Genomic DNA, 72089 nt, shown 5'->3' with positions numbered 1-72089 from the left:
CATTCATAGCTTGTGTGGATTAGGACATAGACATCTTGGATGAAGTGAAGGTCATTATTCAGCCTACCATAAGGTCTAAATATTGGAATTAAAGTGTTAATACTCAGTAAAATTATACTTATTTGGATTGTATAATGGAACATTATGATTGAAATTCTTTCTACTCAATAATATTTGAATTTCACTGATCTTGACTTTTACTTATTAGTTGTTTATTTTAATAATACCATTAATTATTATGAATAATATTAGTATTTCATTATATTGCATAAATTCAAGCCTTATTTTAAAAAAGTGTTTGAGACATTAAGTACTTATATTTAGATGACAGAGCAAAATTTTCTTTCTCAACCTGAAATCATGATATTAGAGGAAACAAATAACTATGTTAACCGTCATTGAACTAAACAAATCAATGTACAAATTCTAAATGCATCAGTTATGAAAAAATGTATAAAATACAAGTGAACATGCCCCCAGATTTAGAAGAGTGTGTCACAAGTGATTTAGTAATTCTTTCATTTGAAGTCAGTCAAAGCCTGGTTATCAGAGAAACTAATATTTCAGAAAATCTGAGAAAAAAATTGATAAATATCAGTAAGCCTTGAAAAAATAAAACCAACTAGTAATACATAACGTTGGTATTGGATACAGAAGAATTGCATTTAAATCTTGGTTTTGTTGGTTAGTTTTGTTGAAGACTGACCTTATTAATGGGCAGCTTTCCTAATAAGCAATTATTAACTTCTCTCAGATGTTAACATATGTTTCAGGAGTATGGCAGTATGTTTACATGTCAGAAGTTTTATTTAATTCTATGATATTTCTAAATTGGTTTGTTTAAATAAATTCAGCAAATGGAAGAAAAAAGATGTCCAAAAGTCAATTATTATTAAACATTCAAACAGTAAAATATGTGGAAAGAAGCCCGTAAATGTTAACTCTTCTAAGTTACATCTGGTGGGACAACTCGGGATAAAGGCTAGTGGGCTGGTCATCTAGGTTTATGAAGGAAACTGCTCTCCTCTGAAACAGGCAATATTTGCTTTATCCCACACGTTTGGAAGGTTGATTTTATTGTTTCTCTTGTTTACTAGTCATACAGCACTGTCTACTTCGAAGCTTGATATTCATAGATTGAACGTTGGATCCTATATATGAAGAAAAAGTGTAAGGACTTACAATTTTATGTTCCATCAGAAAGAACCAACTAATTCCTCTGCTAAGCTGACAGAGTAAAGGAATGATGATCTTAACTGGATCATGGACAGAATTTTATCAAAAATCATTGCAGTTTTACTAAAACGGAATCTATCTTTGGTTCATTCCCACTTCTAGGGCAGATGCCAGTCTGGTGGATCTTCTCCTCAGACCAGAGAGTCTGAGAATTTTCACTATATTTTTCTTTCTTGTTTATTATTATTATTATAGAAGTATAGTTGACATACAGTATACAGTTTTGCCTAACTCTCTGTGTCTGTGTTCGTTTAAATGTATTAAGTATATAAGCTATAAGCTATGTCTCCCACTATTGAAAGACAAGCCTTGTGTAAGAAGTGTATTGTGGGGCCCAGTGGCACAATGTCCCCTATACACCAGAGCTATATGCCCCAGAGGTATCCCTTGTGTGGGCTGAGTGTGCCCCCCTGTTGTTGTTGGGCCATGATTGCTTGTTGGCATGCTGGTGGGCAGAGCTGGCCCCCAGACCAGTTGCCTATCAGGCCCAGCTGCTACTGCTATGGATGCACTCATGCATAAGACTGATCCCCGGCCCATCCATCTTCAAGGCCTGGTTGCAACTGCTGTGGGTGTGCTGGTGGACAAGCCTGGCCCCCAATCTGACTGTCTTCTAGGCCTGCTTGAGACTGCTGCAAGTGTGCTGAGAGATGGGGCTGACCCCCAGCCTGCTTGACTGAGAGGTCTGGCCCTGACTGCTGGCGGCTTGCTCACATGCAGGGCTGTCCTTCAGTGCAGCTGGCCATGAAACCCAGCTACGACTCTTGTGGGCACACTGATATGCAGTGCTGGCCTCCCAGAGAGGGAGGTCATATGAAGGGGTATTGGGGCTGGCCAGGGTTGTCCACTGGTTGGGTTGGGGCGGGAGCCGCTTTGGAGGATTGATGGTGCTGGGCTGGGCTCTCTGCCAGATAGGGAGGGATATGAACTGCTTTTGAAGGGTGCCAGTGCGGACTAGGACTGCCCACCAAGGGGGGCAGTGCAGGAGTTGCTTTTGATCCCTGGACTGGCAGGAAGGGGAGGATGGGTCTTCAAGGGAGCACCAGAACTAGGTACATGGTGTTAGCTAGGTTGATGGAGAGTGACAGAAATGGTGCCCACTACTGTTGAGACAGCTAGATGAGAGAGTTAAAAAGCAAAAAAATGGCACCCACCAGCATTTCTGTCTCTGTCAAAAGTTCCACCAGATCCTTGTTCCTCCAGCATATGCCCTAAATTAGTCAATGAATCTCCCTCTTGTGCAACTCAAGTGCTTTTCGAGCTGCTGCTTGTGGGCTGGGACTCAGAGCAAGTGAGTTTGTAGGTGAGCCCTTCAAGATAGAAGTCTAGTTTTCCCACAGTCCTCTGGTTTTCCCAGTCATATACCCCACTGGTTCTCAAAGCCAGACATTAAGGGGACTTGTCTTCTCAACTCAGGTCCCCTGAGCTGGGGAGTCCAACATGGGGCTCAGACCTCTTTCTCCTCGGGGTAGACCTCTGTGGTTGAGATACCCCTTCTGCTTGTGGGTCACTGCTCTGGGGGTTTGACTTCTGAGTAGGCTGTATATCTGTTTCTTCTACCCATCTCAATGTGGCCTTTCTTTATATCCTTAGTTGTAGAAAGTCTGTTCTGCCAGACTTCAGGTCATTCTCAGAGATATTTGTTCTACATGCAGTATAATTGATGTGTCTGTGGGAGGGGGTGAACTCAGGATCTCCCTACTCCACAGTCTTGATCTGGAACTCTTTCTTTATGTTTCTCAAAGGTTTTTGGCATAGTTTTTTAGCTCACACCTTCATACAATTCCATATTTTGGCAAACATTTTGTAGTGAACACTTAGCTATGTGTCTGAAAACCTCATATCTCCAATTTTTTTTCACTCAAGCTGAAGCATCCATGAAAAGTTCTGATGATTTATTTTCCCCAAGTAGAGGTATTCTGATAGAGGCCAAGCATAGATGTTCAGGCTCTAGCTCTCCCCAGGTCACATGTTTCCTCAGAGTCATTGTATCAGTTACCACACTTTTTTCTGCAAGTGGAGAAGATCAAACAACAGTAAACTAAACAATAGAGTATATATATTTATTTTAACACAAAAAATGAAGTCTAGAGGTAAAGTGGCTCCTGAATCAGTTAATTTATTGATCCAACAATGTAACGTCATCAAGGACCCACATTTCTTTATTATTCTACTCTTCTCTGCTCAAAATATCAGCTGTTTTCTCACACCATTATAGTTACTTCAAGTATTATTCCCTTATATAGTTGTGTCCAAAGGCAAAAAGGAATGAGAAAAATTTTTCAGCCTGCCAGCCGACCTCCCCTTATTTCATCTTAGTATGAAGATTATATAATGTATCAGTTAGCCTTTGCTGTGATTTTTTAAAATTTCCCAAAATTTATTTGCTCACAAATAAGTGGAATGGCAACTTGGGCTGGACTAAACCTGCTTGATTCGTGTCTGACTCACTTTGTTGTAAGCAGAGCTTGCATCTCTAGTCAGCTGGTAGTTTATAGTCATATGCATATATGTGGTGATTGCCTGGTTCTCAGAAGGGTTGATGAAAGTCACTGGGCCACTTATCTCCAGCAGGTTATTATGGGATTTCACATAAAGGTGATCACAGAGTTGTTTCAAAACTAGCAAAAAAAGAAAAAAATGGCAAGGCTCAGCACACAGGTATGTTTCGTGTGTCTGCTTGCATCATGAATACTAATATACCATATTTTCCTCAGCAAATTCCATAGCCAAGCCCAGATTCAAGAGATTCAGAGGTAGACACTTGAGGGAAGGTGCTGCAAAGTCAAATTACAAGAAAAGGTGTTCATACTGGGATGTAGCCATTTTTACAGTCTACCATATTTAGCAAGTCTATGCCTAAACCAATTATGTCAAAGGTAATTAAATTACCATTATTGGCTTAGAAAAATATAAGGGTCTTTCTAATACTTGAACAGAGTTGGCATTATTTTACCAAAGGAAAAAGACTGGGAACTAGCAAAAGATTTGAATTGGCAAAAGTGTCTAATCTATTCATCCTTCCCTGAACATGCAAGGGGTATGTGACCCAAGAAATCATTTAGAAACTCTTATTCAGAAATTTTAGTCTTAGGCATGAAAACAAGCACTATAGTTGGATGTGAAAATTTTCTACGCTAACTTCTAAAAATATTGTCAATTCTTTCCTGCTACCTCGAGTCCACCTCTTCCTATTATACCAACGTCAGTTGCTTTCCCTAAGGAATCTTTCTGAGACATTTCTTAATCGAAATACTTTATCTTTATTTTTATCAGTAGCTATTAAATCTTAGAGCTCACACTCTTTTAATTGAACGTTTATCAAAAATCTGGAATATTTACAAATTCTCTTCTTCGAGGAGCACATAGACATGTATTTTACAGATAATATTCTAATTATTGGAAGTTTATGAAAGTTCCCTTGGTGTTAACAAAAAATAAATATATAAAAGGGCATGTATAGACTGCTGATGTTAATCTGTTAAATAACAAGAATCAAGATCAATTTACTTTTGTGTGCCAAGGTCGATAAGACAAAGCAAAATGTACTTTTTCTTTTTACCTATTTTACATAATATTCAAAACAGTGGCTGGGGTTTCAGCTAAAATCATTACTATTGAAGCTGTATGCTCCTTAAAGCTGCACTGGTTTATTTATGAAAGACATCATGGTTTCAAAAATACTACTTCAGAAGACTATTTCAACCCTATTTACAGGACTACTACTCTGACTAGATAATTAAAATTTATACAATAATTAAAATGATCAGATTGGTTTTATTCTCTGATAGATTGTAATGAAGCTTTATGGTAGCTATAATTAACCTCTACTGATATTAATTATGCACAATCAGGGATCTTGAAATTGCTGAACATGCAGTTCTCTTAAACATGCATCAGGCGGCATGGCTTCAAGACCATACACAGCAGGATGTGCAGCCATAGTATATGAGGTGAGAAAAGAAGTAGATAATGGCTAGAAGTGACATTAAGAAGTCATTCATTTCATGTTTATTGTAATTTGTCTCATTTGTTCCCCTGTTAGCTATATGAAAGTCATATGTGTTGTCACACAGTTTTCTCCAAACCAGTACTGGCTCTCAGTCGCTCAAGCTACCCTGACAACCTGTAAAAGGTGGCTGACATTAGTCAGTTTTCTCTCTATCAGGCACACTTCTGTCCTCTCCAAGGTTAGTCAAAGCGATCCAGCAAGATTCTGCTCTGAATGAGAACATAATGGGGGCTAGACATTTATGCAGTCATAATGTTTAAAATATCATAGCATATGTACATCTGTCTCATACCTCTTTCATTAGTCTCTTTGTTACATCTATTCCTAGAGTGCTTTCTTTTTGTGGTTCCAGTAATATTCCTAAGTTTGTGTTCAGTCACATCAAGGACAGAACCACAATAGGAGGTATGGATGCATAATTCAACCTAGAACTTGCTTAAAATATAACAGCACTATTATTTTAGGATTCACATAAGAGCCACAGTTACCCACTTACTTTTGAATATGAACACTAAAGTGTTTTGTTTGTATTCCTTCCCTATCCTCCTTCCTCACTACCTCTTATACTTATTTCACTCAACTCATTTAGCCACCACAGATGGGCTACAATCCACCACCTTCAGGAGTGGCACTAAGACCAGGAAACGTCTATAGGAAGTATGAGCATACAAACTTCACTGTGAAAAATTCAATTCAACTCAAAGTACCTTCAACCTTAACCCTAATCCATCTAAAGGAAATTTAAAACTTCATCTTTTTTCAAAACTAGCAACTCTAGTAGCCACAGGGCCTTAATTAGTTAACCAAATATTGGAGAATTTCCTAGTTATGGGTCAAGAATTCACATTTACTTCCTTAACTGATTCTTCCAGTAGCCTCTGTTGTATTCTTTCTATATTTCAGGGCTTGCAATTTTTTTCTTTCCTCAGACAGTTCTTGATACCAACCGTTAAACCTGAAACTATGCAGAATCTTAGGAGCTACCCTATTAATATGACAGCCTGCTGCAGTATTATATGCACATATATGCATACACACATATATACATATACATGGATGCACCCATATATGAATATATACACATTCTTATATATGGATACATATATATATATATGTATGTATGAGATACGTGTATATATGTGTGTGTATATATATATACACAGAGTGTGTGAGTGTGTGTATCTCTATATATATTTATCTATATCCATATATATTAACAGGAACACCATACTCTGGATCAAAGAGCAGACTTTATATTTATTCACAGAGCAATCTTCGCCGCATTGGTTTCCCATGCCCAAATTCTCCACAGGGCAATGTACTGAGAGCAGAATGTCCCCTGTGCATGTAGGGTTGCATCAGAAGAGAGGGATCCTGGATTTGAAACCTGGAGCTTATATAGGCAGTTGGGACATCTGACAATTCTCCCTCTGGGAATAGAGGGAGGGAGACCTTTGCTCTGGAATATAAATAAATCCCCTGGGGCTGAGAGGTGGGAAGAAGTTCTCTAGCTCTTTTTCACTAGCCTGAAATGTAAACAATTGACTCAGGATTCATCATCCTTAAAAAGTAAGCAAATGGATCAGCGTAGAAGATACTTTGCATTCCTTTTAAACCCAGTACCAGTGTTCTTTGCTCTGAAAGCTCTGACCCTGCAGAAACAAGCAGATACTCATGGAGCATTTTTTCCCCAACATAAACATGGGGTGCTTCCACTGATATTTAGTAATATGGAATCTAAACTTCAAGGCACCACTCCCTTATTCCAAACTATTTCCCTTAAATTAACAACATTCTCTTCCCTCCTATTTTCCTGGGCACCTAGCATAATTTTTTCAATAATCTTAAATGATTCAGAAAAGATAACAGTCAACATCTCACAATAATTCAACAGTGGAGACTACAAATATGAGGACATAACTAAATTAACAGCTCAATAATTTGTGGTGCCATAGGTCCCTTAGTTTAACCTTGCCTGATCTCAGTTTCTGTTTTTACCCACTGGTTTTTATTACTTAGGAATATAATTTTTGCATCACACAATACACAAAAGTTCTTATATGGAGATCCTTAAGTGTTTGTCTAAGTGTTTAAACCATATTCTGGCATTAAGGGAGACCATCAAAAATTTTTGAGCAAGGGCTTCCCTGGTGGCGCAGTGGTTGAGAGTCTGCCTGCCGATTCAGGGGACACGGGTTCGTGCCCCGGTCCGGGAGGATCCCACATGCCGAGGAGCGGCTGGGCCCGTGAGCCATGGCCGCTGAGCCTGCGCATCTGGAGCCTGTGCTCTGCAGCGGGAGAGGCCACAACAGTGAGAGGCCCATGTACCGCAAAAAAAAAAAAAAAAAAAATTGAGCAAGAGTGTGTCCACAGTGATAATTTATGCTGATTATTTCAGTAGCAATTGGTTCGAAATATTAATGTAGAGAAACAGGAGACTGGGAAAATACAGTAGAGATTATTGCAATAATCCAGGTATGAGATGATACATTTATGAGCCAGAGTAGCAATGAAGGTAATAAAAAGGAGGTATTTAAAGCAGGAGAGAGTTGAAGGGAAGAGTTGGTGCCTGAGTTTGGAAGTGTGGGTATAACGAAAAATTGAAATCACCAATACTTAAGTGGTGGGAAAATTTTTTTTAAAACCTTTAAGTATAATTAAGGTCAAAGAAAATGTTAGATTAGGTGGGAATAGAAAACTCATTAGGAAATGTTTGATAGAAGAGTCAAGGAGAAAGGTACAATACACTATAGAGTGTCACTACCAGAACACTGGGCTGCATTGATCATGGGTATGGCAAATGCAATTAGGTTTATATTCTTTCCATTAGAACAGCTAGTTTATCCCTGGTCTTATTCACTTAGTGATGCTATTTTTCTGGTGGTAACTTAGTCTCATAGACAAGTATGACAAGCTTTTCTTATGAAGTCATGCATTTCTAGCTGTGTCATTATTTTTAGGAACGTTAACTGTTATAGGTGGCATCAAAACTTCACAGCCACTTGTCCTCTGAAATCTTTGTAATATGTTATGAGTGTGTGTTCCAGAGTATATCTTTTTGTCTTAAAAACTAAGTTCCACACAGCTCAACCTCATTCCATTAAGAATATTATATACGGGCACTTGCTACCTCTGTGAATTAGTTGTATCTTCAAGTTAAGTGAATCAATATAATTGCAATTTTAATCATGTCTCTTTTCCTGTGCAATTTTAATGCATTTAATGGATGAATAGAAAATGTGCTTCCAATATTAATTAATGACCAATTGTTCCTCTTAAGTGTTATTCCCCAAAATGCTTTCAGGAATCATTTGCTGTTCCTCTTTTCTGTAACACGTGGGTCATACTATGTAAACACAGACTCCTACAGTATTTACCTCCTTTAGGTGCCATTTCATGTGAATTATAGGCATTGAAACTTTAAAAAAAAATTTAAGTTATCTAAGATTATACAGCTAATATTTTGTTATAATTCAAAAGCAAAAATATCCAGAACCTTGAACTAATCTAATTTTATAATTTATTTTATAAAAAATAAAACAATTATACTCATGTTATTGCATAAGCCTGTCATTAGAACTCTCTTGGTACATTACAACTTAAGGTATGATACATACTGCATGTCATATCGGAAGCTGATAGCCGTGCTCAGGAAACCAAGCCCTTAATTTCTTGTCTAGTGTCTATACTTTGTTGAACAGACAAATGTAACAGAGATGAACACATACTAGTAAGTAGTAAGTTTAATTTTTCATATAAGGTAATATACAAATGGCTAAGCAGGTAAAATCAACAAGCTGTCATATCTTTCAAGCTATAGACCACGTAGACCAGGTAAAATGCCTATGACAAATGATTTAGCCTGGGAATGCACATATTCTGCCATAGAAGAAAGGAGTGAACACAAGAACTTCATGTGTCTGGATAAAATCATTAATATAGTTCTTTTAATGGTACGCTTTTTGTGATTTTTATTGTAGGTTTAAATATGCGCTAGGGAAAAAAAAGGCTCTTAGAATAATACGCATTTTACCATGGCTAGTGTTGAGATACAACAATAATCCTCCCTGGCTCAGATTTAGAGAGACACTGATTTAAAGGAAGAGCATTTTAATGAGCAGTAGTCTGGATGTTGCAAATTTGCAAACAATAGAAACTGGATCATAATGATGAATAAATTCATAGTAGAATTAGTGCAAAATCAAATCCTATCAATTTATATCTTTGAGACAGAAAAGTAGTTTAATCAAGTTAAAGTGTATTTTTTAAGAATTTTTTACCCTATGTTTCAATTGTGTGCCCTTTTCTTTACAAATAGCAAACTGAATGAGCTCAGAGATAATTAAATACCAATATATTTGTAGGAATCCCTACTACTTTTGAAATGCTTTATTTGTAGAAATGACTTTAGGGGACAAATATGAAAAATGCTGTGGAAGCAACCTTATGATACGTCATCTGTTTTTCTGTAATCTGCCTTATTGTTTACCTTGTTAAGAAACTTGTTGAGCAGTTCTGCTGGATCTTCTGGCACCTGACAGAAGCATCATCAGTCATTGCACAGGCTTTGGTCTGCAAATTCTTTTAGGAGATTCAGGAGGGATATGGATTTAAATTTTAAACTGGTTTCTGTCAGTGTGACAAATGAACACCAGATAATTGTAAGACAATGGTAGAATGTTGAAATGCATGCCAAAAGTAATGGGCCAATCTTCAAGTAGAATCAACAAAAACAGCCTTAAAATGTCTCCAGGTTATACCATTACTATCCTTCTATGCCTGAGGCATGAGGACAGCATATAATTATTGAAGTTTCCAACCCTGTATTATATTCAGAGGTAATATAATTGATTACTCAGAGTAAATAAACCCATGGAAGTTTTTTTTAATCTTATTAATAATGCACTGATTCTTAGCATTTTCTTTTGAAGAGTCAAAATAAGAAAGAATAACTGATCAAAGTCTTAAAATAATGACATATAAAATTTTCTCCCAACTTATTTTTCCCGAATTCATTTTGTTGGCAAATTGAATGTTGCTTTATTCTTTTAGGAGTTATATACAATGGTTATATTCCAAAGTGTGTTATCTTATGCAGATTTTTAAAACATATTTCTGCCATAAAGAAGTAGAAAAGACTACTATATTTTGATGAAATGCATTTTAATAGATCTAAGGACGTGTAATAAAAATAATTGAAGCAGTGACTGGTCTGTTATCAGATGGAGCACAGTGAGGCCTGCCTCAGGATTTAGATTCCACACTTTAGAAGTCTACACTAGAAAAATGCTGGGCTTCAATCACTTCCAGTTTCCTGTAGTTTTTATTTGTTCCCCTGTAAAGTTGCTTAGCTGTTATCTAGTAATGGAATCAACTGAAAAGTAATTCAATGTTGATATTTTAAGACAAGTAGTTTTAAGATGCTGCTGGAAGCATCCATTTAAAAATATTAAAATTAATATTTTAATTTTATAACATGAACATAATATCTATTTTATTTTATATATAATAAGTGATGAATTATATCAGATAGGGAAAAATACATGTTTGATTTTATTAACTCCTTTTAGTCATTAAGTTAATGAATACAGTAAATAAAAGTAAGTGTTCAAATTATGATAGCACAATTTAATATTTGGCTGAAAATACAGGATTGTTTATTTTTTATCTGTTACACCAAAATGTATTTCTTATCTGAATTCTTTCTAAGCTAGAAAATATACTTAATCAAAGAATATACTAAATTATTTGTCATCAAATATTTGAATGATATTAAATGCTATTTTATTGATATTGTACAGTATAATGAGCTTTAAGTTGCTCCAGAATTTATCATTATGTTTATGTTATTGGTATTCTTGAACATACCAAAATGAAAACTACTGTAATCAACAATAACGTAGGCCAGTGAACTAATTTTTACTGTCACATCTGTAGTCAGTTCAATTCTGTATGACCCACAGGTCAACCTGATCCTTTGGGTAGTCTGATGGAATATCAGACTACCCCGTCATAATCATTATAGTAGCTATAGAATATATTTGTGTATTGCTAAAATAGCATAAGGGCTACAAAATATATCACTGGTCAATTTCATAGAAGAATATGGATAATGGTGAATAGCCAGGATGAACTTTATTTGAAAGAATGCACATACTACAGAAATCTGTGTTAGCAGAGCTATGTGTTGATACACTGAAGTAATTACATTTGAAATATATTGCTTACTTTTTCTTTAGAGTATGTAAATGTATGTAAATGTGAAATATAAACACATGAAAAAATAAGGGGAAAAGGTTTGGGCAATGAACAAAGTCAAATATTAAGGACACTGGAATACAATAATGTAACACAGGCTTAAAAATTGTCACCAGAAATATAGGCTCAAGTAAGACAAATAAATAAAGGTAATCAAGTGAAATGAAATATGCTTTAGTTTTCCTTCAATAACTTGAGGTTCTGAGCAGATTTATAGCACTTACTCTACAAGCTTGTTTAGGAAGTATTCATTAAAATGAAATATAATGATTATAGTTGTTGTAATTTTATAGTTGCTCTTCTTTCTAAATACTGTGGACTTGACTTTTTTTGAAAAGTCAGGACTTAAAGGCAAAATTTCTCTAGACAATCAAATATTTAAGGCAAAATTATCCTGGGAAATCTTTAGTCTAAAAATCAATGTATAAATCACCTAATGCCAAATTATCCCTCAAACTTTCTTAGAAAGTCACCAGTTGAAGATCTACATACTTTTTCTCATACACTTGGCTGTAACTCACCAAAGTTTTCTTCTAACATTGGAAGAGATAGCTCTTTTCTTTTGTTTTGCAACAGATGAAGTAGTTGACTTACATTGGGGGGCTCTATATTGAATACAAATTTTCCTTCAATACTAGAATCACATTCAGCATTAGGACATACCTATCCAATTCTGGGCCAAAGAATTCTGAGCCAAAGGGAACAAGCATATCTAATTTCAAGCTCCCTTTTGGGTATAAACTCAGTGAGTGGATTGAGCATAAGAATTGTTCCAGGCCATTTAATTGGTTATTTTCTATCTTTCAAATTATTCCACTCTGTCTTTTTTCTAAGTCCCTGTATATACAGTCAAGAATACTATATACCATTCATTGAAAGTACATATTATGTGCTCTCACAACATAATTTTTACAGTATTTTGTCCTTCCATAGATTTCCTTGATTTCTCAAAAAAAAGGGTTAGGAAAATTATTTTACTCTTTTCACCCTTACAAAAATATAGATGTGTATTTCTTGCCTAGATTGACCCTAATGTTTACTTTGAATGAGAATCAAGAGAGAGTGCTTGTTTCTGTATCTTATATTCTAATTAATCATGACATAATAAATAAAGTGTTGAAAAAATAAGGAAGTTTTTCAAGGGGATTATAGTTTTAGTTAAGTGAATAGAGATGTGTAAAAATAATGTTATTTTTGTTTGGGACAATGCAGTTTATTTTCAAGATGTCAGATGGATTTGTATGGATTTATTTGAAATATTTCCTAGACTATATCACTGGTTATGATTCCTTCTGTTTTCTACTAGAGTCATTTACAATAGAATTTTCTATTTGCTTTGCACTTATGAGTATTAAAAAAATTCATCTTTTACAAACCTGGGATATTTTATATCTTCTTTCATGAAAAATAAGACATATGTAACAGATATACATGTAAAATTCCATCACGTTTCAATTAAAAACTACAGAAAAATTGATGAGTAGTAGGGAGACACATGGGAGCTTTGAAACATTTTAAATGCTGATATCAATTTTTCTCTGGCATTTCACAGAGTGTGATCCTGATAATATTCTTTCTTGACAAGGACGTTGGCTTGCGAACCGTGACTCTTCCACCTTGCTTCTCCTGGTAAGCCTCCAGCAATGCTGCTGTGGAGGGATTTTTGTGTGGTGTTGAAGAGGGAGGGCTTTGCAATGGGGATAAGGGTGAAAACTACTTTGGATAGAGGGGTCAACATAAACTGAGACCTGGTGGATGAGAAGAAGGCAAATATGAGAAGAACTGGGGAGAAAGCATTCTGGTCTGAGGAACCAGGGCAAGAGAAGGGTTAGGCTCTGTGAAGAACATAAAAACCAAAGTGACTAGAAAATAGCAACTAAGAGGGCAACAAAAAGAGACCAGTTGAAAATATATGCAGGGTTTTGAAAGTTCTAGTCTACTAGGAGTAGTAGTTTGGGTTTCATTTTAAAGGCTAATTCCCTGAAGACTGTCCTCATTTATAAATTGAGGATAAAGCTATTACATATTTCATAAGGTTGTTCTATTCGTAGCTAATAGTTACATAATACAATGTGCCAGACACTATTTAAAAGTGTTTTATATTCAAGACTCCTTTTGATATGGATATTATCATTATCCCCACTTTAAAGATGAAAGTATTGAGGCAGAGAAAATACACTTTGGACATGCATGCCCTTCTTAAATGTCAGAACCAGGATTTAAACTGAGGCCGTCCACCTTCAGCAGCTGAGCTCTTAAATGTAATAGACTGTTATCAGAACTAAATGAGATTATATATATGATGAAGGAACTTCACCACTCTGATACTTTTTGTCTAGGCTGCTCTAAAATCAAGAGTCCTCCTTCCAAGTTTTAAACATTTTGAATCCTGTACAATAATCTTTTACAAACTTGTTTCAAATAGTGTATGCCCTTGTTTCACTTTCTCAGCCTCTATAATTTCTAACACCTCAGAGTTGAACCCATGGTCACCTTCCCCCCAATCTCAACATCCAGCCCCTCTTCTCGCTCATTCCAATATAAAGTAAAACAAAACAAAATAACAGAAATGTATAAATAACCTCAATTTCCTATCTGTTGGTACTAAAATTCTGCCCTCCCTACCTACAATAGGGTGTTTCATTTCATATTCTAAGAGTGTTTAATTTCTATGACTGGATTTTCTGACCAGTCTGATTTATCACCCAACACAATTTGCTTACAGAAAGTGTTATCATTAGAGTTTATAGAAAGTTAAAGACATGTATCAAGTGACTTTGACAATGAAGTAGTAAGTTCATCACAAGTTAGGAAATGTAAAGATGCTTACATCTCCTTTAAATATTTGAAGGAATTATTTGTAGTGTTAAGAATTCATTTAAAAGAGACAAACAAACTTAAACCGTACTCTTCGAATCATTATAAAAATGCAATTGTTTAAAATGTTTTTCCTTTATTTCTTTTTCTGTGAAACAATCTCCTAGGCAAAGGAGAGGATGGGATTTTTTTTTTTCTTGTTTCAGTTTTGTCCCTCCTAAGCTGTTTATTCCATTGTTTTTTAAGTGCCATGGGGCACTTAGTAGAGTTGGGGCAGGAACTGCCAGGTTGAAGCTTGTCGCTGCACCGTGAGTTCGGTCAGTTATGCTGTGTCCAGCCCCATCCTCGTTCCCTGTGTTCATACTGTGACCCCATATGCCCAGGCTCCAGTTTGCTGCATCTTGGGTGTGTGCCCATTTGGGACATATTTATCCTAAAAAATTGTTTACCTAAAATTGAAAAAAGAAAACTTAACCTTGTTCAATAACTATTCAAAGCTACTTGTCTATAATGATGACAACAATAATAGTATCAATAATAACAGTAATAATAAGTACCAATAGTAGTATTAAAAGTAGACGGAACAGAAGCAAGAGGCACAGACATAACACTCATAGTAGAGAAAACCTTCTTAATTTGAACAACTTCACCATGAGTTATTGCAAGCTCTTGGCAATCAGTGCTATTCTATTGCAGTAGAACTATCTTAAACATTTATAAACAAGCCCTGTCTTAGCATTAAGGAATATTGAGCACGAAAATGGGTTGCAGAACATCTATTGAAAGACAAGCAACCAAGAAATAAGTAAATTATTTTATAAGAAAAGCACACACAAAAGAAAATGGACAGAAAGTCTTCTTATTGTCTCTACTAATCTTTCAACTCTTTTTACTTAACCCTTTGAACGTATTGTACTGCACTCCAAAAATACATATTACTTAATCATTATAGTAATTATAACGATCAAAATTTGCTCTTTAAGATTATGACCTTCTTCACTTCTCTTCTGTGTAACAAAATATTGTAATCACTGAATAATAATAATGCTTTAGAAATGGGAACTTCTTTTCAGTTTAAGGATATATTACTAGATTATTTCAATTTTATTTCTCTTGCATAGCCAATGTTTCTCCTTGCAATATTTGTAAGATATTTTTAAAATGTAAGTAATCACAACAAAGTAGAATGGCAGTGTTTTTTTTAATTTTAGATTTTGTAGAGAAATCAAATAATTCAGGGATACAAATAAAATAAGGGATCTGTGTGAAAAGTTATATATGTATATATATATATATATATATATAGCGCTATATATATGTATATATCATGCACAAAATTTGTTCAGTATCTACTAAACAGAATTCACAGTAGTTTATAGAATTTTAAAAATCCGTAGGACCTATTAATGGAGCATGAGATCCTGAATAATTCAGATTTGACTTAACAGAATTTCTGTTTAGGCATGCTTATACATCTTATATTGTAAAAAACTTTTAAGACTACAATCAATTATCTTATTCAGTATTTCCCACTTTCATAAAATATGTTTAGCATTTATATACCTTGTTAAATATAGATTTATAATAATAATTAATTTAAGGACTTATTGCACACATTTTTAAAACTTTAAAGTTCCTTGATGAAGCAAGTGCATTTTGATTCCTGTTATAGGCATTTTATACCATGATATTGATTTTGGTTGTGAGCCGTTCTCCTGGTAGAGTTGATTTATGATACACTCCATTGCTATCCAGACAGTTTCCTCTGAAGTGACAAAGAAGTTCTGCTTCCATACCCATCTAATCAATGGAAAGCAAAGCAAGACCAGACAAAACAAAACACTTTATACAAGGTGACTGGATACTAAATGTCATGTTGTGTATGTTATGTGAGAAAATAAATAGTAGACAATATATACTTTGTTAATTGACATTGTTATGTACCTCCCAAAAGATCAATTTATACCTGGTACACAGACTATAAAAACTGTTGTTGCATTAAATTGTTTGTTAAAAAAAAAGTAAACATCCATACATTTTATGTGAAAGTTAATACCTCAATTTATAATCTTTGTTCCTTTTTATTTGTGAGAATATAGATATTCAAACATTCAAGGAGCAAACAGTAATTGACTAAATGAGAGAAAACAAGTATTCAGGTAGGAAGATGACTTTCACAACATTATTTTGCCAAATTTAAGAAAACCATGAAATGCTCTTGAGGCTCCTTGTTTAATGGATAATTGCTGATCCTCATTTAATCCTTGCAGATTAAATAAACCTATTATTTTACTTTACCTTCAAATTACATTTATATACACATGACTGCATTTGTTCTGAAGTATAATAAAAATTATAATGCATAGAACAGAATGCCAGAAGTATATTATATATTATCTTTATAGTCTTAAACACGAAATATTGTAGTGCATTGAGGTTAGAACACAAAACCTATGGGGTGGGGACAAATAGACAACAAGGAGTGAAGGAAAGGTAGGGTGCAGGCAGATTTTAATGCGTTTTGTATGCCATGATGACCCCTAAGGAAGACTGAATTAATTAAAAAGAAAATAAGTGATATATTTGTATTTTTAGAAATATGTTTGAGGGCAGTGTGGAGAGGGAAGGGACTGGAAACATGGTAGACACAGAGGAGACTATTCTTGTGGTGCAAGGAGTATTAGGAAAGTTTCTGGGATGGGCTGTGATATAGAGAATGAAGACAAAAACGCATATTTGTGGGGAATTTTGAATAGAATTTTAAAAACTTGATTACTGAGAGAACATGGCTGGTAAAGTAGAAGAATGAGCTAAGAGTGTTTCTAAGACTTCTAGCTCAAGTATTTAAGTAGATTGAAATGCCATTGATTAGGATATGGACTGAAAGAGGAAGACCATCTGACAGATGGATAAAAGATTAAGATGTATTTAATCATAGATTTCTTGACTTCTGAATGAATGAAGGTTATCTCTGTAGAAATATCAAATAAACCTTCACCATGTCACCATTCCCACAGAGTATAAAATGGTATCATCATGGCAGATTAATTACATTAGAACACTTCTATTATGGCAACAATCATTTTCATAGAGACAGGCTTATGTTTTGGGTATAGAATTGCCGTTTTTGCATATAGCTCTCTTGCCAGAACTATTACTCATAGATTTATAGAATACTGTATTCATCACCATGGTATGCCACATAAAACTGATTACCAGAAGAGTTATGGCAGAGGAAGTGTAGCAGTATACACCCTGCATGGAATTCACTGGTTTTTTCCTGTGTTCCATCAGTCGGAAGCACTTGGGTTAGAGGAACAGCATAATGACCTTCAGAAGGCTCAGTTATGTAACAGGTGATTTATATGAACCTATTGCATTGGGATCTCAGCCTACTGAATGAGACATTTGCCTAAAATCAGCAGTCAATATATGATGCAGTCTCCCTCATAGTCCGAAATATAAATCCTGAAACCAACAGCAGAGATAGGAGTGGCTTCTCTCATTATTATTCCTAATAATGTATTTGAAGAATGTTTGTCTCTGGTTCTATGATCTTGAACTTGTGCTTGTAGGTCATTGTGCCCAAGGGAAGTCTGCTTCCATCAGGGAACTCAAAAATGGTTCCACGGACTTGAGGATATGGGGAGGGGGAAGGGTGAGTTTTGACAGGGCGAGAGAGAGTCATGGACATATACACACTAACAAACGTAGTAAGGTAGATAGCTAGGGGGAAGCAGCCGCAAGGCACAGGGATATTAGCTCGGGGCTTTGTGACAGCCTGGAGGGGTAGAGGGGGAGAGTGGGAGGGAGGGAGACGCAAGAGGGAAGACATATGGGAACATATGTATATGTATAGCTGATTCACTTTGTTATAAAGCAGAAACTAACACACCATTGTAAAGCAATTATACCCCAATAAAGATGTTTAAAAAAAAAAATGGTTCCAGTGAATTGGAAACTGAAAGATGCCCTCATAATTTGACATTCATCATTTAGGTTAAATAACAAATCATCAGGGAACCTACAATGTTGGTTGATCCTGATTACTAGGGAAAATTTTGTTGTTGATACCAAGCAGGGGACAAGAAGACTATTTGGAAATAAGAAGGATTCTTCCTAGATCTATCTTTCCTAATAATTGTGGTCAATGAGAAACTGTTGTTTCTACTAAAAAATGGTCATCAATAACTCAAGTTCTGCAGGGATAACACTTTGAGTTATTTCACCTGGCCAAGAACCCAGTATATCTGTGATGTATAAAAGGGTAAGAGATGTATGATATGATTAGTGTCTATCTTTATTTAGACACATAAAGGTGTCTATTTTTACTAACTTATACTTTATGACCAGGTAGGAAGCCCAGGACTACAGCAGCTATATATGTTATATTATGTATTTTTTCTCCCTGTTTCTCCCCAACAAATTGATAGCACCCATGATGATACCTTTACTAGCAGATGGTTGTACTTTGTGTGTACTCTAAAATGCAGACACAAACTTTTACCTGAAGGAAGGACAAAAATGAAAAGCTGAGAGAGCAAAGTGGTGCACTTTGCCTGATCTTCCATTTGTGACTCTGAGTCCATTCTCCATCATTCTTATCCTGCTTCTGCCCTGGGAAGCTGAGCATCTTGGCTTTTGGCTCATGTAAGTAATACACAGTCCTGGCAGGAAATCAAGGGGAGGAATTATATTGATGTAAATATATTTATTTTATTTATTTATGTTTTTGTCCCAGGGAGATATTTCATCTGTGTGGGTCCCTCACATGGATGCCATTACTTCTTTCAATACAACTTTCTCTATTCACATCTCTTTCCAGATTATGCTAGCCACTTCCTCCCTATACCCTTTCTTGACTGGCATATTTAGAATTCCTCTGCTATTGGATGAATAAAAGCTCTTCCACTGTAACTTATTGTGGATTCCTGCACCATTCCTTGTAGTTTGAACCATCCTCATACCTTGTGAATATTCTCACTGTAAAGAATACACAATGAAATTTCCTAGTATGAGTGTGCCATATATTTCCTTTTAGGACCATGAAGCTGATATATGTGAGAGCCAAGACAGGTCACAAAGGAAACCATGAAAGTGCTACAGGGAAGATTTGAAACTTTTGAGGTGATCAGTGCAAGCAAATCTCATAAATCTTCAACATATTTCTTGAGAAGCAACTGCTGTGAGCAAGAATGACTGACCAAAGCAGAATTGCTGGTAGAGGCAGGGAAAGTTGCTTTGAAGTAATCTGTGATCTCAAAGGCTGCAGATCTCATAGATCACCGATGAGATACAACTCATAAAAATGAGTAGAAGTTGGGTCCAGGAAAAGCTCAAGAAAATGCAAAGAGCCTTCTTTTTTTTAAGTCCTTTGTTAAAACCACAATAAAAAATAAGAAAGTTTTTGCAAGACATATATAGATTTTTTTAAATTGCCTAATATTGCTAGAGAATAAAAAAGTTAATGAAGCTAGTGTAGCCTTGAAAGAGCAACATAAAGAATGCACACATACACACACACACACACACACACACACACACAGACTCATAAAGCAAAGAGACAACAATATATGATGGTAGAAAAAAGAATGATTTGTAAAGGAACTGGTAAAATTTATAAAACAATTTTTAAAGTCTAAATAACTTCAGTAAAGATAAACAATAGTTTGAGTATCTATTTAAAAATACTAAAACTTCTCAAGAGCAGTATTTCTTGTCAGAAAGCAGTTGAACGACGGTGGCAAGATACTTAAGGAAAGGTCATGGGAGCCAAGAGTATTACATCTAGACAAGTTTCCCTTCAAGTAAAAGGACAAAGACAAATCTTTGAGTTTAGAAGACAATCACTTTAGTTTAGAAGTACAGAGATTCACATTATTAACCTGTAAGTGGTCACAGTACAACTTCAAATGATTTTATACCCATCCTCATTTAGTGGAAGAAGCTGACCACAGTATCTTTCCATCTTCACTTTCCCAGTCTTTGTGCTGTTGCTGCCATACATTTCACTTCTACATAGGTTATAAACCCTAAAATGAATTGTTGTTGTTTTTCATTGTTGTTATTTTCAATTCACTTTTAAAGTGTTGAAAAATAAGAGAAAGTACTTTGTATTTAATCATTCATTTAGCATTTTCAGCACTCCTCATTTACTATTATAGACCTAAACTTCTCTTGAGTATCATTTCCTTCTCCCTGAAGGACTTCCTTTAACATTTTTGTAGTCTGCTGACCATAGATTCTCTCCAATTTTTATGTTGAAAAAAGTCTTTTTTTTTTTTGCTTTTTGTAAAGAAGATATTTTCTCTTGGTATAGAATCCTGATTTACTGTCTGGTGTTTTCTGTGAATTAATACAATTTTTTTTATTCCTTCAGTATTTAAAGATATATGCCTATTCAATGAATAACTAAGTTAATAAAACTATGTGGTATGTTTATATTATGGAATAACTAAACTTTCAATTGGAGTGTTTTGCCCTGGTGTTATAACACCTGCAGTGTTGTGTTGAGGAACAGAGACAATAAGCATAATAACAAAAAAGTAAAGGCTATAAGGACAAGCAGTGATACATGTTTTACAAAAAGAGAAAAGATGAGTAAGGTGATAAAGTGGTAATGGGGAGCTGTTATTTTGTGTAGAATGTTCAGGAAATGTTTCTCTAAATCTCTAAGTGTCTGAGTGTAAAAGAGTAAGCTAGAGAATACTAGACAGCAAAAAACATCGACATGAGCTGGAGTAGTGAACACTCGGGTTATTCCAGTTGATTTTCAGAAGTCTGCTCTACTTATACCTATAAATTGTAAAATAAAAAATGTGGATTTAATCCATAGAGCACAGAGGTAAAGGGAATGTATCAACCATTTAGTGTTTGTTTGTCTTTTAGGTTGACAAAGCACAATTTTAGCCCATGAAATATTGTGTTTTTATGATCTATCTTAATTATATTTTAATCATACAGAGTGTGAAAGTCACTAATTTAGTGGTTATTTTTTATTACAAGGTATTGATTAATCATATTCTCTTATTAAAAATTATCACAAGTTGTTCCTCTTTAACATCTTTAATTAAAAAAAAAAACATTTCCTTTCTGCATAGTTTTTCTATTACCACCATGAGGAAAATAAATTATATTTTAATTTAATAAATTTTTGTCAGCAAGCATGTTATGTTGATGATGGACCTGCTATATGATTAGACCTTGGATGTGATTAGATGTCATACTGGAACTCAGTAAGAGTCAACTGAATCATACTCCAAAATTGCTAGCTTGCTAAACTCTCATTTCATTCCATATTTGGAAAATGGAAAGGAGAATACTTCCTCCCCAGAGTAAGCCTTTCTAAATAATTTTTTTAATTGCTATTATTCTTTTGCCAAGGAAAAATAATAAATGTGGTTAAATTATGCAGAAACTTTTATAACTATGATAATTTTTTAGAATTTCAGAGTAGACTAAAAAGCTACCACTCATATGCCACCTTTAAGAAAAACTAAACCACATAGTTCTCTGGAAACTAAATGTTCACTCAAATTAAACAATCAAGCACACACACATATACAGATATAAAATATATGTGCCTAAATATATATGCATAAATTTTTATATTGTAAAATGTGTATGGGTTTATAAATACAGTTGATCCTTGAACAACGTAGGTTTGAACTGTGTGGGTCCACTTATATGGGGATTTTTTTCAATAGTTATAGAATAAGTCCTCCATATCCAGGGATGTGAAACCCATGGATACTCAGGGCTGACTGTACTATGCCATTTTATATAAGGGACTTGAGTATCTGCGGATTTTAGTATACTTGGGAAGTGGAGGGTCCTGGAACCAATCCCCTGAAGTACTGAGGGATGAATGTACATGCATATGTATATATATGTGTGTGTATATTTTTTCACCTTTCAACCTATGACATCTTTCTGCTATGCAGATACATAAATTACGGAATGTCAACTATAGCAAATTCTTAAATTAGAGTGGGTCCAGAATCACTTCCCACAAAATCAGTAGACTGGAAAGGGATTAACTTAAAATATACTTCTTGGGAACAAGGCAAAAACATGTACTTCTGAAAAGAGAGAAAAGATTATAACTCAGGTATTCTTTATGTTACAGTCAGCTGTATTAGTTTTCTGTTGCTATGTAATGAATTTATTATCTCATAGTTTCCATAGAATGAGAGTCTAGCTATAGGATAGTTGGGTCCTTTGCTCAGTATCCCAGTTGAGGTGTTACTTGGGCCTATCATCTCACCTGAGGCAAAGTAACATGCTGGTTTTGACAAAGTAATTGCCTTCAGTTTCTCTGAGTAGACAGAACACAAACAATTAATGTATGAATATTATGTGAGGGAGCCTGTAACTAGCCCCAGGATGGGAAGCATATGGATTTTAATAATTTTAAGAATTTGTTTGATTATCTAATTTTGATTGTTATATAAAAAGTTTAAAAGATACGGTAGCTTTTGGTTTTGTTTTGTTTTTTTGTTTTCTGCTGTACGCGGGCCTCTCACTGTGTGGCCTCTCCTGTTTGTGGAGCACAGGCTCTGGACACACAGGCTCAGTGGCCATGGCTCACAGGCCTAGCTGCTCCGTGGCACGTGGGATCTTCCCAGACCAGGGCACGAACCTGTGTCCCCTGCATTGGCAGGTGGACTCTCAACCACTGCACCACCAGGGAAGCCCCAGTAGCTTTTTTTTTTTTACTAGATATGATTTTCTGCAGCTAATTTGATTTTTTTTCCTCCCAGGTATCAAGGGACAATTAGTAAGAAAGTAGGTTCTATCTTGATATTTGGTTCCCAAGATATCTTATTTTAACGAACTATGTTATGATGCATCCTTATTAAAAAAAGGTAATTAAACAACATCAAAAACAGAAAAGCTCAAGAAAAACATTTTAGAATGTGAACAATATGAAAAAATAGCCCAGATAATTAAACTGTAAATATAAGTTGCTAAGCTTATGTCTGATGTATATTTGTAAACAATGAAAATCTTCACCTCATTTATGTTTAGAGCATAATTATAGGAAATTATATAAAATAATATTCACATGTTTATAAACTATTTATTTTACAAAAAAGCTGTAATAAGCTAAAAAATCATATGTAGTATAAAAATCAATTTCTTGTCCACTTTTATGTTTCCTAGAGTCATAACAAATGTACATCAAATGATTATATTTAAATTTGCTATATTTAAAAATTAACTGTGATTTTAAAATGCCCAGTATTATTTACCTTTAGGTTAATGTGTGTATATCTTTAATACTATTAAATTGTATTTATTTCAGTTTGAAAAAAATATAGCCAGATATCTTATGTGAAATCTAAAACGCAGCATATTTGTTAGTTCTATTATCATTTTCTTAATATCTAAATTAATATCTTATTAAATGCTTAATATCTTATTAAATGCTCTCTTCATTATATTGCATTCTTCCTAAATATTTATTGCAATTTTTTTAGTCACTGATACTTCATATTAAACATTCAGATTGATTAATTCAGTGGTAAAATAATACTAAATTTGATTATCCACATGATTTTATTTTTATCATTTATTCTCTCTTATCTTCTCTCAGAGAACAAGGGGAAGAGCTATCTATGGAATACTCTGGTTTTCTATGAAATGCCTGTTCTTGAAAAATAATTTATTTAAGCCTGTTTAAGCTATAATGCAGGACTTTTTGACAGCTCTAGGTTAATGTAACCTTGGAGAGTTTGGGCAGAACAAGAGTTCAACTAGGAAGAAACATTGTTTGCTCCCATAATTTTTCCACTACAAGACCGACCTAGCTAATTAAATTTACTTCATCTCTAATGAGACCATTCTGCTAACTCCCTCTCCTCAGCCAGCAATTTCTTTCTAGTATTAATCTGAAAACTGCATGTTTTTCCTTCCATTAAAGCTATCGTGATACAGTATTGCTTGCAAAAACAAGAATTTATAATCATAAATGTTTTCCTTCTAGAAACTAGGAATGGGCAGTACTAATGAATTTACATAATTAAGATAAATAATTTTCCAGTCTGATTTAGGTAAACATTTAAGAAAAGTAGAATGTATTGATATGTTTTAAGCATAAAATAAATAAAAAGCATAATTAATATAAAATATATACACTTATATACATATATAATTTTTTCTCTCTTTGGATTTTAATATTTTATTTTGAAATTATTTTCTATGGTTAAATGACACAAAGAACAATAAAAAGGAGCTGATTCACAACTCAAGATACTAGTACATGACAGAAAAAATTTCAGTGTCCCTCAAAATATTAGAACATCAAAATAATGTGTTTTTAAAAAAGGAAAGAAGGTGAAAAGCACATCTGAAACTGGATCCTCAATGGGAATTCCAGGCATTCCCCTTTTTCCTGCAAATTGGGACATTGACCACAGATCCAGAGATCTCAAGTAGGGACAAATAGTCTAAGCCAATCATATTTCCATTTTCTTTGACACTGAGTGGTTCAGAGTCTAGCTGAAAAGTTAGTTTCCTTTGATAAGGAAACATTTACTATTTAAAAACAAAGCAACAGGAAGCAATATTAACTCTGTTTTTCTCTCTTTTACTTGAAATGAGTAATAAGTATTGACATCCCTCTTGCTTTCAGCTGTCATGATATAACCACATGAGGAATCAGTGATAGGATGGGGTCAACACAGAAGATGGCTGAGTAGAGACAAAGAAAGAGTTTGGTTTTTGACAGCACTGTTGCTCTCTTGGACCAACACTGAATTTCTGTTTTTTGCAGACAAAAGAATTCTATTTGAAAGGAAAGCAAGTATAATAATATTGGAAGAAGAAGAAAAAATTATGACAATTTTTAAACCAAATATAAGCTTTTTTTTTTTTTTTGGGGGTAAATGGGCCTCTCACTGTTGTGGCCTCTCCCGTTGTGGAGCACAGGCTCCGGACGTGCAGGCTCAGCAGCCATGGCTCACGGGCCCAGCCGCTCCGCGGCATGTGAGATCTTCCCAGACCGGGGCACGAACCCACGTCCCCTGCATCAGCAGGCGGACTCTCAACCACTGAGCCACCAGGGAAGCCTAAGCATATTTTTTAAACATCTTTATTGGAGGATAATTTCTTTACAATGATGTGTTAGGTTCTGCTTTATAACAAACTGAATCAGCTATTCATATACATATATCCCCATATCTCATCCCTCTTGCGTCTCCCTCCCACTCTCCCTGTCCCACCCCTCTAGGTGGACACAAAGCACGGAGCTGATCTCCCTGTGCTATGTGGCTGCTTCCCACTAGCTGGCTATTTTACATTTGGTAGTATATATAAGTCCATGCCACTCTCTCACTTCATCCCAGCTTGCCCTTCCCCCTCCCTGTGTCCTCAAGTCCATTCTCTATGTCTGTGTCTTTATTTCTGTCCTGACCCTAGGTCTTTCATAACTTTTTTTTGTTTTTTAGATTCCATATATATGTGTTAGCATATGGTATTTCTTTTTCTCTTTCTGACTTACTTCACTCTGTACGATAGACTCTAGGTACATCCACCTCAATGCAAATAACTCAACTTCGTTTCTTTTTATGGCTGAGTAATATTCCATTGTATATACATGCCACATCTTCTTTATCCATTCATCTGTCAGTGGACACTCAGGTTGCTTCCATGTTCTAGCTATTGTAAATAGAGCTGCAATGAACATTATGGTACATGACTCTTTTTGAATTATAGTTTTCTCAGGGTATATGCCCAGTAGTGGGATGACTGAGTTCTATTTTTAGTTTTTTAAGGAACCTCCAAACTGTTCTCTATAGTGGCTGTATCAATTTACATTCCCACCAACAGTGCAAGAGGGTTCCCTTTTCTCCACACCCTCTCCAGGATTTATTGTTTGTAGATTTTTTGATGATGGTCATTCTGACTGGTATGAGGTGATACCTCATTGTAATTTTGATTTGCATTCTTCTAATGATTAGTGATGTTGAGCATTCTTTCATGTGTTTCTTGGCAATCAGTATATCTTCTTGGGAGAAATGTCTGTTTAGGTCTTCTGCCCATTTTTGGATTGGGTTATTTGTTTTTTTGATTATGAGCTGCATGAGCTGCTTGTAAATTTTGGAGATTAAGCCTTTGTCAGTTGCTTTGTTTGCAAATATTTTCTCCCATTCTGAGGGCTGTCTTTTGGTCTTGTTTATGGTTTCCTTTGCTGTTCAAAAGCTTTGAAGTTTCATTAGGTCCCATTTGTTTATTTTTGTTTTTATTTCCATTTCTCTACGAAGTGAGTCAAAACCCAAGCCTATAACAACATAAATGGTTTACTCCAATAAAAAAGAAAATAAATGCTAAACATCATTAAATAAATTTTTGAGTAAAGAAGTGGAGCAGAATAAAGGGTGTTCAAGGACAGAAACATTTTTGCTTTGCTTATTGGGTTAAAGAATCATTTATTATTTTAAAATCAGTCTTCCTTAGGCTAAAAAGTGTAGATTTTTAGAATTATATTGAAGCTATTTTAATGGTTTATTTTGCTAAATTTCTTAATAACAATAATAATTACCACTGCTTAGGCAAATGTTCAATTTTGATGATGATAAAAATAGGGATGATGGTGGTAAGAAATTATTACTAAAAATCAGTAAGTGTTTATCAACTTTGTAACTAATTTTGTTGGGTAGTATGAATTTCAAGAAATAGTCCCTGACCACAGTTGTGGGAAAAAAAAAGTAGGCTCACCAAAGATTAAGTAAGCAAAGTTTTATACATAGAAAGACATTATATATTGACATTACCAAACTATGAAGTTCATATAATGTGACATAGGATAGAATTTAACGGTAAGCTAATTATGGTGCTTAGGCAATAATTAGAAACTACAAGGAAGGGATTAATTTTAGTTAAATGTTCAACAGAAGGTATTTAGGCTGGATCTAACTTTATGTTAACCATATTAAAAGTTTGTTTTTATGAACACTAATTTGGTAAACTATAGCACATAAAATGTTTCATGTCAATTAAGTTTGAGAAATATTGCATATTTCACTCTACTGTCTTATTACAGGTTTTATTAACTATCAACATATTAAAAACTATACAATTTATATAAAAAAAATACCAAACAGTTTTTCTTTTTAAAGAGTAAATCTTAATTATTTTTTGAATAACCAATATTGAATAACCAAATTTGAATAACCAATTTATTCAAAAACTTATGAAAAAAATAATTATTTTTTCAGGTTTCCACAACCCTCAGGTTTTGTTTATATTCCAGAAAATCATTATCTTTTCATCTCTCTCTCACCACCCATCATTTAAATCTCAACTAAAATGAAAGAAAAAACAAAAAAGCACCAATGCTGAGGTAATACATAAGGTGGAATTATCTGACAAGGGTTTTAAAGAAACTATCATAAAAATTCTCCAACCAGCAATTATGATTACTTGTGGGACAAATGAAAAAATAGGAGCTCAACAAATAAAAAATGTAAAGAAGAATAAACAATGTAGAATTGAAAATACAATAACTGAAATAAAATACTCATTGCGTGGGCTCAGTAGTAGAATGAAGATGATAGAGGAAAGAATCAGTAAAATTGGAGATAGATCAGTAGAAATTATCCAGATTGAACGGCAGAGAGAAAATAGATTTTTAAAAAATAAACCTGTATGGAGGGGATGTTAATAATGGGGGAAACTATCATGTGTGAGGGCAGCAAGTGTATGGGACATCACTATAATTTCCTCTCAATTTTGCTGTAAATTAGAAACTGCTTTTTAAGAAAAGTTTTATTGGAGTATAGTTGATTTACAATGTTGTGTTAGTTTCAGCTGTACAAAAAAGTGAATCAGTTATACATATACATATATCTGCTCTTTTTTAGATTCTTTTCCCATACAGGTCATTAGAGAGTATTGAGTCGAGTTCACTGTGCTATACAGTAGGTCCTTATAAGTTTTCTATTTTATATATAGTAGTGTGTATATGTCAATCACTATCTCCCAATTTATCCCTCCTCCCCTGAAAGTGCTTTTAAAAAATAAAGTTTTAAAATTCTTTTTGATTAAAATTTTAAATTAATTAAAAATATCTATGGAACCTGTGGTTCAATAAATAGAGTCCTAATATTCATATTATTGGATTCAAACAAGGAGGAAGAGTGCAGCGCTGAAAACTTAACAGAAAAGAATGGTTGAATCTTTCCTACTTCAGTGAAAGATTTAAACCTCTGGATTCAAGAAGTTAATCTAACCACAGAGGGCAAATCCAGAGAAACCCATTTTAAGTTATCATAATTAAGTGTCTGATACCAGAGACAAAGGGAGAAAAGAAAGTCCTGAAAGTTGACAGAAACAGTGTATTACATTTAGGGGAACAATTATGTGAATAACAGTGAATTTCTCACTAATCCATGCAGGCCAGTTAGAAGTGGCACAATATTTTTAAAGTGCTGAAAGAAAAAAAAAATTGCCACCCCAAAATTGCATATCTATTGAAAATATTCTTAATGGATAAAGGTGAAAAAAGACATTACTTGATTAATGAAAAGTAAGATAATTTGTTACCAGAAAACAAGGGGCTGAGGAAGATGGCAGAAGAATAAGACGTGGAGATCACCTTCCTCCCCACATATACATCAGAAATACATCTACATGTGGAACAACTCCTACAGAACACCTACTGAATGCTGGCAGAAGACCTCAGACCTCCCAAAAGGCAAGAAACCCCGCCCCCCCACGTACCTGGGTAGAGCAAAAGAAAAAAGAATAAGCAGAGATAAAAGAATAGGGGCGGGACCTGCACCAGTGGGAGGGAGCTATGAAGGAGGAAAGCTTTCCACACACTAGGAAGCCCCTTCGCAGGCGGAGACTACATGTGGTGGAGGAGCGAAGCTTCAGAGCCGTGGAGGAGAGCGCAGCCACAGGGGTGCAGAGGTCAAAGCGGAGAGATTCCCGCACAGAGGATCAGGGCCGACCGGCACTCACCAGCCCGAGAGGCTTGTCTGCTCACTCTCGGGGTGGGCGGGGCTGGGATTTGAGGCTCGGGCTTCGGTCGGAGCGCCGGGAGAGGACTGGGGTTGGCGGCGTGAACACAGCCTGCAGGGGGTTAGTGCACCACGGCTAGCCGGGAGGGAGTCCGGGAAGAAGTCTGGACCTGCTGAAGAAGCAAGAAACTTTTTCTTCCCTCTTTGTTTTCTGGTGCACGAGGAGAGGGGATTAAGAGCGCTGCTTAAAGGAGCTCCAGGGACGGGCGCGAAACACGGCTAAAAGTGCGGACCCCAGAGACGGGCGTGAGATGCTAAGGCTGCTGCTGCTGCCACCAAGAAGCCTGTGTGCGAGCACAGGTCACTATCCACATCTCCGCTCCCGGGAGTCACATCCGTACCCCTCCCTCCCCCGGCCTGAGTGAGCCAGAGCCCCCTAATCAGCTGCTCCTTTAACCCCGTCCTGTCTGAGCAAGAACAGATGCCCTCAGGCGACCTACACGCAGAGGCGGGACCAAATCCAAAGCTGAACCCTGGGCACTGTGCGAACAAAGAAGTGAAAGGGAACTCTCTCCCAGCAGCCTCTAGAGCAGCGGATTAAATCTCCACAATCAACTTAATGTACCCTGCATCGGTGGAATACCTGAATAGACAACGATTCATCCCACATTGAAGAGGTGGACTTTGGGAGCAAGATAGATTATTTTTTCCCCTTTTCCTCTTTTTGTAAGTGTTTATGTGTATGCTTCGTTATGAGTCTGTGTCTGTATAGCTTTGCTTTCACCATTTGTCCTAGGGTTCTGTCCGCCCATTTTTTTTGTTTTGTTTTTTTACTTAAATTTTTTTTTCTTAATAATTATTTTTAATATTTTATTTTAATAAATTTATTTTATCTTACTTTATTCTATTTTATTTTATCCTCTTTCTTTCTTTCTTTATACTTTTTCTCCCTTTTATTCTGAGCCGTGTGAATAAAAGGCTCTTGGTGCTCCAGCCAGGAGTCAGTGCTGTGCCTCTGAAGTGGGAGAGCCAACTTCAGGACACGGGTCCACAAGAGACCTCCCAGCTCCATGTAATATCAAATGGTGAAAATCTACCAGAGATCTCCAGCTTCATTCAACGACCAGCAAAGCTACAGTGCTGGACACCCTATGTCAAACAACTAGCAAGACAGGAACACAACCCCGCAATTAGCAGAGAGGCTGCCTAAAATCATAATAAGGCCACAGACACCCCAAAACACACCACCAGACGTGGACCTGCCCATCAGAAAGACAAGATCCAGCCTTATCCACCAGAACACAGGCACTAGTCCCCTCCACCAGAAAGCCTACACAACCCACTGAACCAACTGAACCAAGCCACTGAGGACAGACACCAAAACCAGTGGGAACTACGAACATGCAGTCTGCAAAAAGGAGATCCCAAACGCTAAAAAATACCTAGAAACAAATGACAATGGAGACATAACGACCTAAAACCTATGGGTTGCAGCAAAAGCAATTGTAAGAGGGAAGTTTATAGCAATACAATCCTACCTTAAGAAACAGGAAACATCTCAAATAAACAATCTAACCTTGCACCTAAAGCAGTTAGTCCAGACAAAGATGTCACAAAGAAAGAAAACTACAGGCCAATATCACTGATGAACATAGATGCAAAAATCCTCAACAGAATACTAGCAAACAGAATCCAATAACACATCAAAAGGATCATACACCATGATCAATTGGGGTTTATTCCAGGAATGCAAGGATTCTTCAATATAGGCAAATCAATCAAGTTGATAAACCATATTAAAAAATTGAAGAAAAAAACCATATGATCATCTCAATAGATGCATGGAAAACTTTTAACAAAATTCAACTCCCATTTATGAGAAAAACCCTGCAGAAAGTAGGCATAGAGGGAACTTTCCTCAACATAATAAAGGCCATATATGACAAACCCACAGCCAACATCGTCCTCAATGGTGAAAAACTGAAACCATTTCCACTAAGATCAGGAACAAGACAAGGTTGCCCACTCTCACCACTCTTATTCAACATAGTTTTGGAAGTTTCAGCCACAGCAATCAGAGAAGAAAAAGAAATCAAAGGAATTTAAATCAGAAAAGAAGAAGTTAAGTTGTCACTCTGCAAGAATATACAGTGGAGAATAGACAGCCTCTTCAATAAGTTGTGCTGGGGAAACTGGACAGGTACATGTTAAATTATGAGATTATAACACTCCCTAACACTGTACAAAAAATAAGCTCAAAATGCATTAAAGAGGTAAATGTAAGTTTAAAAATGGGCAGAAGACCTAAATAAACATTTCTCCAAAGAAGATATACAGATTACCAACAAACAAATGAAAGAAGGCTCAGCATCATTAATCATTAGAGAAATGCAAACCAAAACTACAATAAGATATCATCTCACACCAGTCAGAATGGCCATCATCAAAAACGTAGAAACAGGGCTTCCCTGGTGGCGCAGTTGTTGAGTGTCCACCTGCCAATGCAGGGGACGCGGGTTTGTGCCCTGGTCCAGGAGGATTCCCACATGTCACGGAGTGGCTGGGCCCATGGGCCATGGCCACTGAGCCTGTGCGTCCATAGCCTGTGCTCTGTAGCAGGAGAGTCCACAGCAGTGAGAGGCCTGCGTACCGCAAAAAAAAAAAGTAGAAACAATAAATGCTGGAGAGGGTGTGGATAATAGGGAACACTCTTGCACTGCTGTTGGGAATGTAAATTGATACAGCCACTATGGATAACAGTATGGAGGTTCCTTAAAAATCTACAAATAGAACTACCATACAACCCAGCAATCCCACTACTGGGCATATACCCTGAGAAAACCATAACTCAAAAAGAGTCATGTACCAAAATATTCATTGCAGCTCTATTTACAATAGCCAGGATATGGAAACAACCTAAGTGTCCATCATCGGATGAATAGATAAAGAAGATGTGGCACATATATACAATGGAATATTAGTCAGCCATAAAAAGAAACGAAATTGCGTTATTTGTAGTGAGGTGGATGGACCTAGAGTCTGTCATACAGAGTGAAGTATGGCAGAAAGAGAAAAACAAATACCGTATGCTAACACATATATATGGAATTTAAGAAAAAAAAAGAAGGTCATGAAAAACCTAGGGATAAGACGGGAATAAAGACACAGACCTACTAGAGAATGGACTTGAGGATATGGGTAGGGGGAAGGGTAAACTGTGACAAGGTGAGAGAGTGACATGGACATATATACACTACCAAACGTAGAATAGATAGCTAGTGGGAAGCAGCCACATAGCACAGCGAGATCAGCTCGGTGCTTTGTGACCACCTAGAGGGGTGGGAAAGGGAGGGTGGGAGGGAGGGAGACGCAAGAGGGGAGAGATATGGGGACATATGTATATGTATAACTGATTCACTTTGTTATAAAGCAGAAACTAACACCATTGTAAAACAATTATACTCCATTAAAGATGTTTAAAAAAAAAAGAGGAAATGAAAGCATAATGATACTTAGAATATGAATGGAGAAAGAGCAGCAAACAGGGTGAATAGATGGGTAAAGTAATAGACTAGTCTTCTCTTCTTTCATATTATATGTGATGGTTAGAAGTAAATTTTATTATATTACATCATATGGTGTCTCAGTACATGTAGAGAAAATATGACAATCGTATAAAAGGAGAGTAAAGGAACCTAAGTGTTGGTGAGTTTTGTATATTTCACTTGAAGTAGTAAAATATCAGTATTAGTCAATTTTTGTAAGTAGTATATGTACATTGAATATGTTCATTATCCTGATTTTAGTGGTTATTTGTTGGGCATATATATAGAGTCAAAATGTATCAAATTATACAGTTTAACTATTTATAGTTTATAGTATGTAAACTATAACTTAATACTAATTTAACTCTGGGGAAAAGGTTTTAAAAAGCTAAAATATTTAAGCCCTTGGACTTACGTGGTCCAATTTTATACTTCTAGTATTCATGTTTTGTTTAAATTAAAATACGGTCAGCACTAGAGTGTTAAATACTTATAAAAATGACACTTTATATGTGTTAAATTCTATAGCAACATACAGAGCCTATTGGAGTAATATATTAATATATGTGTGTACAGAAAACTGAAAATATACATACTAAAATGTAAAGACTGAGAGTGAGCTCTTCCATCTGAAAGAGGCTTCGAAGTTCTGCTGTCTGATTCTATGTGAATTTTGAAAGGGGTAATCCAATAAGATTTCTACATTTGAATCTCATTATTTACTATATATGATTATGTACATTGATATATATGTTGCTTTACACTTCTCTTTTTATGAAAAATAGAAGTCTGTTACTTTACTCTTTTAGAGTTTTTGAGTCTCTTCTGGGAGGGTGTTTAGTGAGGTGAAATATAAATGGCATTAGATGGTTTCAACTAGGAAAATAGTAAATTAGATCTTCTCTATATAAATCTGTACCATACTCTAAGGGGCAAACTGAGTTGCTAACACTGGTAAATTGTACCCTATAAACTTTAACTTTATTTGTACATGTTTACCTTTGCTAGGATTTGAGTTTTAAAAAGTGCATAATTATCTTTGCTAATTTCTTCTCTCTCTCTCTCTTTCTTTCTCATTTTCAGTTTGAGTTATTCTTGCTGACTTATTAAGATTTAAAAATCTCCAGTGGTAAATTAACTGTAGTTTGAAGACCATAAAGATACAGTGAAGACTAGTGTTATGAAGCATCCCTATAATTTTTGGGTTAAGAGGAAGGATGTACAGGTTATTTTGTGTACTTGCTCAATGTTATTTTAACATTATACAAATAAGGCTTTTATCAGTTAATACATTTTTGTGTCATTAGATTATTTGTAGCTTCTTTAAAATACAGTTATAATCACCTTCAAAATTATGGATAGTCTCGAGGAATCTTCCAAATTCCTATCTTCGATTTCATTCTGAAATGAGATTATTATTGCTTTTGGAAAGTTTTAGCAAAGAGTGACTAGATCATAATGCTCTAGGTTATTTGGAATGCTCTTTTAGGCATATTGGTGTATTTCCATCTTCCCGCATTAAGAGATAAATAGCTTCTCATTGAATGTATATTTCTGAATTCCCATCACTCTGCCTCAACATTTATATTTCCTGATAAATATCTGCAAAGTTGTATTGTGTTTCCTTATACCTTTATATAACAGTGCTATAAGTTGTAGAATAGAATATAAAGGTCTGTCCTTTATAAAGTCTTACTGGAAATATATGGATTTTATTTGTACCTTAATTTTCAAGCATTAAATCTCAATAGATAGTTGGTAACCTTAATTAATTTAAAATATTTTGAAGCTTGCTTTAAATACTAGTTTATTTAGCTTGGAAGTTTATAAGGTATGCTTTGTAAGTTTGTGTAGCTTAAGTTCTTATACCTATAACTTTGATAATAAGAATTAAAAACATTACAAATGCTGTAGATTATGTTAGGAAATTTTAAATTCACCTTTTTAAATAAAGAAAAAGAAATGTAGGCTAGACTTGTTGCAAAATGTTTTTGTTCATACATTTATCGTTTGCTAATTGACCATAGCATTTTTGGTGTGCAAATATATAAAGGAACTTTACTTTTCAGTAAAATTTTAACTTTTTCAGTAAAAATTTAGCTTTATTATTTTAAACAAAGACGTTGTTTAGTACCATAAGTTTTCTTTTGGAACCTTAACAAATAAAACTTTATAAGCATATGGTCTTATTTTATATATCATATGATAACTAACCAGATACCCATTAATGATATCTAGTCTAATATTTTAGGAGAGCATTACTGTTTAATTTCACTTGGTGGTAATCTATAATACATGTATAATATCAAACAGGATACTATAACAATATAAGCAATTCAATCTTGCCGAAAATTGGTTATTTTTTAAAATAGTGAAAATAAAATATTAAATATTATAAAATTGGCAGAGATTACATAAAATACCTAAGGAAAGAATGCTTATATTTCAAATACACAAAAATTTATAATTTACTTTTATAAGCAACTGGACTTATTATATTTATATGAACCCATGTCCCCTGCATCGGCAGGTGGACTCTCAACCACTGCACCACCAGGGAAGCCCTATATTTTTTATTCTTAATAAATCATTTTTGTTTTATTTATTATGGTCAGTTGTACTCATCTATGTTTTCCAGTTACTATTACTTTTATTGGAATGTTCAGTATTTGTTTCCTTTGATAGTTTTTACCTATACTTATAAGTGTTTTTTTATATTAAAGTTGGCTTATTATATCATTTTTTCCAATAGCTACTTTCTACTAAAATTATGTTTTCACCATGATGTTTATGATCTCATGAATTCTGTTTTTGAAAATGCTCATTATAAAACCTTTCAATGAATATTTATTATATGTTTTAATAAAATCCTAATAAGTAATTTTAGGCAATTATGTCTTCAACTATTGGGCTGAGAGTTTATAAGACATTGCCCCAAAAAAGTTATGAAAAAAATTATTTGCCCTTCAATTGAGTTCCATATCAAGGTCCTTTCTAAAACAGCTTCAGATTTTTGATGGAACCAATTAATGACACCAGGCACTGGGGACAAAAATGATCTCAGGGCTTCCCTGGTGGCACAGTGGTTAAGAATCCACCTGCCGATGCAGGGAACGTGGGTTCGTGCCCCGGTCCGGGAAGATCCCACATGCCGCGGAGCGGCTGGGCCTGTGAGCCATGGCTGCTGGGCCTGCGCATCCAGAGAGGGCCTCCGCAACGGGAGAGGCCACAACAGTGAGAGGCCTGAGTACCGAAAAAAAAAAAAAAAATCTCAAATACAAAATTACCCAATGTTAATTTAACACATATATAAGACTTCCCGGGATATCAACTGCCATTTGCTAAGTGAGAACTCAGATCCCAGCTGATATCCTTGCTACTCTATCAAAATAGCAGCTGATATATTTAATGACATGAAATCAGAGTCTGAAGGAAATCTTAAGATTTGTCGTCTATATTTCCTATATGGCTAGACCATGGAAACTAATTTAATATTTGCACAAAAGGTTAAGGCTTATCCAGCCATATTTTTTAAAAGAATAGGCATTATATAATCCTTTTTCTTTCTGACTGGGACACATAAAAGCAAACTCTGTTTTCTTACTTCCACAGAATAATTTCTGGAATTTTACTTCTGCCAAAAAATTTTATTTATTCTATTCAAATATATCTTTGATTATTCTATTTTTTTGTCTTTCCAACTATTCAGTAGTTTAGTCTTCACCCCTGCATATACGCTATGTACACCAATCCTGAAATACTAAACAAAATAAAATAAAACAAAGACTTCCTAAAAGCATTTCCCTCTTTCCATTCTCTTTCCTTCCATTCCATCATCAATTACATTTCCTATTCTAACTAGGCAGCATCACATTTTAAGCTTGCATACTTATTTTTGTGTTTAGGGAAGCCAGGTTTTCCTTTCATTCACAATCACACTATGGATTGAATCTTAAATTGTATAGATGCTGAAGAATTCCAAATTAGCAAATAATTAAATCACATGATTACAAATACATAACCCATTATTTAACAGACATAGCTCATCATTTAACATAGTAAACATAACTCATTCTTTTGGTGTTATTAGTTATCAGCACTTGATCACTAATGATAGTAGCAACTATAGTCATATGTAATGATCACTTATAAAATGTTATATATTTGAATTTTTTTTGCTCTTGGATTTGCTCTTCTGATTCTACTGCCTAATGTGATGGGACTTGGCTAAACAGAGTAGGGTAAATGGATAGGAATGTCAGGTAAAACAGGAATATGGTCTCTTGTGAATAGAAAATGATTCAAAAAAAAAAAAAGGCATCTGACGTTCCCAGAAGGATCAAGAAATTAGAATTTTATGATGACTCAAGAGGAGAAAAAGAGGTACAAAACATACAAATGATAGTAAAGTCCAGGGGAAATACCAAATTTAATACAAAAGTGTAGTACAGATTTATAAATAAGATATGGTGAGAAATTGATGAGTACTGCAGTTTATGTGATGAAAGTGCCCAGTGGTTTTATTGGCCCATCCTCCCACAGGTGTCAAATATTCAGTAAAAATCTGAAAAAGACTTTCCAAAGCCAGTGCCTCACAGATCCCCCTTTTTATGAATTCAATGGATTCAGTTATGTTCCTTTATATTAGTATGTTTTTATCATGGACTTTTTTCAGGATGAACTTCCAGAATTACTTTTGACATTTTGAGATTATTTTGATACTTAAGCACATAAAAATTAAAAAAAATATATATGCTTTACAAGTCTTGCATGTCGTCTTTTAAAACAAACAGATCCTTTTTACTGATTCTCATCCAAACTATGTCTACTGAAAAAAGAGCCTACAGCCGACATTTCAATTTGTACTATATCTTTTATAAAATGAGCAAACAAACAACAACAAAAATAAATAAATAAAAATAATACCTCACAGGGCAAGGCCCATTCAGAGAGACTAATTTGCAATTCTAATACCACTCATCTCACTACACAGGGATTTAAGGTTAAGCTGATTAATTTACTCTCCCCTCTCCTTACTGGTCAACATTTACAAGATCATGTCTTTATGTATTACTTGCTTTTAAGATTTCCTTTCCTCTTGCATTAAACTTACTTTTTCATGTCTTCCTAATTAGTACAGAGAGAATAAAACAGTCACTTTACTTTATGTTTTATGTACAGTAAAACATACAATTAACTCAGATAAAAGAATAAGACTTATATAATGTGTTTTGCTTTTTTTATATTACTACATCACAGTTGCACAGTACGGAAAACAGAGCTAGGATAGACTTAGATAGCATATAAGCTCTTGTTGTCTATGTTGAGGTGAGCTAATGTTTAAAGTGTCCAATAGATGGTTGTCTCTTTTTCCTTAAAAAATTAATTAAAGAGACATTTGAGTCGTGAATTTGGGCTGCTTAGTCATCCTAAAGATTGGGGTTTATCTTTCATGAACATAAATAATATGACAAAATTACAAAGAATAGTAAGACAGCTCATTTAACTGAGACTATGTATCAAAGTACTTTGAAAATGCTACTTTTTAATCCCATACACACATGGATTTCATGATGTTGATTTACAAAAATTTGTGGTACATTTTGTAATGTATGATGATACATTGTTCTTAACCTTGGCCAAGATACATGACAGATGAGGAACAATATAGTGAAAAATAAATACATAAAACCAGGCATACCATTAAGAAAGACCTTTACCATCAGAAGCAATAGACTTCAAAATGGAAGTTCTGCATCAGTGTATGAAAGCAGGGTTCATATTTCCTTCCTGACTTATCCTTCTAACCTTACACTACAAAATTAGATTCATATAAAATCAGAGCTTTAAAACTTCCCATTTTCCACTGTTCATCTTTTCTCATTTTTGGTCTTTGCATCTAAAATGATCTGTGAAAGAATAAAGTCATACTTCGGCTGCTGTTGTGTTTAATCTATCAGCATTCAGACGTTTCTCCAATGACATTATTCACAGAGTCAAGAAAAAAGTGTAACTTCAAAGTATTAAATCTGGTCTCTTTCTTTTTAAATATGATAACATTTTCAAAGGTGAAAAGGGTTTTCCTTGAAACTAGCAACTGACTTCATGCTGTAAGTTTCTCATTTTATTTGAATTTGATATTAAATAGAAGAGCACACAACCATGTCACAAATGACTGCCCTACTTTGTTAAAGTCAGACATATTAGACACCAAGAGACCTGTGCAATCGTTATCGATCAGAAGATGACAGTGTGTCATAACATTTATTGAGTGCCTGTATTACTGAACATTATTGCCTAATATACTATACATAATTTTTCAATATGAATAAAATTATAGTATATGAAAAAAGACAGGTCTTGGACATGGAAAATTTAATATTTGATTCATGGAAGTTTCTAGTCAAATGGTTTTAGGCAAACTAGTCATATATCTCTTTCAGTTTTCTGACTTTTAAAATGAGGATATTAATCTACTTCATAGTAGTCCATGGGCATTCAAAGACATAGTTATTGTATGATAATTTTTATAAACCATAAGATATTAAACAACTATAAATCAGGTGTAGAGATCCTATGATAAGATGGAAAATTTTAGATTTTCAGAAAGCATGGCTATTTTTCAAGGTAAAGAAAAATCTGGTCACGTATATTTTTTACCTGAAATCATCTTTCTAGTAGAATCATGAATATCAGGGCACTATTTGCCCCTTCCCCAGCTTATTCATAGACCAGAGGTCCCATTCTAGAAAGTGCAAGCCAAGAAAACTACAGGCTACACCTGCCACTCTACCCCCAGTGCCCAGTCATAGAGCAAGAGTGTCACTCCAGGAAAGCAGTAGCCAACCTCCAGCTCGAGTGCAGTGACACAAGGGTACTGACCAGGGAGAAAGCAGGCTATAATGGTACAAACTATTCAGCTCTACCTGAAGGGACTTACTTGATTTAAAACAGAGAATGGGGAACTTCAGGCTTAGGGTGTATCAATGCAAATAATTAATAAACAATCTATAATAGGAACAGAAAGAATTTTACCTGAGAACTGTAGCCCCAGAGACACAGATTAGAGAAGCCCTTGAATTATGTTCTGCCTGGCTGCAAAATGGGAGAGGCTTATATAGGCAAAACCCACAAAGTCACAAAAGTTGTTTGTCAAGAATTAGGGTTGGAGCTGGCAAGAAATAAGGGTGCTTGTTAAGCAGGATTTGGTTGGGCTGTGATGTGGTTGCATAGTTACAAGGGAATACCTTGAAACCCTAAGGTTGCAGCTGGCAGCTGCGAGCAGACGTTGTTTGAAAATGGCTGGTGGTGCCTTGAGTTTTATACAGTTCAGAAAATTCAAGTTCTCAGTGATACGGGAATGTATCTGAATCCATATCCACAATGGTTACCCAGCTCCATTTTCAATGCCTGAACCACAGTTTTATATCTTGCCAGAACAAAGAACAAACATCAAACATGGGAGGGGTACCTTCCTTCAAGATTTCAAAGGAGACAAATTAACACACACGTAGCTAGTCAGCATGACCTTGGTGTCTGGGAAGGTGACCTCATCTTTGAAGGAGTACTAGCATTGGCATCATAGGAAAGGCAGGCATTTATATCTATATTCAAAGTGGACAGTCGAAATCTGGTAGATGCATTCTTTTTTTTAAAAGTTAAGGCAGATGTACAATGTATGTTTGACAGAGTTTTCTAGTTAGCATAAAATTCAAACCAAATCATGTGTAAGACAGAATGACTTCCCTATACCTCTGTATGTAAAAATTTCTTCTAGCAGGTGTTGTCTAAAGCAATGGAGATCTTGGTGGAGAGCAATTAGTCAGAGGCTGGTAGCTCCATGATATAAGCAAAATGGCAGAGCAGCCAGAAGTTTAATAGAGAGAACCAGAGAAAGAGATAGCCAAGAGCCTTCCTGGGATCACAGTCAATCCTGGGGATCTGGAAGGCTGTGCAAATGTTATAAGCTGAACCCCTTTAGGAACAGTCAGAAAAGGATGTGGGGGCAGAATTGAAAGCACAAAAACCCACCAACAAAGACGAGAAGCCTCATTGGCATAACGGCTTAAAACAATCTCTGATCAAACACTGAACAATAAGCCACTCTGAACCAGGGGCAACTCCTAGGAAGGCAGGCTTAAAAATAATATCATACATGGCCCTGGCAGTTTGGAAGATTGTTTAAGTGACCAAGGCTAGACCCATTCAGATATCAAGAGAGAATGTCCAAACTGAGTGTCCCTGGATGATGATGGGACCAAAAAATAATAAACTGCCTGAATTGTGATAACAGCATAAAAGACGATAAAAAGGGAGGGGAATCTGATCAGGGACATCAGAGACTGCACACTGATGTGATGGAAATTGACTTCACAGAATTAATTCAATCAAGTCACTCAAGAAATAAACAAATGACAAAGCAAACAACAAAAAAACCCACAACTCTTGAGTGGGATCAATCAGGGTCCAGAGTTACCATATGACACGTCAATTCAACTCCTAAGTATATACCCCCTAATATGAAAAGATACATCAACCCAAAACTTGTACACAAATAGATCAGAGAAGTATCATTCATGTTAGCTAAAAAATGAAAACAACTTAAATGCCTATCCATCAATAAACTGATAAATAAAATGTGGTGTATCCATACAATGAAATGTTATTCAGCAATGAAAAGACATGAAGTAGTAAAACATGCTATGACATGGATGCAGCTTGAAGGTAACCCTGTGTTCAAGTTATCTTTTTCTTAAAATTGAAGTATAGTTGACTTATAATATTATGTTAGTTTCAGGTGTACAACATAGTGGTCCAACAATCAAATACATTAAGAAATGACAACCACCATAAGCCTAGTGACCATCTATCACCATACAAAATTATTACAGCGTTATTGACTATATTCCTTATGTTATATATTACAACCCAGTGACATTTGTTTTATAAATGGAAGTTTGTATTTCTTAATCCTCTTCACTTATTTCAACTAACCCCCCGCCACCCAATCCTTTTCTCTCTGGCAACAGCCAGTTTGCTTACTGTATCTATGTCTGCTTCTGTTTGGTTTTGTTTGTTTGATTTTTAGATTCCACGTATAAGTAAGAAGATTACACAGTATTTGTCTTTCTCTGTCTGACTTATTTTACTTAGCATAATGTCCTCTAGGTCCATCCATGTTGTTGCAGATGGCACAATGTCATTCTTTTTTATGGCTGAGTAATATTTCACTGTTTATATGTACCACATAAGGAACTGCCAAACTGTGGTGTGGAATTTTATTCAGTGGGAGCAAAATGTTCAAAATTAGATTGTGGTGACCATTTCAGAGCTCTGCAAACATACTGAAAATCACTATTTGTACACTTTAAATGGGTGAATTGTATGGCATAAGAATTATATCTCAGCAATACAATTTTCAAGAAATTTGAGCATGTAGTAACGTTAATGCTAAAAGCTGACAGGAGTGAACACTGAATATCAGATCAGTGGAATTAGCATCGAAATATCTATATAAGTAAAGCTGGAATAGACATATATTGCAGCTTCTGTCAGTTCATGTCTCATTCCTTAAAACAACTTTTCCAGCTAAAACTCATACCAAAAAATGCCATTGAGTTATTTCAACTTGGTGCCTCTGTCCCTAGATGCCATTGATTGATTAGATCAGGGATTGATAATCTATGGAGAGTTCATTGATGGAAAAACAGGCAGAGTAGTTTTCTTGAAAATTTCAACTGATTTCCAATAATTTCCAATTAAGTATAGAACCTTAAATTGTAAGTTCATGTTGAATTGGAGCTAGAAAAGCCATTTTTTAAGACAAGTTCAAACTGACTATTATGCAAAGAAAACAGTTTGCCAAAAAGAAGCACAAGTATAGAGTAGATGTGAAGACATAAGCAGAGATGATAAGCCAGTGGTTGGGGGGGTGGGGGACAGAGAGGATGACAGAAAGAGAAAGAATAAATGAATCAGTGCTTAGGTTACTGGTGACTTCTTACTTCCAACTTCTACTCACTTTGTCCCAAATCTGCTTTTTTTCATGAGAGGCCCCACATGCTTCCATTAAAATGACACAGTGTTGGGAAGTGCTGGTTCTTACCAACAAAGGAATTCTGTAAGTAAACCAAAATTGATGGTAGAAATCTAGTTTAATGTAAAAGACTGTTAGCAAAATGAAGATCTGACTGTGGAGGTGCTCTGGGCTGGAGATAGTGCATAGTCTAGGATGGAAAGTAAACAGTCTCCGACAAGTTGTGCAATAAAGGTATTTAAGCCTAGGGAGGTTTGGGAACCCATGCCTGTTACGATGAGAGACTTGGTAACCAAAAGAAAAAATTAAAATATTTTAGTATTAGTAGTCTTAAACAATTACCGAAAGTAAAAGATAAATTCAGATACAGGTATGCCAGCAGTAAATATAAACTGAAGAGTGATTATATAATTTGTTTATGGAAGTCTTTTCTGCAGTATTGATTGCTCTGTGAGGGGGGAATAAAGCTAGACAATAACATCTCATCAAGATATTCTAATCTACAACCATAGATATTGAAACTTGTATTACACACAAGAGCATGTGTGATGCTAGTGAAAAATTTGGTCCTTAATGATTTCTAAATGATGAAAGCTTCAACGATTTAAAGAATGCTTATTGTAACTAAAAACAGAGAAGATATTTTTCCAGAGTTAGGTTTTGACAATGCAAGTTGTCAGCAAAGTGGATTCAGTCTAGAAATACAAGCATAGAGTCATATTCTTAGAATTTCCTAAAGGGTAGATATAATTGTTTTGAACTAAGAATATGTTATTTCAATGACAATGTTTACTTTCTGAATATTGATTTATCAAAGGGGCTAGTGACATGTAACACAGTGTTAAATAGAGCTTTAGCCTTGATTTCAAACTTCACAAAAGATCCATTCATTGAGTGTTTTGGCAATTAATCTTTTAACATTTTAAATAAAGGTAAAGGCAAACTTATCTTCGAAATCTCTAACAGATTATAGTCCTTAGTCACTCTTAATGAGAGTAGAATCTATAGCCTGTGAATTAATTTTTACAAGGGTTTTTCTCCTTGTGCCATGACATCAGAAAGACCTGGAGAAAGGCTTTATGAAATAATAACAAAACATTATTTAAGGAATGGAAAGTATGAGCTTTGAATCGGCATTTACAGAATCTGTGCAATATCAAAGAAATTTTCAAGAGAATAGAAGATGAAATTAAACAAGCACTTCTGTAACATAAAAATTCCACGTGAGATGCTATCATTAGGCAGATTACCAGATTTTTTTACTTTTCTCTGCATATGAAATTAAAAAATTAACATTTACTGGGTTAATGTCTTATGCAATAAACTATAAAATAAGAATTTGTGGTAACAGCAGAAGCTACATTAAATTTGTTTGCGATGCTGTATACTATGTGAGCTCTGGAGACGTGTGAACTTTGGTCTCTCCAGAATTCTTTGTGAAAAAAGAGCAGTGTTAAGATTGAAACACTAACACTGAATGCACAGGCTTCTTCTTTTTTTTTTTTTTAGCACATTTTGTCTAGTGTGATGACAGTTTTTAATCAGCTTCAAAAGCTATACAGCTTTTTAACATATGAGAACATTTTACAGTTAAATTAGTAATTCAGAATTCAAAGTAAATTTTGACTGAAACATTGTGTCTACTTAATTAATTTGTATATATATATGCACACATTTTTTAAGTCTCATGTTTTATCCAGTAAGTCAGTTATTCTATTTTTAAGTCTCGTGTTTTATCCAGTAAATCAGTTATTCTAAACTGGCATTTGGATTAAGTGGTTCATGAATGCTTTGAAATTATATACAAAATTATGTATGCATATGTATATGTGTCTTTAATTGTTATGCAGGTCCTTTACATTCCCAAATAGTCCTAATTCAAGAAAGTTGGAGAACCAGTACTTTAAATGTTGCTAAAAAATGTAAGATAAAATGAACTTGAGAAAATACTTTTCAAACTTTATCAAGATTGTAAAAAAAATAAAGTTCCCTGTGTACTTTCTGTCTAAATGCCACATGTTCCAAATATTAAATCTATGAATACAATTTATCATTGACATTTTGACATTGGTATACTGATGATGGCCTTTAAAAATATTTTGCTTTACTAAATTCATCCTGTTAGAGAAATGCTTAGTCAAATTATAATGTCCTTGTGCACTGAGAAGAGACAGCCATAAATCATCTCTAGTAAAGCAAACATTTCTCAGTGACAATTTCATTTTAATTAATAATGAAGAAGTTAATTCTGCTCAGAGGAAAACATGATAACTTTGTCTCTGGAGCCCATGAAAATCTTTTTATAAAGGTCCTTTTGAAAGAAATCCATCCATTTGTTCATCCATCCATTGACCCTCTGAACATTTATTCTACTTGTGTATATCATGTTCAAGTCTTTATATTTATTTATTTAAAAATAATGTTGAGCTTTTATGTTGTGGCAGCATTGGGGATTTAATGGTAAGAAAACTATACCATACTTATCCACTTGAAACTTACATTCTAGTGAAAACCATAAATATTTATTCAATAGTTACACAAGTATATGATTACGAATTGTCATAAGAACTCTGAGGAAAATACAGGATGCTCTAGGACTGTGTAAGAAGAGAACTTTACCTATTCTAGAGGCAGATTTTATAACAGATTTATCAAATAAATGATAATCCATTGGCAAAATTTACCCAAGAGAGTTACATGATCAAAAATTCAATGCTACAGAACTCAGTTTCTTTTTGTGTCCCTTCTCTGCTTTCTGCAGCCTTGTTTCACACTTGGTTGTTCTGAACAATAACAATAAGATTCATTTTTAATGAACTGGCTTAGGACACATGTAATTTCTGAACTGGGTGTTGAAGACAAGGAGTTTTCTAAGCAGACTCTCAGGACTCTTGTCTGTCAATAATATTCAGTACATGAAGTCAACTTTCATTTAAAAAAGGCAAAATATAAAAATAAAGTCCAAAAAGGAAAATCAGCAAGTATAAAGGAATAGAGAATAAGATGGTCATACCTGCAGGTTTTGAAATTTTGAGTATAGGAAGCTAATGATACCCTTGAGTGGAGATTCTGAGTAGGCAGCTGCCTATAGATGTGTGAAATTCAATGGAACAGAATCAGTAAGAGATATTTGGTGTTCATAAACCTACACATGAAACTATGAAATGTGGGCATTATGAAATCATCTGAGCAAAAATTGGAGCATGGTAGGCACCCAAGACTGAGTCTTAAATCTAATATATAAAAGCCGACAGAGGTGGTAGTCAAGAGATTAAAGATATTGACAACAGAGGTACTAAAATTTTGGCTATACACTGTGCACAGGGTAAAGGGGGAGGAAAGAAAGGCAGCGGTCATGAATATGCAAACTTAGAGAGATGAAGCAATTGAAATTCCACTTTAGATTGAAGAATGGTCATGATGAAAGTAGTTAGAGGATAGTTAGGAGGCTATAGTCAGAAGGCTCTGTCTTTGATATCAAAATATATGCATACGACTTTTAGTATGTAAATGCACACATACAGAGGGGTGACTGTCAAAATATTTAACAGCTGGTGCCACATCAGGGTAGAACAGGGTCTTCAAGGCCACCTGCTGTGTAGACATGTATACTTTATTTGTTGGGTTGAAGTGTTACTTTAAGGGTAGGGGCCAAAACAACTCCTTACTAACAGATGTGAAAATACTTAAATATGTCAATAGCTAATCCATAAGATTTTAGCAACATGCAAAATTGTATCTGCATACACATATAAAATTTCTATAAAATTAGAACTATTTTGATTATGATCACTGTTTAAAAAACCACTTTTGAAAACAGCTATTTGATTCTTACCTGATACTGCTGAATGTGTTAATAATACCTACAATGCCATAACAAAATATTTTGCAAAAATCTACTATTATTCCAGACTTGTTTGTGGTCCTTATTATATAATCAATAAATATTCAGGTCTTTAAGCATGGTCATGTTTTACTGCTTTCATCATTTCATTTAGCAATCTCCAAATCATCTTTTTACAGATACTAGTGATTTTGACACTATGTTTTGGTTATAACCTTTTGCAGTTCAAATGTGTCCATTATTCCAGTAAATTCAATATCCACAAAAACATTTTTTCATTACAGTAATTTGATTCCTTAATTCCAATTAACTTTTCTTCTATTCAACTTCAGCCATTCATATATCTACATGTATCCTTGAAATATTATCTCGGACACTATACAACCTCTAAAGTATTAATGAATTCTTATGCTTTTTTGACAAAAGTATCTTTTTAGTCCTTTCATTTAATTTCTTCCATTAAACCCTTCCTTGTACCTTTATTTGTCTCCTTATTTCTACCTGTCTCATCCTGGTTTTCTGTTCTTAATTACTCTAGACTTCTCCTTTCATACTTTGTCTTTTTATCAACCTCATACCTTTCCCATCCCCCATCCTATGTCCTCTGCCTCACCTGCTCTGTAAAACCACAACCCTAAATCATACAAAGAGTATGTCTTTCCCACTCTTATTCTTTTGAGTTCTTCATGAAAACAAACAAACACACTTGAAGATATTCATGCAATGAAAAGGTTTAGAGTCATTAATAGACTCTAAACCCTCCATGATCTTTGCCTTTCTTTGAAATATTTTCTTCAATTTTTTGACCACTAAAATTTTTTAAAGTCTATTTTTTTTCTTTTATGTATTTATTTCAATTTTTTCATTTTTATTTATATTTTTTGGCTGTGTTGGGTCTTCATTGTTGCGTGTGGGCTTTTTCTAGTTTCCGTGAGCAGGGGCTACTCTTCGTTGCAGTGTGCGGGCTTCTCATTGTGGCGGCTTCTCTTGTTGCAGAGCACGGGCTCTAGGCGCGCAGGGTTCAGTAGTTGTGGCACGTGGGCTCAGTAGTTGCTTGCTCGCGGTCTTAGTTGCTCTGTGGTATGTGGGATCTTCCTGGATCAGGGATCAAACCCCTGTCCCCTGCACTGGCAGGAGGATTCTTAATAACCCGTGTTCCCTGCATCGGCAGGCGGACTCTCAACCACTGCACCACCAGGGAAGCCCCCGGCGCATTCTTGATAATATCATTTGATTCCCTATATCCAACTATGCCTTCGATTTTCCGACTACATACTGTTTAGCCAGTTTGGATTGGGTTTATGCCACCTGACACTCAGATACTACTAACTACGGAATCTCTCCTCCACTTTTTTTTTTTTTTCACGGAACATGTAACATTCCAGGAACAATTTTAAGGAAAACATTCATAAGAAAGGATATCTTTTGACCTGGAATATATTTGTAGGTTGAATAATCTGTAAAGTGTTTTAACACATGCTAGATTATCTAGAATATGTTGCCAAAGTTTTCCCCATCCTAATTAGCTGATAGAAAACTGTGAGATGTTAGTTTCAATTTTGCAAAACAGCTTCCAACAGTTTCTGATTGTGTAATGTTTCTTTTCAAGTGTTTCAGATCACTGTTAGATTAATCTCAATTCTATGTTGCAAACATCAATGTTTTGGCAACTCTTTTAAGTCACACGTTGCTTTTCTATACATTCTGCCAAACACTCTACATTACCTTTCAAGTTTGGAGACTCTGTTAATTAAGTTTAACAAAATTATTTCATCACCACCAGCCATTTGGGAAAACTGTAAAGATAGGCAAAAGACTACAGCAAATTGTTGGAAAAAATGGATTAAAAAAAATACAAAATTTAATTGCTTACCATGTTCTGATCTATTGACAGGAGGAATTCTTGTTAAACTATAAATGAGGTAATATTTGAAACTATATATATATATATATATATATATACACAATAAAATATATTTTCTGATGAATTATAAAAACAACAAAAGTATTTGAATGACAGTTAATCTACATATACACCTATACATGTTTTTGTACAATGCTTATTTTTTCTAGGAATAAAGAACCAAGATAGATTTCTTCCAAATTGAATTTTGAGGTCCCTAGATTTGGTTCACAGCATAGATGGACTGATCTTGTTTGGCCATGTTGATCATCTTTGAAAGGCATCTCCCAGGTGACTCTAAAACAGTGAAACCATTAGAAACATCTCCTCTAGAGCTGTCTGGTATTGATTTTTCTGCTTCAGCTGAGACATGAATCAATAACACTTCTTTGACAATCATCACTACTAAAGTGGGGTCACACTGTATTCCAGCACTTCCTAGTATAAATCAGAGATATCATTGTAAAAAGCTATCTCTTAACTCATCACAAGTTTTTTTTTTTAACATTAATAAGAAGTACTAATATGTATGACACAGCATATTCCTTTGAAGTGTAGTTTTACTCAATCAAGGACTTCTGTTGAAGGCCTTCTGATTTCTTTCAGACTTACTGCTACCTTGAAAAAAAGAAAAACAGCTACAGAGTAATCAGTATGTAGAAATTAAGAGCAATCAAGGTGTATTTATACTTTAAATATATACCTTATGTATATACCTTAAATTTCATGGAAACATGCACATGTATATATTCCTCATGTCATAAGCAAGAATAACCATAATAACATGATAATATTAATAATTTAGAGATATGGAGAGTGATGATTAAAGATAATGGGTGGACTCAAGGGAAAATAACTGATCATAAAAGTTGTTGGAAGCCAATTCAATTGAGCCATTGCAAATTTTGTCTAAAATTTCAATTCTTATCATATCCCTTGATAAGTTGCTTAGTGCATTTTATTCCACACTATACTTCAGTTCTGATATAAATACAATAATTGTATCTTCACTGGGAGTATTAAAAATTATTCTATAAGGATGTGCACTTAGTTGAAAAGCCTCAAATTTGTGTTTTATTAATTTGTTGTTGTAATAGATAAAGGCTTGATTTTATAAAATTAAATTTTTGCATATGGAAAATTATTTGTGCTTTCTCACGTTAGAGCACAGGAAGCTTAAGTTTCTCTACTATTGATTAAATTAATGTGCAATATTTTTTTACTAGAGTAAATAACATTGAGTCAGTACTCTAATTTATAAGTGAATTCTAAATGTTTGACTTTTTGTTATTATAAGCTGTATTTAATACTCTAAGGAATATAAGAATTCACACAAACACATACAAGGGAACACATATTTAGGATAGTGTTTGTATCTACTATATTTTATGTATTATAGGTATATTGCCTTGGATTTTCTGTTTGAGAGAACTCAAAAATTCTTAGTGAAATAACAAGAAGCAAACGCATGTGCATTTATATAAACATAGTGATTTTCTAAGTTATCTGTATTAATTAGTTAAATCACCTTCCCCCTCTCCACATGTAAACTTTTACATATGCCTTTTTGAGATGACAGTTTTTGCTATTCCTCTGCAAGTACCTGTTATAAATGTGTATTATGTACATTAAAACAAATTTAATGGGTAAATCTGGGGAATATTAGGATTCATATTTTCATATATATTTATTACCTGTAAAATAGGAATGCTAACAATATTTATATTTATATATACACACTACATAAACACACACATATATTCCAAATAGGAATAGGAGCATTTGCACTATCAATTACTATTTGTTGTGTGTGTTTTATAATTGTGATTATTTTTATGTGCAATATATTCAGTTTTATTATCAACAAATTTTTTTGTTAAAGTGCTAAGATGTATTTTAAATATTGTTTCAATGTTTATGCTGTGTTTTACATCTTTACCTTTCATATGTATACACATATATATTATGTGTACATTATAATGTGTTAAATTACTCACAAAAATCATTTTTGTGTTTCTATTTTAAATATTTTCTCATTCTACTCTCTACTAATAAGTGTAGATGTTATATAAGACTGGTAATAAGTATTCAATAAGATTGTTTAATTTAAATGGAAAGAATATTAGATGCATGTACATATACATACAAAATAATATAAATACATTTGGAAAACATATAATTTATTGTATTCCTAAAACCTCACCAGATCTCAAAATGGTCATTATAGTACTGCAGAAAGCTATGTCCTATTTGTCTAATATAATTTAAATAAGAAAGCACACAATGAATAATTTTTAAAAAATAAGTCATATAACAGAAACATTATCCATTAAGGTGTTCTCCATGAAGCAGAAAAGGTGCTATTATTTTCCTTATTGTCCCTCTTTATTAGTTTAGCCTAAAAATAGCCATTGACTTGTTTTTCGTTATGTGCAATGTCAAAGTGAACTGCCGATTTTGCAGGTGAAATGAATAGCTGCTTTGTTCAAAAATACTCCAGCAGTCAGCTATGCATTCTGCCAAACCAGCATGCTGACCACCTACTTGGCTTGAGTCAGATGGCTATTCGGAAAGCTTTTAGTAGTTATCTCTTTATGTGATGTAACTGTCCACTTTTCAGCGTGACTCATTTATCATTTTATGCCAAAGAAGTGGATTATCTTGTATTTTTTCTTGTTATCTTTCTGGAAAGTCTGACATGAATTTAATGTCAGTGTATTTCTTACTAGAAAAGAACATATGCGATATTTTGAAAACTGGCTGAACTTGACAGCATGTGAATTGACACTCAGAATATGTAATTTTCTAACATTGCCTTGTGGGACATACGTGTGTTTACTTATAGCATGTGGAAATTTAACACGTTCTATATAACGCCCCCTAAGATTGCTTTTAAGATTCTTCAAAGTAAAATATAGAAAAATTAGGTCCATCTGGAGCTATTGGATATGGAAAAAACTTGGTAAGCATGGTTACTGTAAGCACTACAGAGGCATGTCCTTTGCAATGTTAAATAAACCCCAGTAATTAGTATTAATATTACATGGAAATTTGGAAACTGAAAGTCCAGTGATTAACTCTAAAGAAAATGTAGTTAGAGCAAAAATAAAGTTATACTCTGGAAAACCATGCAGTGAGGAGGAGAAATACCATGATAATTAACCTACTCATAAATAGATAGCATCTCCCACTCCATCCACTGTGCACCCATCCTGTTTTTCCCGCTGCCATTCTACTACTCTCTCCTAGCAACATCTTTCTCTCTTTTAAATTTCTCTGTGTTAACTTAATTAGCAAAGAAGAGATCTAGCATCTAACTCAAGGTGTGATTGACTATTTCCTTGCCAGCACCTGGTGTAAGGATCTCACTGACAAGAGTGATACAGAGGAGGAGAGAAATGACTAGTAGATGTGAAGAAAATACATCTGCTTATGTCAGTAAAACTTGAGTCAAGAAATCTTCTCCAAGAGATCTGGAGGACAGAAATCAAAAAAGAATCAGTCTCAAGATCTATGTAAGGCAGGACACCGTGTCCAGAAGTTCAGGTAGTTCTTTTATCCATATGCAGATTAAAGGGTACTTTGAAGTCAACATTAAGCCCATACCTTGATATTTGTTTTTTTTAAGAATTGAATTCACTGTGCCCTTAATTGTGCTTTCCACAATCCTTATTTTGAAAGACAAAGACATGACATCTTATGTTGAAGCCAGTAATGTATGTTATTGGATAAGAAAGTGAATTGGATGGAAAGAAAGGCCCTGCCTGCTTGGCTTCTAACCTTAGCTTTCCTTCCTACTAACCATATGGCTTGGACAAATAATTTAGACTGAGTTTTAATTTATCCTTTGCTAACTTAAAGATTATAATGCCTAACTCACAGGGTTGACATGATGGTTAATAAGACAATGTATATAAAGTACTTAACATACTACCTGGCTCATAGTGAAATACTCAGTGAGTAATATCTATTTAAAGATTTAATAATAAAACTTTATCAATTTAATTAATGTTAATATTAATATCAGTATGAAATCTTTTTCTCTTAGTTTTCTAAGTTAAAGGTTTTTTTGTCAACTTATTCAGAATATTTTTGACCAACATGAGTATACAATAAAGGTTAGCAAAAAGGAAAGTTCTACAAATGCAGAATTGTGGGCTAGCCCAAGATTTAACATATAAGAATAAAAATCCTATTTTAATAATTTGGGAAATCTTGAATAGGACAACTCTATACATTCTTTATAAATTTGAGTTGGTGAATATGGGGGAAGTAATTAAAGAACATATGTTGTAAATATATATGGATTTGTAGTCTAAATTCAGTACTTGGAACTTGTCGTAGGAAGGTGTGTGATCTAGTGAACAACTAGAGCTTTATCAGTGATATCAGAGAAATGATAGTGAATTGCAAGAAAACAAAGAAAATAAATGCTATAGATGTCCTCAAGTGTCAGGTGGTTTTATACTTGTCAAATAGAATTTTGCAATGCACAGAATGTCCAATTTGAGTCAAAATAAAATTTTTTAAGTCATCTTTGTAACACTTATTAAACTGTACTTTACAACATCATGTAACAGCTAAGATTATGATCATAAACAATAAGAAAAGAATGAGATTCCAAAAGGAATGGTATAAATGAGTAGGAGAATGGAGTTGTGTACAGTAGCCAATCAGGTTTCTCTGGTTATCTCTTCTATTCATATTGTCTGTCCAAATACCTTTTGAGAAAATTGAGAGCTATAGGGGAAATCATATCCAGGTTCTATATCCTTGAAACTGCAGCTTCTGGATGTATCTACGAAGCACACACGTACATGCATATGCACCCACACACACATATTACACATTTATTCACACAGACATCATTAAAATAAAATCAAGCCTGGGACCCACTGTACCCTCTGTTATACAAACCTTCAGGTGAAATTATAAAAGAGAAGCAGATTTTATACATTCAAGTGGACTGCATTTTTGTATTATCTGCCTGCTTATTTCTGCTCACCAACTTTGCTTCTTTGCAGTGTCATAAGTTAATGTAGAACTCCAAGGTCTTCCCTAATCTGTATATTAGTTTTAATACAATTGAGACATTTTCCAGAATGACCAAGGAATACCTCTTTTGTATAAGTTCTTTTATTACTCTATATTGTTCTTGCACACTTGTCAAGAAACAAGCTTAGAACAGAGTGCATTTTCCAACATATTAGTAGGTGGTTAGGGAACATAAAATCCCCATGAAGCCATTCCTATAATCATGGCATTAGCAAACTAGCTTCTAGAAGCCATTAAACTCATATCATAAATCTGGCCATAGAAAATCTATACGGGAATTGATGTGACACAGAGAATAAATTATGTATCACAGAACTGCTGAATGGCAAAGAAAGAATGCTCACTCAGATGTACATGGTATAGAGGAGAAATATACATTTTTATGTTAGCTGTGTATCCTCAATACTAAGTAACTGAAATTGTCACAGAATATAAAAGATTGTGTAATGTTATGGTTTAATCAATTCAAGGGAAGCATTAGGATTCATAATTGTAGAAATATCTACTTTTTTGTTTGGGCAAAAAGTGTATGGTAATTTTATAAATATATATTATTGGAAATATACAAAGTATACTAATATTTGTATTGTATACAACTAATTAAAGTGATTACTATTGAAGTATTAGAAATAAAACTTGGCTTATAGTTATGATTAGCTCAGATCAGCTCAGCTAGTGAGTTTTAGTTAGAAAAACATTCATCTTTAATTGCAGATGTGAATACACATATTTGGATTAACATTAAAATTGCAATTAATAGTCTCATAATGAGAATGATGCTGATTATTCTTTTTTAAAGTTTCAGAAGATATATATTTTAGATGTATTCACTTATTATAAAAATTTCCTAAATTAAAGTACACATTTTATATAAAATTCTTATGGGAATTAGAGATTCTGATGAAAGAATTAGCCTGGTGGATATGCCAATCACTTCTAGACTGCCTAGAGACCTGCAAAATTAATCACAATTATTAAATATATTTTAACTGTGTATTCTTTGATGAACATGCCAGGATACCATTTAAAGAGGTTTCATTCTGAAAGATAGGAAAGTTTGCCTACAAGATACTGTTTGAGCAGAGTCAGAAATGTCCAAGCTTTCACAAGCAGTAGAACTTTTCTATTTTTTTTTTTTAATTTTAATTGGAGTATAGTTGATTTACAATGTCGTGTTAGTTTGGGGAATACAGCAAAGTGAATCAGTTACACATATACATATATCCACTCTTTTAGATTCTTTTCCCATGTAGGTCATTATAGAGTATCGAGTCTAGTTCCCTGTGCTATATAGTAGGTCCTTATTCATTATCTATTTTATATATAGTAGTGTGTATATGTCAATCTCAATCTCCCAAATTATCTCTCCCTGCCCCCTTATGCTTTGGTAGCCATAAGATTGTTTTCTACATCTTTAACTCTATGTCTGCTTTGTAGATAAGTTCATTTGTACCCTTTTTTTAGATTCCACGTATAAGTGGTATCATATGATATTTGTCTTTCTCTGTCTGACTTACTTCACTCAGTATGACAATCTGTAGGTCCATCCATGTCATTGCAAATGACATTATTTTGTTCTTTTTTATGGCTGAGCAATATTCCATTGTATTGATATATAGGTACCACATCTTTATTCATTCCTCTGTTGATGGACATTTAGGTTAATTCCTTGTCCTGGCTATTGTAAATAGTGCTGCAATGAACATTAGGGTGCATGTATCGTTTCGAATTATGGTTTTCTCTGGGAAAGAAGACATACAGATGGCTAAAAAGCACATGAAAAGATGCTCAACATCACTAATTATTAGAGAAATGTAAATCAAAACTACAATGAGGTATCAACTCATACTGGTCAGAATGGCCATCATCAAAAAGTCTACAGAAAATAAATGCTGGAGAGGGTGTGGAGAAAAGGTAACCCTCCTACACTGCTGGTGGGAATGTAAATTGATACAGCTACTATGGAGAACAGTATGGAGGTTCCTTAAAAAACTAAAAATAGAGCTACCATATGATTCAGCAATCCTACTCCTGGGCATATATCCAGAGAATTTTTCTATTAATGAATTGATATATCCTTACAGAGAGGAAAGAGAAAATCATTTGTTAGTCATTTTAAGTGAATTAATTCAGATTCTTAAGGTGCTGATGAGAAAGATAATACATTCCGTTGATTATTAGAGCCAAAAAATAAGAAAAGTGTTATTTAAGGGATATTCAGATAACACATAATAGACAAACTTTATCTAGTTAAATTGAGCTGGTCTCTACTGTTGGGGAGAATAAAGAGGAGAATTAAAAAATTCCTGTTCTGGTAGCAGGGGGAGTTTAGTAAAATAAGTAATTGATTAAATGCTTAAATTAGAGTTAGGACCAAACAATCACTTTGTATAAATTTGAGTTTCAAATATGATATGACACTGTGACACATTTTTCTTTGTGTAAGAAATTACATATTTTTAAAGTCTTTGTTTTTAAGTTAAAAATTCAAGTAAAAAAGTAGCCCAACTACACTCTCTTCATTTCTGATATATGTAAATAAGAATAAAAGGGAAAATGTTTAGATACAATGCCACTGGGATAGAATGGAGCTTTGATGGGGATTTTAGGGATCCCATGTACATGCTGGCCAATGGCCCTAGCAGTAGAGATCATTTTAGCTCCTTAGCATTGTAGCACTTAAGAATCTTTTCTCTCTTGCCCAGAAAACATTTAACTCCCACCCCCACCCAGCAAATGCTTATTAATGTAAATTGACCGTTACTGAAGTACATGGGTCTCAGAAATGTTTTGTAGCTAAATTTGTGTGATGAGTTGTACTCAAATGTTCTAAAAGTAAACAGATATTCTTGATCATAAGCTGTTTAAATAACACCATAGTGAATATCAGTTAATCATACACAAATAATTTTTTTTCTAAGACCAAGAAATAGTATTGGTTATGGACCTTGAGGACATAATGAAAAGTGAAATAAGTCAGCCAGAGAAAGACAAATACTGTATGATCTCACATATTTGTGTACTCTAAAGAAAAATGAACATAAAACAAACTCATAGATACAGAGAATAGATTATATATATGTACACATACATGTCAAACATATATACATGTAAGTATGTATTTAATTTTGATTTTTATGTCATTTGTTTTTAACTTACAAAGTTAAATGTTTTTATAATTTAAAATTAAGACACGTTCAAGAAAAGATGATTTTTTAAGTTAGTTTTCCTCAAACTTGGAATTGAGATGTAACATTGAGGATCTGCAATTTACCTTTTAAATATGATTCAAAAATTACTCTGGGTTACTAAACATTTATGAAATGGAAAAGCAGAACAATGTTGGAGGAGCCGGGATTTCAGAGACAAGAAGAACTCAACTAATGTCACGATTTATCACTTAATGTCAGGGTACATACTAATTTCAGTTTCCTCAACTATTAGATGGAAATGGTAATACATAATGACTTATAAAAGGGAATTGGCAGGCTATACATTTTTTTGTGGTCTTTCTTCAATGTCCATTCCTTTATCATTAGAGAAATGACAAAATGTATATCCGGGAGAAGCTGAGGAGTCGTGGGAGGAGTCAGTAACGTTTCCTTCTCTGTTCTAGTTCTCAGTCCCTCATCAGTTTTGTCCACCTCTGCTTCTCAGGATGATTGAATTGTTTGTAAGCTTAGGGCAGAATGCTCTCAATCTCATGGTCTATACTTGCTTGCTCAGACTTCAGGATCCAGAAAGATGTCCAGCACTGACAACCTTTGTTATTTAAAATTGCTATGATCAAATGCCTTCAAATGTCTGTGAATTCTTTCTATTCTGTACTATTTCATTGAAATAGAAGTATGATTTTATGTGTCTCTAGAAGAGAAAACACATCTCTCCAGCTTGACTCTTTCTCTCCCAATGTTTTCCCTTTATACTTGTTTAATCTTTCACAGTTACTACTTTCTCTTTAATAGAATTATCTGCTGAGGGAGATAGAATTGGAAAATCTATAGTTTTTGCATAGGTCACAAAGGTAAGGGAAAGGAGTGACTCCATGTTTCCAAATAAATGCTTTCCTTATGTCACTTCAAAGGGAAATTTTATATATATAGACATACATGTATACATATGTGTGCACATACATATGTATACATGTATTTTTGGTAATAAATATTTTATGAAAGCCTACACATCAAGACTGTTGTAATGAATTTAAACATGAAATGTGGCAAGGTTCAAGTATCTTTATTTTACATTTTCATTATGATTATTTGAAAAAATTACCCCGAAGTGTGTTGCTAAATGTGCCTTTAAATAGAGTGTGAGTGCATTTTTGCTGAAGCATTTGTGCTTTGGTTAATTTTCATAAGCCTTACAAGTGTGAGAGGGATAGGCTGGAAAGCTCTGGTGGCAGGTGCTTTGCCACCTGCCTCACTGTAATATATGGCTAGCAATAAAGCTAATGCTTTCCTCACTTACTGATCACCATTCACAGAATGACTGAAACTTTGGATGTGGTACAATGTTTAAGAGGATGGCATTTCAGATTCATGAAAGCTTATTCTGAGAATCTAACAGTTTTTGAAACTACCATTTCTCAGTTCCTATACATCAGAAAAGAGAAACATTTCTCAGTGGGCAATAGCAATCATTTAAATATATTGTGTTAAAATAATATCTCTATATCTTATATGCCATTATTACACACAGACATACACACATGTCCATGCACACATGGTAAAATTTGCCAGACGGTATTCCTAAGGCTCGTGATACATCAATGAATAAGATGAAAAGAATCACATAGTGACTTTTTACTTAGAATAGCTGTCATTAAATAATCCTCATTTTATATTTGAGAACACTGTCATAGGCCAATAAGGAACCAGAGCCAGATCAGATGGTAAATGGCAGAGCTGTGATTCAGACACAGTTATATTTGACTCTAGAACCTGACAATTAACTGCTTATATCACAAACTATAGATTTACATGAATCAAACTAATCATGAGTTATTTAACCTTTCCTTACTTAAGGTTCCTCATTCATAAATTGAGGAGGAAAGTATACTGCAGAATTATTTTGAAAGTTTCAAGTTATATGCAAATTATCTGGCACAATAGAGTGCCCAATGAATTTTAGCCATTATTTTTTCTCTTTGGATTCTAAGCGATCATAATAGATAGCAAATAGATTTCATCTTGTGTGCTAACCTGCATCAATAGGAGTTGCTGGGATTACCAGCTGAACCTTCTGTACAGGCAAGAGTGTGCAGATAAAGTATTGATGCTTTCTATGATCAAAGATAAGGGAAGATATTTTTCATTCCTCTGATAAATGCTAAGACCCACGAATGTAAATTCAATTACTTATTGTGCCTTGAATTTCCCATTACTTGCTTTGGGACCCTGAGAAAATTAATGACTTCTCTGAGCCCCCTTTCCTTTCATATGTAAAGGGGAATGAAAATAGTACCAATATCATAAGGTTATTATGAAGTATAAATGAGATTACAGTCATAAAATTACAGCTTGAACCCTCATATTTTATTTCATTATCTCTCCAACTGAGGTAAAAATGCACTAAATGCACAACCTGGATAGCACAAAGAGAAGAGCAAAAGAGACCATAGCAAAGTTTTGGAAATTGGAAGGGCAAAGGGTGAGTTCTAACTGATTCAAAATCATGGGTATTGAATCTATGGGCCATACAGTTAAAAGTCAAGGGAAACACAACATCAGCATTTATTCAATGGATTCCCCCAGAAAACTTAGATATTTTCATACAGCTCTGCTGGTGGATGTGAATTACAACTAAAAAATAAGGGAGATACATAAAATATTTTATTTACTAGCAAGGTTTTGATCTCTTTTATTCAATGCAACATCAGAAAAGGGAAGTACTAGAGGTAAAATCGGAGATTGTCAGAGCTGGGAACCCTGAGGTTAATGGGTGGCAGAAGAAATGTATGGAAAATAAGGAGACTAAGTGAATATACACATTATAAATGTTAAGACTTTTAATATTCTTCCCTGTGAAGCTCCCGGATCCTCAGTTAGAAATGTAGTCTTCTAAAAGGAGAATGAATGGTTCTTCTGTAGTGCATCTGATATTGGGGTTTCCCCAATAAAAAAGCCCCAGTGAGCCTATTCTCAGTGAAGTGCACAGATAACTAACTTAATGAGAGTTTTCAATGAGATTCTTAGTAATACACCATGAAACATGATCAGGAAGCCAAGGATCACCAGATTTTGATGAAAGATTTTATCATAAAAAATAGAGAAAAACTGTGATAGGCAGGAAAGATTTTTGCAGGAACAAAAAATTAGAACTATCATTAATATCCTCAGAAAGAAAAATGATGCAGATGAAATCAAACTGATAATTACAAAAGTGAATTATTCCAAGAACAAAATTCATTTTGGATATTTAAAAAGACCATGGTAAAATCTATACCAAACAACAAGAAAATTTGAATGATGTTTAGAATTTGAGGAAATATTCTGCAAAATAGAGTGATAAGAAAATGAATGCAACACAAAAGTTAAAAGAAATAAAATTAAAAGACTAGTCCAGCTGAACTAATATCTGAAGAAAATCACTTTCTTTAAAAACAAAAAACAAAACAGAGAACCTGAAGGCAAGAAATTAGCAAAGAAATAATTCAAGAAAATTTTCCAGATCCAAAAAATGGAATATCCAGATTAAAAGAGTTCACACAACACAAAATGTTTTAAAATTGACTGGCTGTCTTCGGTACTTGACTGTATTGCCACATTTAAAAAATCTATGCAAAGTTTTCAGTCATATTAGTGACAATTTTATGGAAAAGTGAGAAGAAATAAATTTTTATTTGCAAGGAAATTAATGTTTTACATGGATGACTTATAAGGAGCATATACAAAGTCATAGTAATATAACTACAGGACATTAATGTAAACAAAAATGACAATAATTATATCAGGAATTTACAAGGATGGAGAGTTTTCTCTGTATAATAGAGGTAGAAGATACACAGAGATACATTTTTATATCCTAGTGTTGATTTCATGTCTAAAGCTAAACACTGAAAAAGTAAGCAGTATAAGCACAAGCATATAATTCTTAAAAATAAAGTTAAATACATATATGCAGCTAAAGAGTTAAAATTTCTTGCCCTGGGGAAGAGGAAATATAGGCAGGATTGGGGGACCCAGCATAACTATTTGAAACTTGGAATTATTTGCACATATGCTTTTACTCCTTTTTTTTTTTTAGATTACATAGATATGTGTTAGCATATGGTATTTGTTTTTCTCTTTCTGACTTTCTTCACTCTGTATGACAAACTCTAGGTCCATCCACCTCACTACAATTAACTCAATTTTGTTTCTTTTTATGGCTGAGTAATATCCCATTACATATATGTGCCACATCTTCTTTATCCGCTCATCTGTCAATGGACACTTAGGCTTCTTCCATGTCCTGGCTATTGTAACTAGAGCTGGAATGAACATTGTGGTACATGATTCTTTTTTTTTTCTCTTTTTTTTTGCAGTACGTGGGCCTCTCACTGCTGTGGTCTCTCCCGTTGCGGAGCACAGGCTCCAGACGCTCAGGCTCAGCGGCCAAGGCTCATGGGCCCAGCTGCTCTGCGGCACGTGGGATCTTCCCGGACTGGGGCATGAACCCATGTCCCCTGCCTCTGCAGGCGGACTCTCAACCACTGCGCCACCAGGGAAGCACCATGACTCTTTTTGAATTATGGTTTTCTCAGGATACATGCACAGTAGTGGGATTGCTAGGTCGCATGGTAGTTCTATTTTTAGTTTTTTAAAGAACGTCCATACTGTTCTCCATAGTGACTATATCAATTTACATTCTCACCAACAGTGCAAGAGACTTCCCTTTTCTCCACATCTTCTCCAGCATTTATTGTTTGTAGATTTTTTGATGATAGCCATTCTGATTGGTGTGAGGTGATACCTCATATAGTTTTGATTTGCATTTCTCCGATGATTAGTGATGTTGAGCATCCTTTTTTGTGTTTGTTGGCAACCTGTATATCTTCTTTGGAGAAATGACTATTTAGGTCTTCTGCTCATTTTTGGATTGGGTTTTTTGGTTTTTTTACATTGAGCTGCATGAGCTGCTTTAATATTTTGGAGATTAATCCTTTGTCAGCTGGTTTGTTTGCAAATACTTTCTCCCATTCTGAGGATTGTCTTTTCGTCTTGTTTATGGTTTCTTTTGCTTTACGAAACTTTTAAGTTTCATTAGATCACCTTTGTTTATTTTTGTTTTTCTTTCCATTTCTCTAGGAGGTGGGTCAAAAAGGATCTTACTGTGATTTATGTCATAGAGTGTTCTGCCTATGCTTTCCTCTAAGAGTTTTATAGTGTATGGCCTTACATTTACCTCTTTAATGCATTTTGAGTTTATTTTTGTGTATGGTGTTAGGGACTGTTCTAATTTCATTCTTTTACATGTAGCTGTCCAGTTTTCCCAACACCACTTATTGAAGAGGTTGTCTTTTCTCCATTGTATACTCTTACCTCCTTTATCAAAGGTATGGTGACCATATGTGTGTGGGTTTATCTCTGGGCTTTTTATCCTGTTCCATTGATCTATGCTCCTGTTTTTGTGCCAATATCATACTGTCTTGATTACTGTAGCTTTGTAGTATAGTCTGAAGTCAGGGAGCCTGATTCCTCAGCTGTTTTTCTTTCTCAAGATTGCTTTGGGTATTCGGTGTCTTTTGTGTTTCCATACAAATTGTGAAATTTTTTGTTCTAGTTCTGTGAAAAATGCCATTGGTAGTTTGCTAGGGTTTGCATTGAATCTGTAGATTGCCTTGGGTAGTATAGTCATTTTCACAGTGTTGATTCTTCCAATCCAAGCACATAGTATATCTCTCCATCTGTTTGGATAATCTTTAATTTCTTTCATCAATGTCTTATAGTTTTTGCATACAGGTCTTTTGTCTCCTTAAGTAGGTTTATTCCTAGGTATTTTATTCTTTTTGTTGCAATGGTAAATGGGAGTGTTTCCTTAATTTCTCTTTCAGATTTTTCATCATTAGTGTATAGGAATGCAAGAGATTTCTGTGCGTTAATTTTGTATCCTGGTACTTTACCAAATTCATTGATTAGCTCTAGTAGTTTTCTGGTAACGTCTTTAGGATTCTCTATGTATAGTATCATGTCATCTGCAAACAGTGACAGTTTTACTTCTTCTTTTCCAATTTGTATTCCTTTTATTTCTTTTTCTTCTCTGATTGCTATGGTTATAACTTCCAAAACTATGTTGAATAATAGTGGTGAGAGTGGGCAACCTTGTCTTGTTCCTGATCTTAGTGGAAATGCTTTCAGTTTTTCACCACATGAAATGATGTTGGCTGTGGGTTGGTCACATATGACCTTTATTATGTTGAGGTATGTTCCCTCTATGCCTGCTTTCTGGAGGGTTTTTATCATAACTGGGTGTAAATATTGTCAAAAGCTTTTTCTGCAACTATTGAGATGATCATATGGTTTTTCTCCTTCAATTTGTTAATATGGTGTATCACATTGATTAATTACCATATATTGAAGAATCCTTGCCTTCCTGGGATAAACCCCACTTTATCATGGTGTATGATCATTTTAATGTGATGTTGGATTCTGTTTGCTAGTATTTTATTGAGGATTTTTGCATCTATGTTCATCAGTGATATTGGCCTGTAGTTTTCTTTCTTTGTGACATCTTTGTCTGGTTTTGGTATCAGGGAGATGGTGGCCTCCTCAAATGAGTTTGGGACTGTTCCTCCTTCTGATATATTTTGGAAGAATTTGAGAAGGATAGGTGTTAGCTCTTCTCTAAATGTTTGATAGAATTCACCTGTGAAGCCATCTGGTCCTGGGCTTTTGTTTGTTGGGAGGTTTTTTAATCACATTCTCAATTTTCAGTGCTTGTGATTGTTTTGTTTATACTCTCTATTTCTTCCTGGTTCAGTCTCAGAAGGTTGTGTTTTTCTAAGAATTTGTCCATTTCTTCCAGGTTGTCTATTTTATTGGCATATAGTTGCTTGTAGTAATCTCTCATGATCCTTTGTATTTCTGCCATGTCAGTTGATACTTCTCCTTTTTCATTTCTAATTCTATTGATTAGAGTCTTCTCCCTTCCTTTTTTTTTTTTTTGTTGAGTCTGACTAATGGTTTATCAATTTTGTTTATGTTCTCAAAAAAACAGGTTTTAGTTTTACTGATCTTTGCTATTGTTTCCTTCATTTCTTTTTCATTTATTTCTGATCTGATCTTATGATTTCTTTCCTTTTGCTAAAATTGGGGGTTATTTGTTCTTCTTTCTATAATTGCTTTAGGTGTAAGGTTAAGTTGTTTTTTGAGATGTTTCTTGTTTCTTGAGGTAGGATTGTACTGCTATAAACTTCCCTGTTAGAAATGCTTTTACTGCATCCCATAGGTTTTAGGTCATCGTGTTTTCATTGTCATTTGTTTCTAGGTATTTTTTTATTTCCTCTTTGATTTCTTCAGTGATCTTTTGGCTATTTAGTAGTATATTGTTTAGCCTCCAGGTGTTTGTATTTTTGCAGACTTTTTTCCTGTAATTGATATCTAGTCTTATAGCATTGTGGTTGGAAAAGATACTTGATATGATTTCAATTTTCTTAAATTTACCAAGGCTTGATTTGTGACCCAAGGTATGATCTACCCTGGAGAATGTTCCATGAGCACTTGAGAAGAAAGTGTTTTCTATTGGTTTTGGATGGAATGTCCTATAAATATCAATTAGGTCCATCTTGTTTAATGTATCATTTAAAGCTTGTGTTTCCTTATTTATTTTCATTTTGGATAATCTTTCCATTGGTGAAAGTGGGGTGTTAAAATCCCTACTATGATTGTATTACTGTCAATTTCCCCTTTTATGGCTGTTAGCATTTGCCTTATGTATTGAGGTGCTCCTATGTTGGGTGCATAAATATTTACAATTGTTATATCTTCTTCTTGGATTGATCCTTTGATCATTATGTCATGTCCTTCTTCATCTCTTGTAATAGTCTTTATTTTAAAGTCTATTTTGTCTGCTATGAGAATTGCTCCTCCAGTTTTCTTTTGATATCCATTTGCATGGAATATCTTTTTGCATGGAATATCTTTTTCCATCCCCTCACTTTCAGTCTGTATGTGTCCCTAGGACTGAAGTGGGTCTCTCGTAGATAGCATATATACGGGTCTTGTTTTTGTATCCATTCGGCCAGTCTATGTCTTTTGCTGGGAGCATTTAATCCACTTACATTTAAGATAAATACCAATATGTATGTTCCTATTACCATTTTCTTAATTGTTTTGGGTTTGTTATTGTAAGTCTTTTCCTTCTCTTGTGTTTCCTGCATAGAGAAGTCCCTTTAACTTTTTTTGTAAAGCTGGTTTGGTGGTGCTGAATTCTCTTAGCTTTTACTTGTCTGTAAATGTTTTCATTTCTCCATCAAATTGGAATGAGATCCTTGACAGGTAGAGAAATCTTGGTTGTAGGTTTTTCCCTTTCCTCACTTTAAATATGTCCTGCCACTCCCTTCTGGCTTGCAGAGTTTCTGCTAAAAGATCAGCTGTTAAACTTATGGGGATTCCCTTGTATATTATTTGTTGTTTTTCCCTTGCTGCTTTTAATATTTTTCTTTGTATTTAATTTTTGATAGTTTAATATGTGTCTTGGCATGTTTCTCCTTGGATTTATCCTGTATGGGACTCTCTGTGCTTCCTGCACTTGGTTAACTATTTCGTTTCCTATATTAGGGAGGTTTTAAACTATAATCTATTCAAGCATTTTCTTAGTCCCTTTCTTTTCCTCTTCTTCTTCTGGGACCTCTATAATTCGAATGTTGGTGCGTTTAATGTTGTCCCAGAGATCTCTGAGACTGTCCTCAATTCTTTTCATTCTTTTTTCTTTATTCTGCTCTGCAGTAGTTATTTCCATTATTTTATCTTCCAGGTCACTTATCCGTTCTTCTGCCTCAGTTATTCTGCTATTGATTCCTTCTAGAAAATTTTTAATTTCATTTATTGTTTGGTCATTATTGTTTGCTTGCTCTTTAGTTCTAGGTCCTTCTTAAACTTTTCTTGTATTTTCTCCATTCTATTTCTAAGAATTTGGATCATCTTAACTATCATTACTCTGAATTCTTTTTCAGGTAGACCACCTATTTACTCTTCATTGTTTGGTCTGGTGGGTTTTTACCTTCCTCCTTCATCTGCTGTGTGTTCCTCTGTCTTCTCATTTTGCTTAACTTACTGTGTTTGGTGTCTCCTTTTCGCAGACTGCAGGTTCATAGTTCCCATTGTTTTTGGCGTCTACCCCAGTGGCTACGGTTGGTTCAGTGGGTTGTGTAGACTTCTTGATGGAGGGGAGTAGTGCCTGTGTTCTGGTGGATGAGGCTAGATCTTGTCTTTCTTTTGGGCAGGACAACAGCCGGTGGTGTGTTTTGGGGGTGTCTGTGACCTTATTATGATTTTAGGCAGGCTCTCTGCTAATGGTTGGGTTTTTTTCCTGTCTTCCTAGTTGTTTGGCATAGGGTGTCCAGCATTGTAGCTTACTGCTCGTTGAGTGGAGCTGGGTCTTAGCGTTAAGATGGAGATCTCTGGGAGAGCTTTTGCTGTTTGATATTATGTGGAGCCAGGAAGTCTCTGGTGGACCAATGTCCTGAACTTGGCTCTCCCACCTCAGAGGCTCAGGCCTGATACCCGGCTGGAGCACCAAGACCCTGTCAGCCATGCAGTCAGAAGAAAAGGGAGAAAAAAAGAAAGATAAAAAAACAAAATTATTAAAATAAAAATAATTATTAATAATAAAGAAATTAAAAAGTAATAAAAAAATTTGGGATGATTCGTTGTCTATTCAAGTATTCCACCGATGCAGGGTACATCAAGTTGATTGTGGATATTTAATCCGCTTCTGCTGAGGCTGCTGGTAGAGATTTCCCTTTCTCTTTGTTCACACAGCTCCCGGGGTTCAGCTTTGGATTTGACCCCGCCTCTGCATGTAGGCCGCCTGAGGGCGTCTGTTCTTCGCTCAGACAGGACGGGGTTAAAGGAGCTGATTCGGGGGCTCTGGCTCACTCAGGCCTGGGGGAGGGAGGGGTACGGAATGTGGGGAGAGCCTGCGGCGGCAGAGGCCAACATGACATTGTAACAGCCTGAGGCATGCCATGTGTTCTCCCGGGGAAGTTGCCCCTGGATCCCGGGATCCTGGCAGTGGCGGGCTGCACAGGCTCCCCGGAAGAGGGGTGTGGATAGTGACCTGTGCTCGCACACAGGCTTCTTGGTGGTCGCAGCAGCAGCCTTAGCGTCCCATGCCCGTCTCTGGGGTCCACGCTGATAGCCATGGCTCGCGCCTGTCTCTGGAATTTGTTTAGGTGGTGCTCTGAATCCCCTCTTCTCGTGCACCCCAAAACAATGGTCTCTTGCCTCTTAAGCAATTGAGGACTTTTTCCCGGACTCCCTCCTGACTAGCTGTGGCACACTAGCCGCCTTCAGGCTGTGTTCACGCAGCCAACCCCAGTCTTCTCCCCGGGATCCGACCTCCAAAGCCCGAGCCTCAGCTCCCAGCCCCAGCCTGCCCCAGCAGGTGAGCAGACAAGCCTCTCGGGCTGGTGAGTGCTGGTCGACACCGATCCTCTGCGGGAATCTCTCCACTTTGCCCTCTGCACCCCTGTTGCTGTGCTCTCCTCCGTGGCTCTGAAGCTTTCCCCCCTCCGCCGCCCGCTGTCTCCGCCTGCAAAAGGGCTTCCTACTGTGTGGAAACCCTTCCTCCTTCACAGCTCCCTCCCACTGGTGCAGGCCCCGTCCTTATTCTTTTGTTTCTGATTTTTCTTTTTCTTTTGCCCTACCCAGGTACGTGGGAGGTTTCTTGCCTTTTGGGAGGTCTGAGGTCTTCTGCCAGCATTAAGCAGGCATTCAATAAGTTGTTGCACATGTAGATGTATTTCTGATGTATTTGTGGGGAGGAAGGTGATCTCCACATCTTACTCTTCTGCCATCTTGAATGTCTCCCCCACATATGCTTTTAATCAAAGTACAACATATAAAATGAAGTAACAAATGGCTTTCAATAATATCTCACAAATATAATCTCCAATTTATCAGATGTTATTATTGTTACCATTATCCTCACCATAGGCCAATATTCTAAAATAAATATGACATCAGAGTAGAAACATATGAGAAGAGAAATACTGGACACAAATATAGGGAGCACATAACTAAACAGGGGTGGAGGGCAAATTTCCTAGAGGAAGTCATGTTTTAGTTGAAAACTGAATGATAGGTAAAAAGTTCTTCAAATAAGGGCTGAGAAGGTAAGATAAGGTTATATTATTTACAGAAACTGGAAAGAGTATGACCCCCTTGAGAATTTTTTTTAAAATAGTATGGCTAGATCATGAAATATAAAATGAGGAAATAGAAGAAACAATAGGGAAGATGAAGACAGAAGCCAGGTGTTACATACAGAGCATCATAAACCATTTCCATCAGGAGCTGGGAAGTCATTGTAGCAAGATATATGAGGATAGTGACTTTTTTTACAAATACACTAAGAAAGTCTAATGTGGTATGATTAATAAATTAGAGGAAAATATTGAAACCAATTAGAACATTTTTTTCTGAAAATCTATGGAGAGATGATTGTAGTCCCAGCTGGCATAGCAGCAGTGGGAATGGAAATAAAGCGACCACTTCAAGAAAGAGGTTTCGAGAGTACATAGATCTTATTTGACATGAGAGGGCTTCAAGGATGTGAGAAAGAGAGGGAAGGAGGGTTTCAGAGTTTCTGGCATCGATACCTAGGTGGATTGTGATATTATTCACAGAATGGGAAATGCCATGAAAAGAGCATATATGGGCTGTGGGAGAAGGGAGGGGAAAATTAAATTTTGATTTAATTGTGCTATGCTTGCAATGTGTCCAGGTAACCCAAATAAAAATTAAATTTCTCCAACTAAAACTCCCGAAAACTTTCACCACCCATATTCTAAAAATACAATCCCTAAATCTATACTAACTTATCATAAACATGCAAGCCTTTATCTTCTTGGCATAGTGTAAAAGGCAGTCATCTCATGAGACACTGTTGTTTTTACATCTCAATGTTTTTTCAAGTGATAAGCCAAAACTGTGACTTTTTATCTGGCACTGAGCTAACAGTGTGAGTCTCAGGAGAGAAAAACTATAGGTGCTTATGACAGGAAGAGACATGAAATTAATTTACTGACAGAACTTAATATTACAAGAAATCATGTTACAAGTAGTAATTTTTTAAATTTATTTTTTGATATTTTCCCCTGATACTCCCACCCATATGGTGAGGCCCTTACCACTAGCATACAAATGTACAAATATCAATATGACTTTGTAATCTAAAAAATCTTCATTTTCAAAACAATGGCATCATCTGTTTAAGTAAAATTCAGCTATATAAATAAGTAATCCATGTCCTTTTGAAATTCTTAAAATTAGGCAGGGAGGGCTAGCTTAGTAAGTTCATAAACTGTGTGTTTATGATCTGATTTCTTGATTAAGGTTGAGAAAAACATATTTTAATAATATATATTGAGTGCTTATTTTGTGTCTGGCAGCAAAGAACTATGAACTTTACAAAACTGATTGATTTAATCATATCAATATTCACATGATTTATCACAGGTGAAAAAAATTGAAACAAAAATAAATTACATATCTCCTTATCTAACCAGTGATGATCAATAAGTGATACAGTCAAAAGCTGAACGTAGATAGTTTGACTAAGGATCCCAGGTCTTAGGCCCTACACTCTACAGCCTCTTTAAAAAAGATATATGAGCAACTTTTATAACAGCTCTAAGAACTGAAAATGTAAGTAAAATAAACTTTTATGCAATAATGAGAGTAGGTGATATGAGAAAAAGAAATGACTTGAATATTTCTTCATGCTGGCAAATTATTACAACATGGGTTACAGCAATATGTCATGTAATTATCAAAATTTTCTTTCACCTTGTATCCCCACTGGCTTTCTTTGTTTTGAAGTGTTTGTATTGTAAACTATAAGACCTGAAGTAGCTGAAATGATTCAGGCCACAGAGAATAATGTTTTTATTTTAGTCTTTAAAAGGTCACTAAAGCTGAACAGTGCTAAATTACATTGCTGAAATCACAGTGTCTGTCAACACAATGCACTTTCACAGTTGGTTTTCTCAATCGGAGTTAGATTTCCATTTTGGAACTCATATTAAGGTGCTGGTAAGGGGTAAATTGGGCTTCTATTTTGATTGAAAATTTTGGAACGTAGAAGGAGTACTTTGTTTTTTAAGTATACTTTCAAAAAATTGTTTTAAAAATTATTATAATCTCCAAAAATATTTACTGATCAAAAACAATATAATGAGTTTCAGATAGTAAAAGCATTACTGTTTATTTTTCTCATAAGTTCTAATAAAAATATAAAATAATGAAGAAGTTTAAATCTCAATTTAGCAAACCGATAAATAAATACAAATCACTTGATGGATTCTTATTTGTTTCTTCCTGTAGGGGGAGAAAATATCTCCTGTGTTTTTCCCAGTTTCTGATTATCTTCTACCTGATCCAATACAAAGAGAACAGCTTCCCTGTGGTGAAAGAAATTGAGGCCAGTCCTTATAATTATACAATGGAAGCTACAGGTATTTGGGAAAATGATTTGTTGTCAATAGAAGAATGCCATAAGGATTTTACATTCCTCTGTATTGGGACAACACATTGGCTTCCTTTGCTATTTAAAGTTTAAAGACTTTCAATTCAATACCACATGTTTTGTTTTTCTTTGTTTTGTTTTAATTCTATTTCATTAGGGTTGAATAAGAAGATTAGTAAATCCAAAAGCATATTTAGAACTATACCTTTCTGCAGTGCTTCAGGTCACAAACAGAAATCTACCAGAAACATCTCAGGACTAGATGACAGGAATTTGAGGTGTAACAAATGATATTACTTAAAACGTATCCAATACCCTAAATGTGTTATCTATTGCCAGATCTTAACATTTTCACCAATAGATTTCCTGTTGGCTAAAGCATTGTCTTTGAAAAGAAAAAAAAAATGAGAATATTAATATCACTCAAGTCAAGTACATCTTGATGGTATTATGGAAAGAAAAGCCTGAAATGATGGTGAGGACAGACTCAGCTTGGATGGCACAGACGCTGGGTGATGCACAGACATATACATGGTAAGGTGGAGGTTGAGTTCGTTGGGCATTCATCTTTTTGTGGTTGGCCTGAGATCTATTTATTTTAGAGACTATAATTTCTTTATTAACACTGACTCGTTGTTTTGATAATCATAATAAATTGCCATGGAGATAAGTATTAGTTTCAGAATTGGCCAAGAAAGCCATGTATTTATATATTGCTTTTTGGAAGGAGACCCTTTGTCTGGCCAGACAAATTGAGTATTGGAGAGTGATGCTTTGATTGGTTGGTTATTTCAGTTTCAAAAAGGCTATAAATTAAGCTTTAAAATTTGTACGTACATCTCCCAATAGATGTTTACCTGACAGTGATAGGAAATTAGTTCATTTGGACATAATGTCTAACACTATTGTTTTAAGGATCAGTAAGGAAGTCAAATTTAAAATGAAACCACCAATTTGAAAATAAGGAATCAAATTTCTTATTTTTTAAGCAAATTTATATAGGCTCGTTATAATTGTTCTCTTCTTGATACTTTTCTATCAGTATAGTTGGAAAATAATGGTACTGACATTAAGATTTGAGAAGATTAAATGAATCAATTCTTGGTAAGTAATTAGAACTCTTTCTGGCATATAGAAAATGCTTAATAAATGTCAGTTATTATTTTTATATTTTTCTATATGTAAAAGATTTAAGTTAAGTATCACAGCTCGTGGTGAAAAGTACAAAGAAAAAAACTTTGGAACTATATTCAAGATCAAAGCTTAATATTATGGGAACACCCTTGTAAAGATTATGCATTCATTCATGTATAAAATTCATTTATTCATTTATCAAAGGGAATTTACTTAGGGACAGTAAAAATCAAAAGTGAGGGGAGTTTCCTGATGGTCTAGTGGTTAGGATTTGGAGCTTTCACTGCCTGTGGCCCAGGATCTATCCCTGGTTAGGGAACTGAGATCCCACAAGTCTCACGGCACAACCAAAAAATGAAAAAGTAAAATAAAATTAAAAAACAAAAAGTGATTTATGATTGGGGGAATAAGTTTTTTCTTTCCAATTAAGACAAATGTTATATTAATTTAAACTACTTTTATTTAAGTATTAACTAAGATTCTTTAGTTGAAAACCCCTAGAGATAAACAGTGATGGAAAATTTTCTTTTGAAAATGAGATAAAGTGCTGAAAATTACTGTTCCAGAAACTGGTAGATTTGAAAATAAAGTTGTATTTCACTAGAAAAT

The sequence above is a fragment of the Neophocaena asiaeorientalis genome, unplaced genomic scaffold (genome assembly GCF_003031525.2).
Source record: "Neophocaena asiaeorientalis asiaeorientalis breed wild unplaced genomic scaffold, Neophocaena_asiaeorientalis_V1.1 scaffold24, whole genome shotgun sequence".
NCBI classification, from domain to species: Eukaryota; Metazoa; Chordata; class Mammalia; order Artiodactyla; family Phocoenidae; genus Neophocaena; species Neophocaena asiaeorientalis.
This window is presented reverse-complemented; position numbering follows the sequence as displayed.